The 68,092-nt window shown below is 50.8% G+C and overlaps 4 protein-coding genes and 7 non-coding genes across 16 annotated transcripts in view; 5 read left to right on the top strand and 6 right to left on the bottom strand.

Annotated features, from left to right (window-relative positions):
• Positions 1–7,588: 7,588 nt before the first annotated feature.
• Positions 7,589–16,803, top strand: ALOX15B (arachidonate 15-lipoxygenase type B). Of its 3 annotated transcripts, XM_061175102.1 has the most exons (14): positions 7,589–7,735; positions 7,820–8,042; positions 8,315–8,396; positions 11,334–11,456; positions 11,749–11,852; positions 13,150–13,322; positions 13,560–13,706; positions 13,807–14,010; positions 15,048–15,134; positions 15,286–15,455; positions 15,644–15,765; positions 15,863–15,963; positions 16,041–16,211; positions 16,624–16,803. In XM_061175102.1, the coding sequence occupies exons 1-14, from the start codon at positions 7,589–7,591 to the stop codon at positions 16,801–16,803; spliced, it is 2,034 nt and encodes a 677-aa protein (XP_061031085.1). The 3 variants fall into 3 exon arrangements, with proteins under 3 accessions (XP_061031085.1, XP_061031086.1, XP_061031087.1); XM_061175103.1 differs by lacking the exon at positions 15,048–15,134; XM_061175104.1 differs by lacking the exons at positions 15,048–15,134; positions 15,644–15,765 and having other exon boundaries at positions 15,286–15,442.
• A 7,313-nt stretch (positions 16,804–24,116) lies between these two features.
• LOC133080740 (hydroperoxide isomerase ALOXE3-like) lies at positions 24,117–43,735 on the bottom strand. The gene is made up of 18 exons (XM_061176858.1): positions 43,589–43,735; positions 43,214–43,267; positions 42,869–42,966; positions 40,981–41,079; positions 40,552–40,677; positions 37,786–37,889; positions 37,073–37,249; positions 36,668–36,709; positions 36,181–36,305; positions 35,857–36,060; positions 35,677–35,763; positions 35,307–35,532; positions 34,962–35,046; positions 34,285–34,406; positions 29,831–29,855; positions 29,569–29,668; positions 28,798–28,968; positions 24,117–24,296 (listed from the first exon to the last, which is right to left on the bottom strand). The coding sequence occupies exons 1-18, from the start codon at positions 43,733–43,735 to the stop codon at positions 24,117–24,119; spliced, it is 2,172 nt and encodes a 723-aa protein (XP_061032841.1).
• A 1,183-nt stretch (positions 43,736–44,918) lies between these two features.
• Positions 44,919–44,991, top strand: TRNAK-UUU (transfer RNA lysine (anticodon UUU)). The gene has a single exon. It is a non-coding gene; the product is annotated as a tRNA-Lys (tRNA).
• Positions 44,992–45,601: 610 nt separating this feature from the next.
• On the top strand, positions 45,602–45,673 carry TRNAQ-CUG (transfer RNA glutamine (anticodon CUG)). The gene has a single exon. It is a non-coding gene; the product is annotated as a tRNA-Gln (tRNA).
• A 435-nt stretch (positions 45,674–46,108) lies between these two features.
• TRNAL-UAG (transfer RNA leucine (anticodon UAG)) lies at positions 46,109–46,190 on the bottom strand. Its single transcript has one exon. It is a non-coding gene; the product is annotated as a tRNA-Leu (tRNA).
• Positions 46,191–46,707: 517 nt separating this feature from the next.
• Positions 46,708–46,794, top strand: TRNAR-UCU (transfer RNA arginine (anticodon UCU)). The gene is given in 2 exon segments: positions 46,708–46,744; positions 46,759–46,794. It is a non-coding gene; the product is annotated as a tRNA-Arg (tRNA).
• Positions 46,795–47,346: 552 nt separating this feature from the next.
• On the bottom strand, positions 47,347–49,870 carry HES7 (hes family bHLH transcription factor 7). The gene is made up of 4 exons (XM_061176165.1): positions 49,829–49,870; positions 48,798–48,893; positions 48,136–48,223; positions 47,347–47,804 (listed from the first exon to the last, which is right to left on the bottom strand). Exons 1-4 carry the CDS (start codon positions 49,868–49,870, stop codon positions 47,347–47,349), a joined length of 684 nt encoding a protein of 227 aa, XP_061032148.1.
• A 1,718-nt stretch (positions 49,871–51,588) lies between these two features.
• Positions 51,589–51,659, top strand: TRNAG-GCC (transfer RNA glycine (anticodon GCC)). The gene has a single exon. It is a non-coding gene; the product is annotated as a tRNA-Gly (tRNA).
• Positions 51,660–66,364: 14,705 nt separating this feature from the next.
• TRNAS-CGA (transfer RNA serine (anticodon CGA)) lies at positions 66,365–66,446 on the bottom strand. Its single transcript has one exon. It is a non-coding gene; the product is annotated as a tRNA-Ser (tRNA).
• Positions 66,447–66,871: 425 nt separating this feature from the next.
• Positions 66,872–66,945, bottom strand: TRNAT-AGU (transfer RNA threonine (anticodon AGU)). Its single transcript has one exon. It is a non-coding gene; the product is annotated as a tRNA-Thr (tRNA).
• A 406-nt stretch (positions 66,946–67,351) lies between these two features.
• Positions 67,352–68,092, bottom strand: part of PER1 (period circadian regulator 1) — a 14,972-nt gene continuing 14,231 nt past the window's right edge. For all 4 annotated transcript variants that reach the window (XM_061176646.1, XM_061176647.1, XM_061176645.1 and 1 more), the window contains exon 23: positions 67,352–68,092. This exon is cut by the window's right edge and continues 89 nt beyond it. In XM_061176646.1, the coding sequence (XP_061032629.1) occupies positions 67,912–68,092 (181 nt within the window). In that variant the 3' untranslated portion in view covers positions 67,352–67,911.

Here is a 68,092-nt window from a genome sequence, read left to right as displayed (position 1 = left end):
CAGAATCCAACAACACATTAAAAGGATCATACACCATGATCAAGTGGGATTTATCCCAGGGATGCAAGTATTCTTCAATATACGCAAGTCAATGTGATACACCATATTAACAAATTGAAGAATAAAAACCATATGATCATCTCAATAGATGCAGAAAAAGCTTTTGACAAAATTCAACACCCATTTATGATAAAAATTCTCCAGAAAATGGGCATATAGGGAAACTACCTCAACATAATAAAGGCCATATATGACAAACCCACAGCAAGCATCATTCTCAATGGTGAAAAACTGAAAGCATTTCCTCTAAGATCAGAAACAAGACAAGGATGTCCACTCTTGCCAGTATCATTCAACATAATTTTGGAAGTCCTAGCCACGGCAATCAGAGAAGAAAAAGAAATAAAAGGAATACAAATTGGAAAAGAAGAAGTAAAACTGTCACTGTTTGAAGATGACTTGATACTATACATAGAGAATCCTATAGATGCCACCAGAAAACTACTAGAGCTAATCAATGAATTTGGTAAAGTTGCAGGATACAAAATTAATGCACAGAAATCACTTGCATTCCTATACACTAACAATGAAAAATCAGAAAGAGAAATTAAGGAAAAAATCCCATTCACCATTGCAACAAAAAGAATAAAATACCTAGGAATAAACCTACCTAAGGAGGTAAAAGACCTGTACTTAGAAAACTATAAGACACTGATGAAAGAAATCAAAGATGACACAAATCAAAGATGGAGAGATATACCATGTTCTTGGATTGGAAGAATCAATATTGTGAAAATGATTATACTACTCAAAGCCATCTACAGATTCAATGTAATCCCTATCAAATTACCAATGGCATTTTTTTTACAGAACTAGAACAAAAATCTTAAAATTTGTATGGAGGCACAGAAGACCCTAAATAGCCAAAGAAGTCTTGAGGGGAAAAAACAGAGCTGGAGGAATCAGACTCCCTGACTTCAGACTATACTACAAAGCTACAGTAATCAAGACAATATGGTACTGGCACAAAAACAGAAATATAGATCAATGGAACAGGATAGAAAGCCCAGAGGTAAACCCACGCACTTATGGTCAACTAATCTATGACAAAAGAGGCAAGGATATACAATGGAGAAAAGACAGTCTCTTCAATAAGTGGTGCTGGGAAAACTGGACAGCTACATGTAAAAGAATGAAATTAGAACACTCCCTAACACCATACACAAAAATAAACTCAAAATGGATTAAAGACCTAAATGTAAGACCGGACACTATAAAACTCTTAGAGGAAAACATAGGAAGAACACTCTTTGACATAAATCACAGCAAGATCTTTTTTGATCCACCTCCTAGAGTAATGGAAATAAAAACAGAAAGAAACAAATGGGACCTAATGAAACTTAAAAACTTTTGCACAGCAAAGGAAACTATAAACAAGATGAAAAGACAACCCTCAGAATGGGAGAAAATATTTGCAAATGAATCAACAGACAAAGGATTAATCTCCAAAATATATAAACAGCTCATGCAGCTCAATATTAAAAAAACAAACAACCTAATCAAAAAATGGGCAGAAGACCTAAATAGACATTTCTCCAAAGAAGACATAAAGATGGCCAAGAGGTACATGAAAAGATGCTCAGCATCACTAATTATTAGAGAAATGCAAATCAAAACTACAATGAAGTATCAACTCACACTGGTCAGAATGGCCATCATCAAAAAATCTACAAACAATTGGACTTCCCTGGTGTCGCAGTGGTTAAGAATCCACCTGCCAATGCAGGGGACATGGGTTTGATCCCTTGTCCAGGAAGATCTCACATGCTGCAGAGCAACTAAGCCCGTCATGCACCACAACTACCGAACCTGCACTCTAGAGCCCACGAGCCACAACTACTGAGCCTGCGTGCCACATCTACTGAAGCCTGCGCGCCTAGAGCCCGTGCTCTGCAATAAGAGAAGCCACTGCAATGAGAAGCCCATGCACCACAAGGAAGAGTAGCCCCTGCTCGCCACAACTAGAGAAAGCCCGCGCACAGCAACGAAGACCCAACGCAGCCATAAATAAATAAATAAATTTATTATTTTTTTTAATCTACAAACAGTAAATGCTGGTGAGGGTGTGGAGAAAAAGGAACCCTCTTGCACTGTTGGTGGGAATGTAAATTGATACAGCCACTATGGAGAACAGTATGGATGTTCCTTAAAAAACTAAAAATAGAACTACCATATGATCCAGCAATCCCACTACTGGCATGTACCCAGAGAAAACCAAAATTCAAGACACATGCAGGGCTTCCCTGGTGGCGCAGTGGTTGAGAATCTGCCTGCCAATGCAGGGGACACGGGTTCGAGCCCTGGTCTGGGAAGATCCCACAGGCCGCGGAGCAACTAGGCCCGTGAGCCACAATTACTGAGCCTGCGCGTCCGGAGCCTGTGCTCCGCAACGGGACGCCGCGATAATGAGAGGCCCGTGCACCGCGATGAAGAGTGGCCCCCGCTCGCCGCAACTAGAGAAAGCCCTCACACAGAAACGAAGACCCAACACAGCCATAAAATAAATTAAAAAAAAAAAAAAAAAAAAAAGACACGTGCACCCCCATGTTCATTGCAGCACTATTTACAATAGCCAGGTCACAGAAGCAACCTAAATGCCCATCAACAGATGAATGGATAAAGAAGATGTGGTACATATAAACAATGGAATATTACTCAGCCATAAAAAGGAATGAAATTGGGTCATTTGTAGAGACGTGGATGGACCTAGAGACTGTCATACAGAGTGAAGTAAGTCAGAAAGAGAAAAACAAATATCATATATTAACGCATATATGTGGAATCTAGAAAAATGGTACAGATGAACCGGTTTGCAAGGCAGAAATAGAGACACAGACATAGAGAACAAATGTATGGACACCAAGGGGGAAAAGCCGGGGTGGGGGGTTGGTGGTGGGATGAACTGAGAGATTGGGATTGACATATATACACTAATATGTATAAAATAGATAACTAATAAGAACCTGCTGTATAAAAAAATAAATTTAAAAAAAACTAGATTGAACACAAACATTGGCTTTTGCCCCCTCCCCAAACTCCATTAAAAGTGGCTGTAAAGGGAGTTTTTTGTTTTCCTTAATGGTGTCGTGGGGAATTCCCTGGTGCCAGTGGCTAGGACTCCGCACTTTCACTGCCAAGGGCGCCAGTTGATCTGCAAGCCATGTGGCACAGCCAAAAAAAAAAAAAAAAAAAGGTGTTCCCACGTTGACTCTGAGCTGATCTGTGACTTGCTTTGACCAACAGAATGTGTCTGAATTCCAGGCCTTAAGAGGTCTGGAAATTACGGCTTTGGGCTTCTCGGGATGCAGGCACCATGTAGTGAAACTCAGGCAGGATTACTGAATGATGGGAGACCACGTGGAGAGAGAGATGCCGGGCCAGCCCCCAGCCATCGACACAGGAGTGGCTGAGCCCATTTGGATACTCCATCATTAGCCTATCTCCCAAGTGAATGTAGCCGTGTGAGGGACTCCAGCCCAAACTGGAAAATCATCAGAAAGTAAATCATTCTTTGTGTTTTTAACTGAGAGCGTTGCATAGTTAACAAAAGTAGGTCATGTTGTGGTGCAAGATTGTGACGTTACAGAACACCTGGGGCAAAGAGAAGATTCCGAAAGCTTCTGGAGGGAATAGCAGGTCCTAGGAAAAGAACCAGGAATCCAAATGACATTAGGTTTCTTTACAGCAACGTTGTTTCCCGTGAAGCAGTGCTCTCAAAGTTCCGTACAAAAATTATTTCCACGCTATCATTCAAGTGTGTAGATAGATTTTAGACATTTCCAGACATGCAGGGTCTTAAAAACTGCTCCTCCCTCCCATGTACCCTTTCTGAAGTAGCTATTGAAGGGTGTGCTCCATGGAAAGGAATCCCAAGGATGGTGGGGAAGCAAGAGCCCAGGATGACAGCTAAGGAGCAGGCTAGAGGGCCAACAGTGCAGACTGGAGATAACCTGGGAGTATTTGATGTGCCCCAGCATACTGAGAGGGATCTAGATGAATGGTGAAATTAATAAAGGTGTATAGAACACTAGACAAATAATAACAAATATAGAGTTATTATCAAGAGCAGCAGCAAAAGGTTTTGTAGGAAAGGAAAACAATAATTACAGTACACTCTAAAGCTCCCCTATGAATAGATGTACATAATCAAAATCATGTAAATACTAAGTACTGGTTTGCCTAGTCCTAGTGAAACTCTATTAGAAGGATAGGAGGGGCTTCCCTGGTGGCGCAGTGGTTGAGAATCTGCCTGCTAATGCAGGGGACATGGGTTCGAGCCCTGGTCTGGGAGGATCCCACGTGCCGCGGAGCAACTGGGCCCGTGAGCCACAACTACTGAGCCTGGGGGTCTGGAGCCTGTGCTCCGCAACAAGAGAGGCCACGATAGTTAGAGGCCCACGCACCGCGATGAAGAGTGGCCCCCGCTTGCCGCAACTAGAGAAGGCCCTCGCACAGAAACGAAGACCCAACACAGCCAAAAATAAATATAAAAATAAATAAATAAATAAAAGATTACTATTAAAAAAAAAAAAAGAAGGATAGGAGATGAGGAAAAGTTTGTGTCTTAGGAGCAAGCCTAGGAAAGAGAATGCCACCTTGTCCTCCAGAGTGGGGAGCCAATGTCTGCCTAAAACTGAAAAATCAACATAAACAATACATGCATGCTATGTTGAGATGTGGCAGTAAATACCAAGATTATTAACTAAAGAGATGAAAGTTTTTGTCTTTGATGAGGGGAAGATAGCAGAAGAGGTGAAGGGAACCACTGTTGTTGGTGAGAAATTTATAGACCTGTCTGTCTCTCTCTCTTTTTTTTTTAATTGAATCATAGTTGATTTACAATGTTGTGTTAATTTCTGCTGTACAGCAAAGAGATTCAGTTACATATATATATACACTTTTTAAATATTCTTTTCCATTATGGTTCATCATAGGGTAGTGAATACAGTTCTCTGTGCTACACAGTAGGACCTTGTTGTTTATCCATTCTATGTATAATAGCTTACATCTGCTAACCCCAACCTCCCACTCCATCCCTCTCCCAACCCCCTCCCCCTTGGCAACCACAAGTCTGTTCTCTATTAGACCTGTCTCTTTAAATCATGTGCATCTACATCTTTGACCAAAATTTTTAGAATTTGAAAGAAAGAAAAAGGAGACAGGAAAGAAGGAAGAGAGGAAAGAAAAAGGGAGGGAGGGAGGAAAAAGAAAGAGAGGCAGGAGGCAAATCATTCAGGGGTTCAAAGCAGGGGAGCACGAGATCTGATTGACATTTTTAAATATTGAGTGATTTCCTTCCCCAGTCAGGGCTCTGATTTCTTCATCTATATCTTGAAGGGTTAGATGACAGCTCCCAGAAGACCCTGCCAGCTCAGATCATCTTGAGCTGTCAGCCAGAATGTAAACAAATATTTAAATGCTCAAGGGCAGCGGTTCTGAAGAAGAATCACCCTATGTGCCTATTTAAACTGTATATTTCCCAAGTTGAATCTCTGGAGATCCTGCCTCCCTGGTGCAAGGGTCTGGGGAATTGGCCTCTTTAACACGTACGTGAATGGTTAACTTGCCTCATTCTGAGCAGCCCTGCTTTAGGAAGGATCCTGGAAGGTGCAGGTTCACAGGTTTAACTAACATTCCATCACAAATCAATTCTCCTTTCAGCCCTGATTACATCAGGGAGAAAGTACCAATTTGGTGTTGCTGTGGCTTTAGAACCTCTGCAATTGTGATTATTCTGCCGTTGTGGGTCACCTACCAGGGGTGTTGGTCTTGACTGTACCACATCTCCACCCTCCTTCCCATCTCACTGTGGTTCCTTCTTTATCTCTTTAGTCGTGGGAAGTCTTTTCTGCTAGTCTTCAGGTCATTCTCATGGATGGTTGCTCTGTAAATAGTTGTAATTTTGGTGTACCTGTGGAAGTGAGCTCAGCGTCTTCCTGCTCCACCATCTGTGGGTTTACTGTTTAATAGGCACAGAGTTTCAGTTTGGGATGATGAAAAAGTTCTGGAGATGAACTTTTTCTGGAGATGGTGATGGTTGCACACCGAAGTGAATGTATCAATATTTGACTGTACTGCGAATGTACCATCTGAACTCTACACTTGAAAATTCTCAAAATGATAAATTTTATGTTATGTGTATTTTACCACAATTTATAAAATGGATGATCTATAAAATCCAAACTTTTTACCCAGAAACAATGGGTAAAATTGGGTATATTTTTATACAAACAATGGGTATATTTTCTATAGCCACATGATTTCCTCTCTCCGAGGATCCAAATTACGATTTCTTTGAAGTCCTCTGTTCCCTGAATTATCTGCCCCTTCAGTTTTGTTTTTGCCCTTATCTTTTAGATGGAAGCCTTCCTTGAAGATCGGGTGATCCTTGGCCATTCACTCATTTTTAAGAATGAGGCAAGAAAAACTGATTGGAAACTGTGTGAACAGGGCTTATCAACTGGCGGGCTTAATTGGCAGAGCCATTTCATTGGGGAACCCCACATGACACTTGGGCTGGTCCGTTCCTCTAGAGAGACACCTTCCAGTCTTACCAGAGGGTGAGGGTCGAGGCAGGGGTCGGGGGGGGGGCATACTTGACTGCCAACATACTTGGGGCCATCCAGGGAATGGGGCCAGAGCCTCCACCATCACCTCATCCTCCAATTCTTTTTTTTTAATAAATTTATTTATTTATTTTTGGCTGCATTGGGTCTTCGTTGCTGTGCACGGGCTTTCTCTAGTTGCAGCGAGCAGCGGCTGCTCTTCATTGCGGTGGCTTCTCTTGTTGCGGAGCACAGGCTCTAGGCATTCGGGCTTCAGTAGTTGTGGCTCACGGGCTCTAGGTGCGCAGGCTCAGTAGTTGTGGCGCACGGGCTTAGTTGCTCTGCAGCATGTGGGATCTTCCCGGACCAGGGCTCAAACCTCTGTCCCCTGCATTGGCAGGCGGATTCTTAACCGCTGCGCCACAGGGAAGTCCCCACACTTGAGTTTTAACCTGCAAAAGGACAAAGACTGGGCCTTGCCTGGGACCATATTCACAGCACCCAACATAATACCTGGCACAGAGCAGGTTCTCAAAATTATTCATGAATCAAATAAAATAATGAAGGCAGGCCAAGAAGACTTGTAGAAAGTGGGGAGTTGGTCCTGCATAGGCTTTTAAAGGCTAAGGAGGCAAAGAAACAAAGAGGGGGACAAACGAACACATGAACTCCACTGGATCCCAACTCCCTCCGGCCCCACCCATCACTGAAATGTTCTGTTTCCCAAACCTCAGGACGCCCAGTCCCTCACGTCCCAGAGCACCCCAACCCCCATCTGCATCCCTCCCTTCCTGCCTCTCAGCCACGCCCTCTCTGCCCCGAGCCAGCGCTTGCTTTTGGGGGTGGTGATGGGCCCCGTGGGAACTCAGAGTTGCCTCCACAAGGCCTGGTCAGGGTGGGGCGGCGCCTGTCCCTGGGGGTGAGCGTCTGGGCTGTGCAGTCGCGTCGGATGAGCAGGAGAGAGCCAGACTCCAGCTGTCACCATGGCCGAGTTCAGGGTGAGGGTATCCACTGGGGAGGCCTTCGGGGCTGGCACGTGGGACAAAATGTCTGTCATCATCGTGGGGACCGAAGGAGAGACCCCGCCACTGCCCCTGGACCATTTCGGCAAAGAGTTCATGGCGGGCGCTGTGAGTGTGGGGTGGGTGTGGGGGGGGGCGGCGGAGGAGGGAGCAGGAGAGACGGTCCTCTAGGATGCTAAACATGTCCCCCAGGAGGAGGACTTCGAGGTGACGTGCCCCCAGGACGTGGGCCAGGTGCTGCTGCTGCGCGTGCACAAGACTCCCCGCGCGCTGCTCCGTCCCTTCTGGCCGCTGGCCTCGGACGCCTGGTTCTGCCGCTGGTTCCAGCTCACTCCGCCCCGGGGCGCCCCCCTCCGCTTCCCCTGCTACCAGTGGCTGGAGGACAAGGGGAGCCTGGTGCTGCGGGAGGGGACAGGTGAGGGGGACACAGGAGGGAGGAGGGGCTGGTGTGTTGGGGGGAAGGGCAAGGGGAGTGGAGAGGTGAGCCGGGTGTGGCCAAGGGGGAGGGACAGGGGAGGGGAGCTGGGGAGTTTGGGGGAAGAGGGGGTGGCAGTCTGGTGTGGGAGAAACTGTACTTATGGGGGCAGGGGATCTGGTAAGGGGTGGCTGGAGTGGAGGGGAGAGCGGCTGGGGCTGGAGGTCAGGGGGCTTTCTCTGCCCTCCCCACCTGCTCCGCTGCTCCCACAGCAAAGATCTCCTGGGAAGACCACCACCCCACCCTCCAGCAGCAGCGCCAGGAGGAGCTGCAGGCCAGGCGGGAGACGTACAGGTGAGGAGGGGGCTACTGGGGGGGGGGTTGCGGAGGGGATGAGGGTCAGCCTCGTTCCACTGGTGTTGATGCGGCCTGAAGTCCCTGCCTGGTCCTCTGTCCTTTCCAATCACAGCATCTCCAGGAACTCATTAGAAATACAGTTTCTCAGACCCACCTCACAGCTACTGAATCAGATAGTGAGGGTGAGGGGCAGCAGTGTTGGTGTTTTTAACTGAAGTCTAGTTGATTTACAGTGTTGTGTCCATTTCAGGTGTACAGCAGCGTGATTTGGGGTTTGGTTCATTTGCAGATTATATTCCACTATACGTTATTACAAGACACTGGTGTCAGCTTAATAAAAATGCACATTATGACAGTTGTGCGTTAAGTTTTATTTGGGGCAAAATGAGGACTACAGCCCAGGAGACGGCACTTCAGAGCGCTCTGAGAAACTGCTCCACTGAGGTAGTGGGGAAAGTCAGTACATATGTGATTTTGGTGAAGGGGGAGCACATGCAATCGAGCACATATTTTTTTTTTTGCAGAAGGTTTCTGCTAGTCACGAAGAGCAGTCGTCACCATAAAGGATTTTAGTGCTTTTCTGGATATGAGGAGATACAAGAATTGGGCTCATAAAATCATATCTATCTGAAGACCTGTTCTGCCAGTTTTTCCCAGAGCACAGAGTGCCTCATTTCTCCTCTCCACCCTGAACTCCTTCGGGAGTTGAAAGTCAGCAGCTGCAGCAGCACATGATTTAGTCCTTGTAAAGGAGGATGGCAAGTGCCAAATTGTAGTTGACACTGGATATATAATTCCCTGTGCGATAACAGTAAATCCTTGTTGCTAGCAATATTGGGGTTTGTTTTTTTTTTTTTGGCTGCGCCTGACCAGGGATCAAACCCAAGCCCCCTGCATTAGGAGCACGGAGTCTTAACCACTGCGCCACCAGGGAAGTTCCGCTAGCAATATTGTTTTAACAAGCCTTCCAGATGACTCATGCCCACTAAAGTTTGAAACCCACTGCTTTTAAATGCCTGACTCTTGCTGGAGTCTTTCTGGGTCGCTGGCGAGGACTCCTAAGGCAGAAAGCCAGGGACCACACTCAGGAGCAAATTTTCAAAAGGTCATGGTCTGGCCAACTGGGCTGCTGTCTGAAGCGCGGGCTGCAGGCTTTCGCTTTAGGTCTCTGGGGGCACAGCAGCTGCAGGCTTATTTGGCTCCTGGTGATTCCACGTGTGTTGTGAATTACATTCCCGGAGAAAACCATGGCGTCTAATCGGCCAGCAACAACCCCAGGTGAGGGAACAGATGGAGGGAGCTGTGTCTGTGGAGTGGCCTTTCTTCCTTTCTTGGCAAAACAAGGACACAGGAGTCAGGAGACGCAAGGCCAGCCTAGGCCCTGCCGAAAGGAGCTGTGAAATCTGAAGCAAATTAGTTAACCTTTTTGATCCTTATTTTCTTCTGCAAAAGGAACTAAGAATACCAGTCTGATTTGTGTTATTAGGAAGAAGAAATGAGAAGATGGTTGAGAATGCAGCTTGTCAGCCACAAAGCCCTGCACAAGTGTGTACTGAGGTTCATAATGTCCCTCAGTTACCTCTGATCCAAGTGGCTACGCCCTCAATACTCAGAGTGAGGTCTCACATCCACAGGGTCAGCATCACCTGGGAGCTTGTTAGAAATGCAGGGTCTTGGCGCCACCCACCCCAAACCTACTTGATGAGAATCTGCATTTTACCAAGATCCCTGGGGGAACTAAGTTTTTGTGCATTAAAGTTTGAGAAGCAGGGTTTGGCCACCACCTGGTGGCAGTGTACTTTAACTGCAAATTGTTCTCTGAAGTTGCCTGTTCAAACCCAAAGGCAATGATGGAATGAACCAAAGAATGAATGAGGGAGGGAATGAGAGGACGACTGGCTGGGGGTCCTCAGCTTTGCAGGGACATGATTTTACCATTTCACCTAAAGGTCTTCAGGCTGTGTTGCTTGCTGGATAAAGGGATTTAGAGATGCTAAATCTCTTTAGGCCAGGCCAGAGTACATTTCTGGGCTCCCCCAAGCTTTGGAGGCTGAAGTGTCTCTCCACGGGATGCCTGCCAAAGGCAACTGCCACCTTCCTGTGTTCCCACCTTCAGGACAGCCTCCGCTCTGTGATGCATCTGTGTTAGTCAGGAACTTTGTGGTTGCAAGAACAATAACAGACTCCAGCTAGCAGACAGAAAACACGGGAATGCGTCAACAGGTCACAGAAGTGAGGGCTGGAAGCGTAGCCAGATCGTACGGGCCAGAAGCCGGGGTGACTCTCCCCCTGTCTCTGGAGCCCCCTAGATGCTTCTCTCTCCAGCTCCACTTTCCTCTCTCCCTGCAGAACAGCTTTCTTTGGTTCCCAGTCCACACAGTGGAAAATGGCCTTTTTCTTTTTTTTAATAGCAACTCCTTTATTTTTAATTATTTTTAAAAATTTATTTACTTATTTGGTTGTGCCCGGTCTTAGTTGCGGCAGGCAAACTCTTAGCTACGGCATGCACGTGGGGTCTAGTTCCCTGACCAGCGATCGAACCTGCGCCCCTTGCATTGGAAGCGTGGACTCTTAACCACTTCGCCAACAGGGAAGTCTCCCAGTCCTGGTGTTTACATGCTATAACCCAGATATCCAGAGAGAGATGACCTCTGGTCCAGCCCCAATCTCCAATTCCCTGGGAAGGATTCTGATTGGCCTCGCTCTGGCCAAGTGCCCAACCCTGGACCAACCAGGGGAGAACATGGCTGTGGGAACATGGCAGCTCTCCCTGCGGCCTTGAGGGTGGAGGGGAAGGGCAGAGCCCAGGAAGACCCCTGCTTGTGGAAGGGGGCTGGCCCTGACCAGGGCCTCCGAGGGGTCTGCCACTCCCTCTCCCTAGTCAGTGGTTTCCCTGAGGCTTCTTGCTGACTGCCTTCCTGCTCCTCCCTCCAGCTGGAAGACTTACATCCCAGGCTGGCCTCACTGCCTCAACGAGGAGACCATAAAAAACCTGGACGTCAACATCAAATACTCTCTGGCAAAGAACATCACCTTCTACCTGCGAGGCGGCTCAATGTGAGGATGCCCACCCTCTCCTGCCCCTGGGCCTCAGATGTACTGGTACCCCGGCCTTCTGCCCTCCCCCACTCAGCTCCCCCGCCATCAGGGATGTGGGTCACACAGCCCCACCCAGGGCACGGCCTCTGCTCACCACCTATTCCAACAAGGTGAGGATGACCTCAGGGGCAGTGACTACCTGGGCCCCGGAGGCTGGTTCAGGACCCTGGGAGGGATAAGCCTAGCCAACGCAGGCGGGTCTCCCAGGGCCTCTTGCCTCCCTCTCCCCACCCTTCACATCTTCTGGCAGGTTGGCAGATCTGAAACTCAAAGGGCTGCTGGACCGCAAGGGGCTCTGGAAGAGTCTGGAGGAGATGAGAAGTGTATTCAACTCCCAGAAGACCCCAGCCGTGGGTGAGGAGCTCCAGCCGGGGCTCCAGACCTCTTCCCTGGGGTATCAGCTCTCCTGGCTGTCAGGAATCGCAGAAAACCAAGCGCCAGTTCACTGTGTGACCCTGGGCAGGCCCCTGACTCTCACTAGACCTTACTTTCTCCTCAGACACAGAAAAGGATGTGTAGTGGGGGCATCTCTGACCTTCTAATGCCTTTCATCCATCAGACACTTGTTGGGCTACCACACATGAGACACTTGCTTAGGGGCTGTGGACACAATCCTCGTCCCCGCAGGGCTCCCAGTTGAGCAGACAAGTGCACATTAGGCTCAAAGGCAAATAATGAGTTTCACTTATGAAACCTGTGCATCAGCTCCAGTGAGAGTGTGTAAAAGGGGGACCTGGCCTAGTCCAGCTAGGGAACTCTCTACAGAGGTGACTTTTATGCTGAGACCTCAAAGTTGGGCAGGTGGCAACAGCGCCAGGCATGGTGTGTGTGAGGGCAGAGGGTGCTTCAGGTTCGGGGAGGGAGGGTGGTCCGGTGCATGTGAAGGCCCTGAAGATGGAAGGAGTGGAGACCTTTGAGGGGAAAGATGCTGCTGTGGCCAAAGGGTACTGAGCCAGGGAAGGAAGACAGGAGGCGAAGCAGGAGAGGTGCATGGGCCGTGGGCCGTGCAGGACCGTGGGGGCCGTGGCAGGAGCTCGGGCCTTTCCTAAGCGCAGTGGGAGCTTCAAGCAGCTGCCAGCTGGGGGGTACTGTGGCCAGATGTGCCGTGGGGGGTGGGCTGTTGGGGGACAGGAGTAGAAGCAGGAAGACCAGTTATGAGGCTCTGGCTGTGGTCAGCAGAGGAGGGAATCCTCAGCGAGGCAGTGACAGCAGAGATGGAGTGCACGTGTGCACCAAGAGCTACTGAGGATGGAGAATCGATGGGACTTGATGGGCGGAGGATGGGGGAGAGCTGCCGAGAGGACTCCGGGCTCTGCCACCTGCGATCCAGTGGATGAAGGTGCCATTCCTGGGATGCCAGGCAATGGGGTGGGGACTGGGCTAGAGCAGTGGCCCATGTTCAGCCTCCGATATACTGTGTTTGAGTCATGGGGTTGGAGATGGCAGGTAGATGGTGGGACTGGTGGGCTGGGGGCTAAGATTTGCTGTTTGGTGAACTGAAGCCAAGGGGTCAGAGGAGGACACCCTGAGAAGTACTGCCTGAGAAGAGAGGGGCGCACAGGACGGACGCAGGAGAAACTCCACAACGGCGCTCAGGGGGAGACCCCTGGGCGCTGGGGTGACTGGTCCCGTCTCCCCTGCCCCCCTGCAGAGTACGTGTTTGAACACTGGCAGGAGGATGCCTTCTTCGCCTACCAGTTCCTGAATGGCCTCAACCCGGTCCTGATCCGCCGCTGTCGCCACCTGCCAAAGAACTTCCCTGTCACTGATGCCATGGTGGCCCCAGCGTTGGGCCCCGGGACGAGTCTGCAGGCTGAGCTGGAGGTGAGGGGCACAGGAGTCCTGGCTCTGCGCACCCCCATCTCAGTGCTTTGGGCCCATCCCCTACTGGAGAGGAACAGCACTCACATTTGTTAAGGACCTACTGTGTGCTACATGCCGAGAACACCCTCTCCCGTGCACAGTCTCCTGGCCCTGAATCCTCTCCCCACCCCCATACTCCCCACCTTCTGCCTTTAGAAAGCCAGATGGCAGCCCTGGCTCCCCTTCTCTCTCCCGCAGAAGGGGTCCTTGTTCCTGGTGGATCACGGCATCCTCTCTGGCATCCGCACCAATGTCATTAATGGGAGGCCTCAGTTCTCCGCGGCCCCAATGACCCTGCTATACCAGCGCCCAGGGTGTGGGCCCCTGCTGCCCCTCGCCATCCAGGTCAGCAGCCGGGCAGGCGACAGGGCAGGGGCAGGGAGAGGTCTGACTAAATGGTTGGCAGACACTCAAGGCTGCCTCTCCCCACTGGCCTCTCCTATAGCTCAGCCAGACCCCTGGGCCCGACAGCCCCATCTTTCTGCCCAGCGACGACAAGTGGGACTGGCTGCTGGCCAAGACGTGGGTGCGCAATGCCGAGTTCTCCATCCACGAGGCCCTCACACACCTGTTACAGGTACACCTGGTGACCGAGGTCTTCACCCTGGCTACGCTGCGCCAGCTGCCTCACTGCCACCCACTCTTCAAGGTCAGTGGCCCAGCAAGATAGATGGCCCAGACTGTGCCCCAAGCCTGCAGGTCCCTGCACCTTGGCCTGCCCTTCAGGGTTCTATGCCACCTGTCCCCACGTGGCCCTGTCCTTCCAGGCTGAGATGCTGAGCCCCCATTCTGCCTCAGCAGCATCTACCTGCACAGTTCCCCTGAGAGGCTGCTTTCCAGCAGGCCCTGAGCTGGGGTGAGGTGACGGGGACAGGCGCGAGGGAGAGGACTGCATGTGAGAGCAGGCTGTGCCCCAGAGAGATTCTCTTCTTAGGGGAGCTCAAGCCAACAGCGATCACAGAAGCCCAGCTCCTAGGAAAGGAGAGACCTGGGGCTGACAGATGCCAAAGTGTGAACATGGCTTTGACCAACAGGTTTTCTGCAGATAGCTGCAGGGTGGGGAGCCCTGGGAGGGAGACCCGTGTCTCTAAGGTGGGCTCTGCTAAGCCTTCAGATGGCCCAGATTCATTTCCTCCAGGGACCTGGAGCATCTCCTCTGTGAAGATGAGGGGTCCACAGCTGCTCACATTTTCTGATTCTTCCTTAGACAGTCTCCTGGGTCCTGGATGCAGGCCCTACTCTGTCCTCTTCAATCCAGGCTGATTCTTTCTGACAATCTACAGCTCCCAGGGCCTGGCACTCAGACGTGGTCTCTAGGGGACCATTTCACATTGCCAGGCCCGCAGGCCCTGGTTATCATGGTGCTTTGCCTGCCTGGGGTTAGGAAATCACAGGATGCCAGAGCTGGAGGGATTCATAGCGCTATCCAGATCAGCCCTCTCATTTGCCCAGTGATCTGATGCCCAGAGAGAGGAAGGCACATGCTCAAGGTCACAGAACAGGATGCTGGTGGACCTTAGCCCCTATCACTGGGCCTGGAGCCCTGATCCCTGTCCCAGGCTGCCCCCCTTGTCCCTGTCATCTCTTTCCATGCGTGATTGACGGGACTGGGTTCCTCTATGGGGGGAGGTCTGGGACCACAGAGACCCAGGCTTCGCCTAGCTCCGCCTTCTCTGGCCCTTACAGCTGCTGATTCCGCACACACGGTACACCCTGCACATCAACACGCTGGCCCGTGAGCTACTCATTGCCCCCGGGAAGGTGGTGGACAGGGTAAGGACTGCTTTAGGGAGGGTGGGGATGGGATATTCCTTCAGTGTAAAGAATCTGGGGTCTTGGGGTGGGAGTGGCCCTGTATCCCCAACCAGTATTACCTCCTGCTTCTGGGGCAAGGGCTGTGGTACCCAGGAGTTCCATTTCCCAGTCCACAGGCCTTGGCATTGAAGGTTTCTCTGAGCTGATACAGAGGTACATGGAACAGCTGAACTATTCCGTCCTGTGTCTGCCTGAGGATATCCGGGCCCGAGGAGTTGAAGACATCCCAGGCTACTACTACCGGGATGATGGGATGCAGATCTGGGGTGCAGTGGAAGGGTGAGGGTGTCAGCCCCAGAGAGCTGGGGCCTTGGGGGACAGGAAAGAAGACTGGGAAGGAGAAGGAAGGCCCAGGGAGGCGCCCACCAGGAGGAGGGCCGGCCATTAACAGCACTGGGACCAGGCAGGGGCACTCCTCAGAGAGGGTCGGGGTTCACAGCTGGGATGGAACCCCGTGCACCTTGCAGCTTTGTCTCTGAAATGATCGGCATCTACTACCTGAGCGATGAGTTTGTCCGCGATGACAGTGAACTCCAGGCCTGGGTGTGGGAGATCTTCTCCGAGGGCTTCCTAGGTCGGGAGAGCTCAGGTAGGGGGACCTCAGTTCTTAGGTCCTACCCTCAGGCCTCTGCGGCATTGTCCTCAGGACCCTGGTAGCCCCGTTCCCAGCCCAGCTCTCCCTGCAGGTGTACCCTCCTCCCTGGGGACACGGGAAGCCCTGATACAGTACATCACCATGGTGATATTCACCTGCTCGGCCAAGCATTCCGCTGTCGGTACAGGACAGGTGAGAAGGGTCAATGCCAGGGTGGCGGGACGGAGGGGGCCGGGCTCCTAGCCTCACTCTGCCCTCTCGGCCTTCAGTTTGACTTCAGTGCCTGGATGCCCAACCTGCCACCTACCATGCAGCTGCCACCGCCCACCTCTAAAGGCCAGGCAAGCCCGGAGGGGTTCATAGCCACCCTCCCACCAGTCAATGCCACATGTGATGTCATCGTTGCCCTCTGGGTGCTGAGCAAGGAGCCTGGAGACAGAGTGAGTGTGGGGCTGGGAGCCAGACCAGGCCAGCCCTGGGGTAAGGGAGGCGACACTGTTTACCCTCCCTGACCCACACCCCACTGTGCCATCAGACCCCAGTGAGTCTTCCCAGGGGGACACAAGGGCATTGGACATCTCACAGGGAGGGTCAAATGGCCAAAGGAGATGATGCAGAGTCACCCTTAGCTGCAAGGGCAACGTGTGATATGTTCCAGTGAGGCTGCCCCCTTTAAAACTCTGACTTGAGCTTTCATCCCCGAGAGCTGCCTGCAGTGATCATCACTGTTCAGGGGGAGGGGGCTTGGATGAGGCTCAGTCGCAGGCTGCTTCAGGTGCCCCAGGATGGACGGCTAAGGCGGGTCCCGGCTGCAAAGCAGCCCCTTCACCCAACCTTGTGTTTGGTTCCCAGCAGCCCCTGGGCACCTACCCGGACGAGCACTTCACGGAGGCGGCCCCGTGCTGGAGCATCGCGGCCTTCCAGAGCCGCCTGGCTCAGATCTCGCGAGACATCCAGGAGCGAAACCAGGACCTGGAGCTGCCCTACACCTACCTGGACCCTCCCATCATCGAGAACAGCGTCTCCATCTAAATCCCCTGGGGAAAAGGGCCCCACATGACATCCCTTTGACCCCATAGCCCTAGGCTACCTGCCACCCAGAGAAAAGGACTCCGCAGAAAACCAGGCCCCCATATGCCCCTGCTGGGTCTGGTGTAACTCACCCCCAACACACCGCAAAACAGAAACAAAAAAACCCCAGAGAATAAAAGCTCATTGGACGGCACCACTATGCCTTTTGAAGACTCCAAGCCTCAAAGTGCCTGCACACCCACAGCCCCCTGGAAGGGTACCATAGGGGGAACACAGTCCTGCCCCCGATCCCACTGACCACAGCTGATTGGACCTAATGGTCATGCGGCTCAAGGGCAGCCCTCTTCCAGACTGTCCAGCAGCACAAGGCGTGGCCCGCCTGAAAACTGCTCGAGAGGTTGATGGTGACCTATGGTCCCAGCTTTAAAATGAACAACCCACTGAGAAAGGGCCATGGGAAGCAGGGCAGAAGGAAGACCTGCTGCCGGGGACTTGCAGGCAGTGCCCACATATGCTTTCTAAAAAAACACACCCCGGGACTTCCCCGGTGGCTCAGTGGTTAAGAAACCGCCTGCCAATGTAGGGGACATGGGTTCAAGCCCTGGTCCGGGAAGATCCCATATACGGCAGAGCAACTAAGCCCGTGTGCCACAACTACGGGAGCCCACATGCCTAGAGCCCGTGCTTCGCAACAAGAGAAGCCACCACAATGAGAAGCCCACGCACTGCAACGAAGAGTAGCCCCTGCTCTCGCCGCAACTAGAGAAAGCCCACGCGCACAAAAACCCAAGGCAACCATAAATAAATAAATTAATTAAATAAAAAATTAAAAACATGCCCCAAAGTTAGACAAGAGCCTTGCATATTATAAAACAGTTTCCATTTCCTGAGACTTAGGCAATATATCATTAATCATAGGTTGCCTTCTAGATTCAATTCTCAGTGGCGGAATTCCAACATTTCATACACATTCTTTAATTCTGTTTTTCTTTTTTCTTGTTCTGACTCAATGAGCATCCATTAAGGCCAAAAATGTGTCCCCTTGAATTCACCTGGTATTTCCATTTGTCTCATATTGCAGGCAGCAGAGCTTTGGTTTTTCAGTTTCACTAATTGCCATAGTTTTGGAGAGTAAGTGCTCTGAAGATAATAAACCTGGAATGGGAGGGGGGCTGGGATTGGGACGAGTTTCTGATGGAATCACAGAAGCCAGAGCCATGAGGACTGGGGTGGGATCAGGCCCCAGGATAGGGTCCAGTTTAGGCAGGTGTTGGGACTAAGATGAGATTATGAGAGAGGATTAGAATTCTACTCTCAGAAGGTAGCGTTTGGGACCCAGGGAGAGTGAGGAGAGTGTCACATTCTCATCCCCTTTTCTGGACCTGCCCTCATTCCTTCTGCCTCCCAGGGGCAGCTCCTGCCAACAGGAAGCAACAGCCCAGGTTTCCTCCCTGATGGCACCCTTCTGTCACCATCAAGTGAAGGTCACACAGTGCCTGGGCCAAGTAAGGGCCAAAGGGGGCTGGGATTCAGAGATGCAGAGAAGGTTCTGGTAGATTCGAGATCGGGGGAGGAATGGGGATGAGATTGCAGTTCAGCTTGAGCTCAGGGGTAGGGATGTGGTTGGAGATCAGGAGTGAAATGACCTTTTTAAGACCCAAGTCTGTTCACGTCAACCCCTCACACTCCCTCCCACCCCAGATCAAGCCTGGCGGTGGCAACTTCTCACCTTTGGGACAATGACATCACCCTTTCACGTGGCCCCCATGGCCCACCTCATGGATCTCATCCCCCACCACGTTCCCCTTTGCTTTCTTCTGTCTGGGACTAGGTGCCTCTCATTCATTCATCAGCAGACACTATGGAGCCCCTCCTATGTACCCAACACTGTGTGAAGCCCTAAAAATACAATGTAACCAAAGCAAACTCCGGCTTTTCCTCACGGAGCTTACATTCTCCTGAGGGGAACAGACAACGTTGCCTAATAACCCAGTACATTAAATACTACATTAGGGTTTGAGCCCTGGTCCAGGAAGATCCCACATGCCGCGGAGCAACTAAGCCCTTGCGCCACAACTACTGAGCCTGCGCTCTAGAGCCCGCGAGCCACAACTACTGAGCCCGTGTTCCACAACTAGTGAGCCCATGTGCCACAACTACTGAAGCCTGCGCGCCTAGAGCCCGTGCTCCGCAGCAAGAGAAGCCACCCAATGAGAAGCCCAGGAACCGCAATGAAGAGTAGACCCTGCTCGCCGCAACTAGAGAAAGCCCGCGCGCAGCAACGAAGACCGAGCACAGCCCAAAATGAATAAATAAATAATTTTTTTTTAAATTTAAAAACTAAATAAATACTACGTTAAAGAGTGATAAGTGCTGAAGAGAAGCTATAAAGCAGGGAAGGATAATACAGTAAGTCCCCTACACACGAACCTTCAAGTAGCCAACTTTTAAAGATGCGAACATGCTTTCGCATATCCAATCACCTAAGTTAGTTCCCGTGTCTGGTATATATTGTCATGTCCGTGCATCCTCTGCAAGTGGTTGTGCTTTTGTGTACTTTACTGTACAGCGCTGTATAGAGTATAGTAGTACAGTATCTTTATTTCAAGCCCAGGATGTCCGGAAGCAAGACTAGAAGCAGTGGTGATGTAGCTGGTACTGCTAAGAAGTGCCAGCTGTTGTACTGTACTACTGTACTTTTCAAGGTACTGTCCTATAAGGTTAAAAATGTTTTCTTTATTTTTTGTGTTTGTTTATGTATTATTTGTGTGAAAAATATTATAAACCTATTACAGTACAGTACTGTACAGCCAATTGTGTTAGTTGGGTACCTAGGCTAAATTTGCTGGACTTAGGAACAAATTGGACTTATGAACGTGCTCTCGGAACACAACTCGTTAGTATGTAGGGGACTTACTCTATAAAGTATAGGGGAGCAAATTTAGATATAGAGTAGCCAGGCAAGAGCTCTTTAGAAGGGGACTTTTGAGTAAAGACATAAAGTGTGGTCGACTCCTTCCAACCACAGGGCCTTGGCACATACTGTTCCCTCTCCACCTCTTAGACCTGGTTAATGTTTCCTCTTCCTTCAGATCTTAGCTTGATAACTGCTTCATCAAGAAAGACCAAGTTTAACTCTTAATGGCTCCCAGAGCACTGTAGTTAACATCTTTGATGGATATCTTTCTTTCCCACTAGATTAGACTGTCTGTAATTTGGTTTGGTTTTCTCCCCACTTCCAGGCACAGTACCTGGTAACTGGGAGATTCTCGGAACATGGGTTAGTGATGAGGACAAGATCAGGGTTGGGAACTGAATCAATGGTGGGATTGGAATTAGGATGAATATTCAGTAAGGAGGAGGTGAGGGGTAGGAAGTGACATGAGGGAGGGGAATGCCCTAAGGGGATGGAGGCAGGACAGAGAAGAGGCTGGGGATGAAGGTCATGCACATGCTCTGTGACTGGCAGAGCTGTCTCATTTGCCTGGTCACAGTACTCTCACGGGCTGTCAGGCCGGTCAGGCCTGCCCTCCTGGGCTCTGCTCAGCCACCCTGATGACCTTTGGGTGATGCTAGGAACTTGATGATTCAAATTTGCATCTTAAGATGAAAATTTACCCAGCCTCCTGCCTCCTAGCCACTCCCCTTCTCTTGAGACTATGCCCCCAGGGGGCTCCTAAGGCTCGGTAAGGAGCAGGGCCAGTGGAGGGGGGAATTGAGGCTCAGAGGTTTGGGAAACTGCACCTCCAAGCCCCTCTGGGATGCTGGGTCCTGGAGGAGCAGGGGTGAGAGGCCCAGCGTTAACCTTCTAATCCAGCAGTAGCATCACTCTGTGGGGGTGGGAAGGAGGCAGGGGCACACCGGCAGCCTGGAGGGGATTGTGGGAGGGGATTTGGGGGAAACAGGGGAGGGAGCTGATGGTGTAGAAGAGTCTGGGCGCCATTCTCCAAATCACAATCCACTCTCAATAGGTGTCCCCCAGCCAACCCCTCTGTCCCCAAAAAAGTAGGAGTGGTGGCTCCGGGTTTGATCAGGGCTCAAGTCTGGAGTGGAAATTAGGTTCCCAAGGGAAACAGATGGAGATGGGGATGGTGGGGATGTGGACGTGGCCGGGGACATGGATGGGATTAGGCATGAGGATGTAGATGGAGCACTCCCCAGTTACAACCAAAATGTGGATGCATGACTCTGGATAGATGCTCATTGGGCTGAAGAACTGGTTCTCCTTGACCAGGGGTGGACCCGGAGAGCAGGAGAGGCCCCAGGGAAGGATGTGAGCTCGCTGGGTTGGCTCACAATGAGCCACCCACACACGAAGCTGAGCCCTCACCGCTGGGGCACCCACCCCACCCCCACCTTGCCCCGCCCTGAGCTCTGCAAGGCGGGGGAGCAACCCCTGGAGCCCCCCGCCCCGCAAGACAGAGGGAAAACAATCAGATTGGATCACTCCCCTACCGTAAGCCAGAGCTTAAAACGGTGTTTCCCTTAGAATCAAATCCAAGGACTCAACTGTGGACTATAGGATCGTGTGTGCATGACCCAGCTTCCGTCCACCCCTGGGTCACCTATTGCAACCACTCGGGCCTCGAACACACAGCCTTCAGGGCCCTTGCACTTGCCCTGTCCTTGTTTGTAACACATTTCCCCCAAGTCTCAACTCACCTGTCACCTCCTCAGAGTGACCTTCCCTGATCACCACATGTAATGCTCCCCCCCCAGGTCATGCTAACACACCACCTGGTTTCATCTCCTGACTGCACTTGCAACCATCTGAAAGGATTTATTTGTTTATGTGTTTGTTTATGTGTTTTTCGTCTGCCCCCATAAGCCAGTTGAAGTAGGGATCATGCCAGGGGAATTCACAGCCGCGTCCTCCACATACTGTCTAGGGAGACAGGAGCCACGAGGCAAGCAGATCCCAGAACGTCAGTGCTGGAAGGGACTTTCCTGGTCTTCACGTTCCTCCCATTTATCTGACAAATCTGGGCCACTGAGGCTGAGGGCCTCGGAAAGAGGGCTGGTATCTTCTCTTTACACCATACCAGCTGCCCTCCAGACTGACGGAAAAGCACAGAGGGGTCCAGAGTGCAAGCTGGGGGACGCCACCTGTCTGACAAGGCTGGAGTGTTACATGGGCCCCCTCCCCACATCCTGTCCCCCGAGGTGTCCAGAGCCCACATAGAATCCTACGTGTGGCCAGGTGTGTCTCGCCAGTAAATCTCCCTCCAAGCTGGATTCCAATGATCCCCCCTGGTTCCACCCTCTCTGGCTCTGGGACATTTGCAGACGAGGCATGTCTTCTAATGCTAACTTTGGTTCAGGCCAAGGAGTGTCCGTCCTCTTGGAAAGACAAGCTGCCTGACTGTGCCCTGACATCCTTCCAGCGTATCCTGGTTCTGCTGTTCTAAGTCAAAGCCCAGGTTTAAGGGGATGGCACATCCAGCCTCTGCTATAGTTCTCCTAGCCACAAGGGGGCGCCATTGGGTATGTCTTATTCCTTGATTTTGTTCAAAGGCGAACAGAAACTGGTGATTTTGGCTAAATTCTTAGGTTGGAATCTGCAGGTGAGACATCCCCAAACACGCCTCTTCATGCACAATGCCATGGGGATCCTATTCTCCCAGTATCACATGTGCAGGAAGTGAAAATCCGATCTTTGGCAGAGCCAAAGTCTGCCCCACGTCCACTCCCCAAAGACACTGTGACTCTGGCCAAAGAGGGGCCGTGACCAGGGTTTGGTCGGGTACAAAATTTGACTCAGGAGGCAGAAGAGGTAAGGGGGGCTAGATCTGAAGTCTAGGGAAGCAGGAAAATGGGAAGGTTGGGTGGCTGTGGAGAAAGATGTAGATGACTGACTTGAGGGCTGCACAAATCTCAATTTTTAAGGGCTACAGGGCTGAAAGGGAGAACATTAGACCCCCCAGATTACCATCTGTTTCAGTCAGGGTGGGTTAGATTATGCTGCAACAACAAATAATCTCAAAATCTCAATGGCTTAACCCAGCAAAAGTTTATTTCTCACTCAGCTCCATGCCCAGCTCAGGTCATCAGGGGGCACTGCTCTAGTCCCTCAGAGACAGAAGCTGACGGAAGCATCATCTCATCACATGCTTCTAGAACAGAGAGGCAGAGAGCAGAGAACTCTGGTGGGCTCATGCCAGCAATTAAATGCTCCAGCCTGGAGATGACCACATCTCTTCTGCTCATAGCTTGTCGGCCAGAACTCATCCATGACTCCACCCATGCACAAGAGAGCCAGAGGTTGAATCCTTCATGTGTCCAGAAGAGGAACCAGCTCTCAGTGGCAATGCTAACAACTCCCACACCCAGAAGCTGGATTCTCAGGCTTTGCAAAATACCCACTTTTTTTGTATCGGCCCCTTGAGTCTGGATATTCCTTCACCTCCTGATGGATAACACACTCTGGGAGGTGAAGGAATTTAGGGTCTGGCTAGGTGGTGGGTTGAGCTGGGAGGTTTCCTGTCTCCAGAGCAGGTGATCCAGGGACTCATTGTTGCTCCTTCTTTCTCTAACCCCTGGTTCCCCACCCACCTACATACACACAGGAACAAAAACAAAAATGAAATGGGAGCCAAGTATATTGATTTTTTATTGAACTTACTGGGCTCAAGGACAAAAAAGGTGGGGGATGATAGTGGGGATAGGAAAGAGCTGGGGAGAGACTCCACACACGCACACACAAGCCAGGGAGCCTGGCTCTGAGAACTACAGCTAGAGGTACAGATAAGCTGGGCTCTAATTCTAACCCTCTCCCTAAAGATGCTGGGGTCAAAGTGGACCACATGACAGATCCAGGGCACACATCCTTCCTTGTCCAGTTTCCAGGCTCTTCCGAAGAAGGAAGTTGGATTGGGTTGGTCCTAGGATGGGAGGAAAGTGGAAACAAAGAGGCAAAGTAGGAGAAGGAGTTTTGGAATGGGGAGGACTGGGAAGGCGCCCTCAGAGTCCCAACCTGGGCCCAATGGGAGGAGGAAGAATTTTCACAGAAGGCGGCAGTAGGCTAGGCTTTCACAGGAGCCTGCCCAAAGTAGGGCAAGGAGTGTTGGGGTTCCTTCCTTTTGAAGGGCCTGTTGTGCGTTTGACTTTAGCCAGCGACTTCTCACCCTGGACACCGCTGTACTGGCAGCTCAGGGCCCAGTTCATGTGATGCTAGAGCCACCGTGGGTGGAAAAGGTCCCCACGTGCAGAGAAAGTTCAGGCTGACCGAGAACAGGGAAGACGGAAGGGCCCTGCGGACCCTGGGAAGCTGGGCCTCCTCACGCTTGGGCTTTCCGGGTGGTAGGAGGAAAGAGTTAAGTGGAGACGCTGTTCTTGATGAGGGGAGGGTCCAGGTAGGTATAGGGCAGCTCCAGGCCCCGGTTCCGCTCCCGGATGTCTCGCGAGATCTGAGCCAGGCGGCTCTGGAAGATGGCGATGCTCCGGAGCGGCCTTTCCTCGGTGAAGTGCTCGTCCGGGTAGGTGCCCAGGGGCCGCTGGGAGAAAAATCAGGTGCGGGGTCAGGATGATGTTCAGGACGGGATGGAGAATAATGAAGGACCACATTTGCCAGCAAATACAGTCAAAGTGGCTTCTAAAGGCGGGCGTGACCCAGCCACGGCTACTGTAAACGCAAACCCTTCAAACCTCCAAACCACCACTCCAGCGACCTACACAGAGCAGCCTGGACACCCGCAGCCCACGGGTCCCTAAAAAGGTCCCTTCCTGTGCCTGGGCCACTGCTCTATGAACTAAATACAACCACATTCAGAACACACCTGAAATCCACATAAACACGCCCGAGCAAGTATTGCCAAGGATACACCTGTTACCTCACAGTTTCACAGATGTAAACCCCTGAAGACAACCAGGTCTGAGGCATCTCCCAGTCAACCAATGTTGCCAGCATAATCAGCATCACCATACACTCGTGCTTTACAGCGTAGCCAATCACAGTCAAGAAACAGCGCAGTGAACTTCAGTCAGTGCCATCCTGTGGCAGAACAGAACTGCCCCTCTGGGCTTGACCACAATGCACAACCAGTTCACCGTCACGGTTCATGGGGCCAGTCTCCGAACCAGCACACACTGCTCATACAATACAACTCTTGCCAACAATCCTGATGTTTAAAAAATTCTTTGTCTTGTTTTATTGCGCCAGTAAAGCCTCCCAAAACACTGTTAAATCACAGCCTTGTTTTCTTGTCCCTGACTTTAACGACCTCTATTGTTTCACCATAAGGACAATGTTTTCTGAAATATACTTTATCAAAACTCCATAAGGGAGTTTCATCTTTTTTAAGATTTTTTTAATGTGGACCATTTTCAAAGTCTCCATTGAATTTGGTACAAGATTGCTTCTGCTTTATGCTTTTGGGGTTTTTTGGCGGCGAGGTACGTGGGATCCCAGCTCCCCTACCAGGGATCGAACCCGCACCCCCTGCAGTGGAAGGCAAAGTCCTAACCACTGGACCACCAGGGAACTCCTGGGAGTTTCATCTTATACTGAGTTTTTATTAGTAATGGCTGTTCTCATTTATCAAACGCTTTTTCAGCATATATTGAGATGATTATATGGTGTGTTTCTTTATTGATGTAAGGAAGTGTATTGTTAGGTTGCATAAGGTTGAACCAACCTTTCATTCCTAAATTAAACTAGATTTCATCATGATGTATTATTGTTTTACTATTTACTGTTGGCCTTCACGGGCTACTGATATATTTTTAAGATTGTTGTAGCTAAGTGGAATGAGTTTGTAATTTTATTTTCTTAATTACAGCTGATGTTGCAGGGGCTTTACGTGGACCATCACAACGGCACAACAATTCTATAAGACAGGTACTCTCATCATTCCCACTTTACAGATAAAGAAACTGAGGCTTAGAGAGCCCGATTACGTATCCAAGGTCACATAGGTGGGAAATGTGGATCTGGGACTAGAACCCTCTACCTGAGACTCACTTCTCTTCTTAAGAGCACTGCCTTTGCCAGGTGCTGGTATCAGGGTTCCCAGTAAAATGATTTGGGAAGCTTCTACTTTTTTCTACACTTTCAAGCAGTTTGAACGATTTAGGAATTATTTGTTCTTTGAAGGTTTAATAGAATGTCCCTTTACAAGGAGAGGGATCAGATCTTTTACAACCTTTTTCATTTATGTATGGTTTTCACCTCTTCTGGTTTTTTTGTTTTGTTTTTTTAGGTTTTCTTTAAAAAATCACTTATTTCATCTAGGTTTTCAAATTTATTTGCATAAAACTAAGTATTTTCTTCTCCTTTTTTATTTTTTTAAAATTTTTTCAATCTTCTTGAATATGTGGCTATATGCCTTTTACATTCCTGATGTTGTACATTTATGGGTTTTTTTTTCTTGATTTGAATTGTCTCTGGTTTCTTTATTTTATCAGTCTTTTCAAAGAATCAGCTTTATGTCTTACTTACCAGATTGACATCTAATTTCCAAAACTATAGTGTCACTATTGATAAAGCAGAACACAGAAATATGATAGACTGGGTTCAAAGCCTACTTACTAGCTGTGACCTTGGGCAAACTGCTTGGTGCCTTTGAATCTCAGTTTTCTCCCCTGTAAAATGGAGCTGCCATTTATGGAACGCTTATATGCCAGTCACTGTCTTAAGCATTTTAAATATAGCTACTTATTTATTTTGTATTTTAAAATAGTGTACACAAGATACCTGATTTAATGACTGAGGCATGATAGATCCTCAGAAAGTGATAGGTGCTATTATTATTGTTGTTGTTGTTGTTGTTAGAACTTTCTGGGTTGAACTTCCCACTGGCTTATGAGAAAGGGAACTCTCCACTCTCATCGTCTTGTGTACTCTTCCCTCTGTACTGTGACATTGTGATTCATAATAAGAAATATATATTTGGTCTTCTTCCCGTTCCTAGCACAGAGCTCTTAAAACCCTTATAATTTCGTTAAGTGATAGAGTGTTAAAGGTGTCTTTTGTTATTCATAATAAGCCCTTTTCAACCCCACCCGAGCTTATGTTAATGAGGTGACTTCTGGAAAGCCCCTCGGGTGGCCGGTTGCCAGGAGAATCAACCTTGTGATTAGAGGGTGAGAACTTTGTTTCACCCCTGCAACCTCAGGGGAGAGGAGAGGGACTGAAGGTTGAATTAATCCCCAATGGCCAATAATTTAGTCAATCATGCCTAGGTAAGGCAGCCTCCATAAAAATCCCTCACGTACAAGTTTGGAGAGCTTCCAGGTTGCTGCACATGTGGAGGTGCTGGGAGGGTGGTGGACCCAGAGAGGGAAGGGGAGCTCCGCGCCCCTTCCCCAACACCTCACTCTGTGGAGCTCCTCCATCGGGCTGTTCCTGAGTTGTATCCTTTTAGCGTAAGCCAGTCATCTAGTAAGTAAACTGTTTGCCTGAGTTCTGTGAGCTGCTCTGGCAAATGATCAAAACTGAGGAGGGGGTCATAGAAACCTCTTATAGCTGGTTGGTCAGAAGCTCAGATGACAAGCTGGGCTTGCGATTGGCACCTGAAGTGGGGGAGGGGGTGGAGCGGAGGAGCAGTTTTGTGGGACTGAGCCCTTGACCTGTGGGATCTGACGCTATCTCCAGGTGGACAGGGTCAGAACTGGGTTAAGTCATGGGACACCCAGCTGGTTTCGGAGAATTGCTTGGGGTGGGAACCACCCACACACATTTTCTGGCTGGAGAATCGAGTTGAGAGTATCAAGAGTACCCACAGAGTGTTCCGTGAGTATACAAAAAGCAGAGAGAGCTTTTCCTTTCTAACGACAGAAATGGGTGTCTCCAGATCCTTGGGACCTGGGACCAGAGAGAAGCAGCCTCCAGGGACGAGTTCCTGCATTCCCAGGCGATGAGATGATAAGTTAAAACTTGTTAGAGAGATAAACTCTCTGTGCCAAATGGGGTCAAGCGGGAGAAATGAGGATATCACATAATGTCAGAAAGCTTGGGGACACGACCTGGAGGGCAGAGACATGCCTGATAACCTGGTGTGTAAATGGAGGTGATAGTAATTGGTGATTAAAGGGCTGCTCCCCTGGCCCAGCCTAACTCACGGCCTCCAGAATTGCCGCTCCCGTCCATCCGCACAGCCACAGAAGCACCCTCGCTAAAACACAAATTCAGCCACGTCACCCCAGGCTTAAACTCTTCAATGGTTCCCCTCTGTCCTGTGAACAAATACTGCGCCCACACTGAGCCGTTTATGCTCCTGCAAACCCACCGACAGACTCTCACCTTCACTTCGCTTCACTTGGTAGAGTCCTTCCCTCTGCCTAGAAACTAATCCTGCCCCTCTTTTGTCTGCCAAACCCCTCCCTGTCCCAGAGGTTTCATCTGAGATGTCACTTCCTCCAAGAAGCTGTCCCAGGTTCTCCCAGAGTTGGTCAGGTTCCATGGGGCTCCATTCTCACTTCTGTCACTAGACTGTAAGCTTATGACATCAAGGTTCATAACTGCCCGCCAGTGTCTGGCACATTGCAGGTTCTCAGGAAGTCCGGATTGAATGGAGGAATTCATGAATAATTCCTACAAGACGATGGTGCCCTTTTCCATTTTCCTGTGTGTCTCCTCAGCTTGGCCACAGGATTCTTGAAGGCAGGACGTTCTCACCCAGCTTTATGAGCCTGGCGCCCAGCACTGTGTTGACACATGGGAGGGATCCAGCAAATGTGCACTGGATATCTGGGTGAATGGATGAGTGGTTGATGGACGAGTAAGTGGTTGGATAGACAGATGGACGGATAGGTGGATAGATTGGTAAACTGGTGAATTAGATGGAAGTTGTGCCCCAGCCACCAAACTGGTATTTGCTTCAGTGTATGTCTTTGGGGACCAACTGTCATTTCCTGAAGAAACTGAAGAACCCAAGGCAGCTCAGCAGTGGGCATAAATGCCAGCTGTCGGCTCCCAAACTCCCTGGGAGAGCTGCCACCACCTCCACTGCCCAGGCCCTGCAAACTCCCCCCACCCCCAGCCACCCCCGCCCACACCTGATCCTTGGGCTCTTGGCTGACCAACCAGAAGAGGAGAAGGTTGCTACAGGTGGTGTTCACTTCCAGGAGGGTGTCTAGGTGGCTCTTCAGGGTGGTGGTCCCCTTGGTCTGCAGTGGGGGCTGCCTCATGGATGACGGGGCATTGGGCATCCAGGCCCCAAAGTCATGCTGTGGAGACCCCACCCCAGTGGAGTCGGTTGGCCAGAGGAAGAGGACCCTCTCCCTCCTCAACATCCCTGTTCCTGCACCTGCCACCCCAGATTTTGCAGTTGGGAAATAAGGGGGTCGGGGAGAGGGAGGAGAGGGAGGGGTATAAGGTTGAAGGTTCCAGAAGGGTGGCAGGAGCCTGGGTCACCCCTTGTCACTCCCCGCCCCATGTTCCAGGACTGGGTGGAGTGAGTCACCTAGGAGGGAGGAGGACCCAGAGTAGAGGTCGCCCGAGAAGTGGGTCTTGCGTTGGCCTCCCACACAGAGCAGGCTGCTACTCCTCTTGGCCGCGGCCCATCCGAGACAGGAGCCCCTAAGTTCCACTCCCTCCATAACCCAACTCGAGCCACCATGACAAGCTTGGACCCAGCTCCACTCCAGTCATCATCCCGCCCCAGCGCTTCACTCCACCCAGCTGCCACTCCAACCCCAGCGCTATTCATAAACCCATCACAGCTCCGACCCTCCCATGCTCTCAACCCGAACTCTGGCCTCACGTCCATTGCTGGGCCTAATCTCGCGTGACTCAGTGCCCCCCAGGCCCGCCCTCCGCAGCCTCACCTGCCCATGGTTGACGGCGGCGTGCTGGGCGGAGCAGTTGAAGATGACTGCAGTGAGGAGCTTCACCAGCTCTCCCGGGTGCACAGCCTGCATGGGAAGCCTGCGTGTGGGAGGAAGGGAAGAGGGTGCAGATGGAGGGGACCAGATTCCCCAGGGCTGGGGCTCACCGCAGGCAGAGAGTGAGCAGTGCGGACTCAACATGTGGCCACCACTGTCTTTAGACAAGGATTAGGGTTGGGCTGAGGTTAGGGGTGGTCATCACCAAGGTGTGGTCTCTGAAGGGGGTACTGGGATGGGAACAGAAAACGCCCAGCCGGCAGAGCTCACAACCAAAGAGCCAGGTAGGTTCAACGTGACAGCCAAGCTGCCCCTCCCTGAACACCAAGGCACTTCTTTCTGCAGCCCATATTAGTACTTAATGACTTAATTCTCCCCAGTTCACCAAGATTTGTCTGAGCACTCAGGAGCAGATCCTCCACTGCTGGGTTTAGTGGCAGAGACAGATGGCCAGAGAGGGTGCTACTTATACGCTCACAGTGATAGAAGCAGAGGGAAGCTTTAAGGCCAGGGCTTGGCTCTTTGAGGAGAGGGCAGGCAGGGCAGGCTCGGCACTGGGGCTGGCGTGGTTAGGGGAGACTTTCCTGGAGGAAGAGAAGAGGCCTCCCTGGGTAGAAGAATGGGTGAGCTTTGAATGGAAAAAAGAAGACAGAGGAAGGCATTTTCAAGCTCAGCCCTTGGTCCTCTTTTCTCTGTACCTCAGTGGTCTCATTCAAGACTGTGGCTTTAACTACCTCCCACTGGCTGAGGATTCCCAAGTTCACATCTCTCCTCCTCCTGGCCCCTGAACTCTGGACTCAGCAGTGGGTGTCAGCTACTACCTGACACCTCTGCCTGAGTGTCGATGAGGCATCTCATACTTGACACCTGCCAAGCCTAATGCATGACTCCCTACCCCGCACGCTCCCCAAACCCATCTCCCCCTCCCCCACCAGTGGTCCCACTTCGGTGCTCTCTGTCCAGTTGCTCCCGCCAAAATCCGTGCACTGGCTCCTCTCTTTATCTCATACCGCACATGTCAGCAAATTCTTGCAGAAGCCAATCTCGTCCCATCACCTCCAGTCTCCATACCACCCTGTCTCCATCATCTCGCTCCTGGATGAATCTGACTGCTTCCACCTTTGCCCCTGACAGCCTGTTCTTCACATGACAGCTGGAGTGAGTGATCCTTTAGAATCATAAATCCAATTATGTCACCCCTAGCTAAAACCCACTAAGGGCTTCCCACCTCACTTGCCTCACCATGGCCTTACTTGATCTGGCTCTCATTCCTTCTCCAACTTTATTTCCTTCCCTACTTTTCTCCCTCTGACTCTCCTCAGCCATACGGATCTTCTGATTCCTCAAACCTGCCAGCACACTCCCACCTCAGGGCCTTTGCACTGACTCCACCTCTGCCTGTACACTCTTGCCCCGGTTATCCACAGAACTAGCTCTCTCCCTTCCTTCACATCTCTGTCAAACATCACCTCCTCAGAGACTTCCCTGGTGGTGCAGTGGTTAAGAATCTGCCTGCCAATGCAGGGAACATGGGTTTGAGCCCTAGTCAGGGAAGATCCCACATGCCGAGGAGCAACTAAGCCTGTGCACCACAACTACTGAGCCTGCGCTCTAGAGCCCGTGAGCCACAACTACTGAGCCCGTGCCCCACAACTACTGAAGCCCGCACACCTAGAGCCCGTGCTCTCTGTAACTAGAGAAAGCCTGCGAGCAGCAACAAAGAACCAACACAGCCAAAAATAAATAAATTTATTTTTTTAAAAAATCACCTCCTCAGAGAGGCCTTCCCTGACCACCTACCTGAAATAATCCCCCTACCTCGACCCACTATATCCCCTGATTCTCTTTTGTTCTTCTTAGTATTCATAACCACCTGACATACTTGCTAGTTTATTATCTGTATCTCCCCACAAGAATGTTAAGTTTCATGAAGGCCAGGAATTTTGTCTGTCATGTTCACTGCTGAACCCCAGCACCTGGAACAATACTTAATAAATATTAACAGTACTTAATAAATCTTACTGGTTGAATGAAGTGAAAGTGTGAGAGGGTAGGAAGCCAGAGTGGGAAGGCACGGAGGCATAAACAATGTGAGGGAAAAGGAGGAGACTTAATTGGAGGTGAGGCTGCAGCAGTGTGCCAGGCGGGGTGGTTTCTGGGCACTGTTTCAGAGGATTACTGGGGCGGTGGCCCCAGTAATTGAATTGGCAGGCGAGCAGCGAGAGGCTGGGAGGGGTGGGACGGGTTGAGCGGCGGCTGCCACAACGCACGAGTAGTGAGAGGACCGGGACTAGGACGGTGACAGTAGAAGATGATGGGGACAATAGGATTAGCCACCTGCTGGATTTAGGGACAGAGGAAGACATCGGGGAACATGAGCCAAGATGGCGCCAAGGTTTGGAGTCAGGATGACAGGAAAGAGGCTGATGCAACAGAGCGGACGGAGAGGCTTGGAGGAAGGACCAGGTGTCTGTCTGCCTGGGAGTGTGTGGGAATTTTCTGAATGTTCTGTTCGTGGTGGATAGAATAAAACAAAGAAGCTAGACCGTCTACGGGAATTTTTCTGTGGCGCATATTGTTTGTTTTTTCCCTTTGAAATATGGAAGCAAAAGGCATGCTGACTGAGGTTAATGAATGAATGTGTTTTACCTTAAAACATGAGTCTAGAATTAGTTTGTGCTGGTTGGAAGAGATGTTTGTCTATCTGAAGGATGTCCTGATGTATTAAATCAGAGACAAGTTGAATAAAGAAAGATCAGAGAATTGATCCCGCTCTGGGTCTTGAATAGGAAACAGATAACCCCAAAGAGAAAAATAGCTGTCCCTGGAGGAGAAGCAGTCAGGATCAGGACGCCCCTGATTAATAGTAGGTGTGCAAAGCACAGGGAGGGGCTGCCCTTTAAAAGATCCAAAAGAGACCTGGCTGTCACCACCTTAACCCAGAAATCACACTTGGCATCACTAATAGTGAGACAGCCTGACGTCACATGCCTCCCAATATGATGCAATGCGGAGAACACAGCATCACTGGAGAAATACTCTTGCCCAAAACATTTAACCTTTAGGTATTGCTTCCGGTTGACAAAAAACACAGGGGGTAGAGGAATGACATCATGAGGAAGCAATTAGATAAATTTGGAAGGTGAGACATTCGGCAAACAACTAGTCCTAGCTTTTCAGTAGCCCTTGTGAGATGTCATGTGATTTCAAAAAGGGTGGAGGGGCCTGTCCTAAAGTGAGAGAGGCTTTAGAGTCAAAACAAACAAAGGTGTCATGTGGTCCTTGACTGGCTCCAGAATCAACAGGATCAGCTGAGGGAGAATGGGACAAGTGAGGAAATTTGAATATGGACGAGTAAGAGGGTGATGTTGGAGATTATTGTCAATTTTGTTGAACATGATGACAGCATTGCGATTGTGTAGAAAAGCGGCGTCGTGGGTTTGTTTGGGTTTTTTTTTTGAGATGCATATCAGTTAGGGGTAAAATATGAAATGTGTGTAATTTACCTTAAAAGACTTCAGCAATAAGCAAAAGCAACAGCTTAATCAAATATGGCAAGATGTTAGGAACTGTGTCTAGGTGGTGGGTAAATGGGTGTTCATTACGTCATATCCTATACTTTTCTATATGTTCGAAATTTTGTTTAAAAAAAAAAAGCTGGGACTTCCCTGATGGTCCAGTGGTTAAGACTCCGTTCTTCCAATGCAGGGGGTGCAGGTTTAATCCCTGGTCGGGGAGCTAAGATCCCCACAGGCTGCACAGAGTGGCAAAAAAAAAACAACAAAACTTTGGAGCCCATTACAGGTAGGGCTACACCAGCTGTTCATTCTATTTCCTGGTGACCTGAGACCACGCCTCCTTCCCGGGTCTCCCCCAACGACAGGAATTCCTCTGGGTGGCCACCAAAAGTGCTAAGTCAGCTAAAAGTCACATCCCTGCCGAGAGAAGACATCCCAGGCAGTGAGAGTCTTCCACCCTCTGGCCAGGGCTGGGATGGGGAGGCGGCAGAAGCCCTGAAAGAAGTGGGAGGTTCCGAAGGACACGTCCTCCCTGGAGCAAAGGGAAGACTTTAAGGAAGGGAGGACTAAGCAAAGGAGGCCTGAGAGGGGGCCACTGGTGTTGGTGGGTCTCAGAGGCCACTCTGGCAGTGTCAGAAGAGAGGGGAGAGTTAGGGGCCAGTGACAGGTGTAAATAAGGAGGAATCAGGCAGCAGCGGCACCAAGCTACTCCATGAAGCCAAAAGTGAGAGAGGTTGGTGGCTGGAGGGGCCGCCCGGCAGGATGGGCATAAGAGGGTGTGAGAGAGGGTTCCAGAGTCCTTAGTGCTTACAGCTGGAGATGGCTCCTACCACGTGATGTGACTCATCCACAGACCTCAGCAAGCGGAGGTGAATGGGTGGTAAAGGTCGAGCAGGGACCAGACAGGCACCATGTAGTGGCTGAAAGCAAGGGCTTTGGAGATGTTGGGTGCTGGCTCTGGATCCTGCCTCTGCCACTTACTACCTGTGCAGCCTTCTGTGCCTGTTCCTTATCTGTTTGGTGGGGCTAACAACAGCATGTACTTCCAAGGCTGGTCAATGAATAAGAACTGGGTCATGGTAGGGCCAAGGGGGACAGTGGGTTATTGGGAGTCTGTGGTTGGAGGATGGGGAGGGGATACCTGAGCTTTCCCGGCCCAGGAACACGTGAGCAAAGATCTCTCCAACCCAGGCCTGCAGCTCCGAATCCTGCTGCACAAACGCATCACTGGGGTAATAGTAGCCCACGATTTCTGAGACAAAACTGTAGGAAAGAGATGTCCCTGCTACGGCAGTGACCTTGGGCTCAGGCCTCGCCTGAAAACCAAGGCCCAGTGCTGCTCAGGCCAGGGAGAGCCAGCCGCCCAGAGTCCACTGAGAGTCCATGGGGGTTCAGTGGGGACCCCCAGATTCAGTTGGAACCCCGGTGCCCAGGCTTTCCTCAAGTCTCACCCCCACTCCAGAGAGGCCACCGAGGAGAGCCTGACATGCTGCGTCCCCTCACCACTCAGCACCCAGGAGAAGGGAAGACCTGCCCACCTAAAGGCCCCAGCCCACACCTAGCTGTTGCTGCTGCCCTGACTCCTCTGGACGCCCCGTCCTTCCCGTCCTCTGCTCATTCACACACAGCCCAGCCTCTCCTCAGCCCACAGCTACCTGCCATTTCATAAGGAACCCCAACCGCAACTCTCACCCTTGAGGTGCCCCACGCTGGGCCTGAGGACACCTGAAGCCCCCAGCATCAAGCGCCCCAGCCTGCGTGAGCACACGGGTCCACCCTGCCCCTGGGCCAGATTGGCCGCAGGTCCCGGGCCCACACCTCTCAATGGCCGCCCAGATCTTCAGGCCGTCGTCTCGGTAATGGTAGTTGGGGATATCCAGGAGTCCGCGGGCCCGCAGGCTGTCTGGAAGTCAGAAATTGGTGTAGGCAAAGTGGGCCAGACCGGTGCTCATGAGGTAGAGGAGGCCTTGCCTCCCGATGGACGTGACCTGAGGACAGAACACAGCTGGGCTCCCGGACCGGCCCACCCCCCACCCCAGTGCCTGGGGATGAGATTGGTCTAGTGACTCAGCAGAGGGCATTTTTCAGTCAATCGAGCAGTCCAAGACTAAGGATCAAACACCCATGAGAGCACGACATGGGCTGCGCAGGTTGCGGCCTTACTACGCGCGTAGGCGGTAATCCTTAGGCACGTGGGAACTAGAAGAATAAACTGAAGGCCGGGCAGGCCGGGAGGGGAGCGCCGACGCAGGGTCAGCGGGCGGCTGTGCTCAGGCCGGGGTGCCTTGCCCAACTCTAGGAGCCTTTGGAACCCGAGCCCGAAGAGGTGCGGCCAGTGGGTGGGATCGAAGGGAGGGAGACAGGGTTTGTGGGCGGGGCAAGTAGGAGACTGGAGGGGAGGGGCGGGGCTCGTGGGGAGGCTGGCAGGCACTGGGGAATCGGATTGGAGGTCCAACAGGGTTTGTAGGTGGGGCAAGGTGCCCTCGGGAAGGAGCCCCCTGGAAGGGGCGGGCGGGGAGCCGGGAGGCCGCACCTTGTCCACAAGGCCCTCTGGGTTGAGCAGCGTGGCCCGTGCGATGGTGTTCACCTGCAGCGTGTAGCGAGTGTGCGGAAGCAGGAGCTGCGAGCGGGTTGAGATCACAGGAGCCGAAGGTCAGGGGAGAAGGCCGCCCCGGCGCCGCTCCATCTGGCCCCGCCCGGGGGTCACCCAGACCTTGTAGATGGGGTGGCAGAGCGGCAGCTGACGCAGCGTGGCCACGGTGAAGGCCTCGCACAGCAAATGCGTGCACAAAAAGTGCGTGTTGTTCTCGTGCACCAGGAACTCAGAGTTGCGCACCCACGTCTTGGCCAGCAGCCAGTCCCAGTCGGAGTCAGTGGGCAGAAAAATGGGGCTGTCTGGCCCGGGGGTCTGGCTGAGCTGCGTCCAGGAATAATAAGGGGGTAAGGCTCTAGACTGCTAGTGTGCCCCTTGAGGCCCCGCCCCCGAAGCCTCGCCGCCCCCCCCCCACAACCCCCCAAAGCCCGGCCCCAGGTTCACCTGGATGGCCAAGGGCACCAGCGCCCCCTGGGGGTTGAGCCACAACAGGCAGAGCGGGGAGGCCGCGTACTGCGGACGGCCGTTTATGCAGTGGACGGGGACCTCTGCCAGGATCCAGTAGTCTGCTAGGAAGATGCGCCCCCTCAGGGGAAGTGGCACGGAGCCTTAGAGTGCCCTCCCCACCCGCGCTCTGCTTCCCTCTCCGTTCTCTGGCCACTCCCACTCCAGCCTGGGTCTCAGTAATTATTGGTGCCTGCACTAAAGGCCAGTGTTGGGTACCCCACCCTTCCCTAATGTCCGGAATGAGGTCCAGCTGAGTCCTTCGTTGTGCAACCTCTCACCTGGCTTCCCAGCAGCCTGGACAAGCCAGCATCCTCTCCCCCTTTCCCCATTCCCCATTCCCCATACCTGGTCCTTCCTATTCTCTCAAGTCAGATGACTTCAGTGTATCCAATATCAGCAAAATCAACACACGAGGGGAACTCACCAGCCCCATCTCCAGCCTTCTGGAGGATGCCTGAGGGCTTGACTGCCCCCAGAGAGACTGGGCCGTCATCTCCCACACCCTCGGAGCTTCTAGTTCTCAAGGATCATTCCTGCTATGTCTAGTGGTGCTGCCTTTGGCCTGTCCTAAAACAGCCTTCTTTGGGCCTCAGCACCTGGGATCTTGGAGGCCCCAGAACAGGGACAGGGCCTCCTCCTCCAAGCTGTCATGCTCATTCATACCACTTCACCAGGCCCCATCTCATGCCTCAGGCCTGAGCCCCATCTGGCTCTCATCCATATCTGCTCTATTTAAAGGTGCAGGGCTGGGGGATGAGGCCTGCAGGCTGGATGCAGCCATCCCACCCTTACCCTCCATACCCATCCCTTCTCCCTACTGACAACTCACCCACCTCTAGCTCTGTCTGCAGGCAGGTGCCTGGTCCCAGCGAGGGGGCCACCATGTCATTGGTGACAGGCAGCTTGCTGGGCAAGCTGGAGAGGCAGTGGAGCATGACAGGATTGACACCGTTCACGTACTGGTATCCGAAGAAGTGGTCTGCACACCAGTGCTCAGTGACGTACTCTAGGGGACAAGAGAGGGGGGCCAGTTGGGCTGGAAACCACTTCACTAGATCATGCTCAACCCAGCCCTTTGCTCGTCACCGTGGTTTAGCCTTTCCTTCCAGCAATCCTATGAGAGTAGGTATAATTATATCTTCAGTTTAACACTGGACACCAAAATTCGAAGAGGTAGAGTGACTTGCTCAGTTGGGTGGCAGAGCAGGGATTTGAACCAAAGTCTGGCCCCAAAGCCCAGAACTCTTGGTGGCAGGGGTAGGGGAAGAGAGGCAAGTACATCTGATCAGGGTCAGGACTCCCTAAGTGACCCTTGACCCTCTCTGTCCCCACTCACCTATTCTTGTCCCCTCCCAGAGGGAGGAGAGATTGGTTCCTGAGGGGAATCCGGGAGATGGCCACCAGTGAAACCAGGAGCCCCTCCCTCTGGGATCCAGCAGTTCCCCTGAGAGGGCCAGAAGAGGGCCCTTTCCCAGGATGGGGCGGGGGGGTCTGAGTATGGGGTAGGGTGGAGGACGGACATCTCTGCCTGGCTCTGCACACCTGAGGTGAAGGTCTTGTGGCAACACATGATATTCCGGATGTCATCCAGCTTCTTCCAGGAGCCCTTGCGGTCCAGCAGCCCTCGAAGCTTCATGCCCAAGGACCTGTGGGAGGGGAAGTGGGGGTGGGCAGGGGGGCTAGGGGCTGCCAATGGCACTGTGCCCCCAGCCTAGAGGCCTGGAGGGATCTGACGAGGTCAGTGCCCAGAGAAGAGGTACCCAACAGTCCACATGGGATAAAAGTCTAGAGGCTACTTGAGGCTTTGTAGGGGTGACTCCACATGTGTGTGCAAAGGTGGCGCGCAGGGTGCAGACAAGTCTCCTCGTTGGTGTTTCGTCCTGCTTTCTCCAAGCTCTCAGCTTGCCACACACCTTCCCTGGCTCCCCTCCGCCCACACGACAAAGCCCCAACCGCTAAGGCTGCCTAGGAAGCTCCCCACCAGCTGATTTCTACAACCTTTCTAGCTTTTTCTCCCACCCTGTGCACTAACCAAGCCAGTCACAGCTCTCTTGCTAAACATAGCCAGAGATGTACTTTGTACGCTGAACCGGTAAAAGTGGGCTTGCCAACCTGCGGGCCGTGCACTTTTCACTTTGTGGATGTCGGTCCTGTTTGAATTTTTTTACAATGAGCATGTATTATTTTATAATAAGAAAAAAATGCTTGAAATGAAGTCAGCTTTCTCCCCTGTCCAGGGCTTTGCTCAAGCTGTGCCTCTCCTAGAAAACCTTCTCCTACATCTCCACCTAGTATCAAACCTATCTGTTCTTCTGTGTGCATCTTAGATGCAAAGTCCTTCATGAATCATGGCCTGATGGCCCCCCAAACACACGCCTTGTGTGTATCTTTCACAAAATACCCATGACTTCCTTCGTTACATCGTAAACCCTTAAGTACATCACTCCCTTTATTATCCTACAGTGTACTCAAATCAACTCCTAGTATACTATGGGCTCCTTAGGGCCAGGACTGGGCTGTGTATGCCTGACATACCCAGTTCGTAATAATCGCTCACTAGCTAGGCCAAGTCAAATGGAAGGGAATGGAACATAGGACAGGAGGGTTATGGCAGTTGGTCAGTAAGGTAGGCTGTGGAAGGATGCTGATGTGCCATGAAGAGTGTGGGCACCTGGAGAGGGCGCGGGGGCCTTAGTACCTGACAAGCCCAGGGACAGCTTCCTACGTGGTGCTCACTAAGCCGCTCACTCCTCCTTCCATGGGTTTTTGCTGAGCATCTGCCCACTCAGGACCCAGGGGATGGGAAAAACTGGATGGGAGCTTGGTCATTAAAGCAGAGGCTGAGGAGGCAAGAGAGAAGAAAGAACAGGCCTTCGTTTTCCCAGGCCTGCCACACATGTCCTTCAGGACACCCTGCAGTCACCTCACACTAAAGCCCAGTGACTCCCTCCCCTCTGTAAATGACCAGATGGCTGCCAAATGCCAGCTCCTCTTCCCATTGGCCCTTCTCTGAGCCTCACACAAGCTGTCCACGTGGTCTCCTGGGCCCTCCCTTGCCTAGACCCGCATATCCATCCGGGGACCAACTCAGGTGACTCTACCTTCCAGGATGCTCCCCTGGTCCCTCAGCCCTGCCAGGGCCTCTCAGCGGGTCCTTGTCCTGAAGCCTGAGCCCCCTGTGTCTGCCTGTGCACCCCAATCCACTGTGGACACACTCAAGCTCCGTACTCCGCCACACCTCTGCATCCCCTCCCCCTAGTGCTTCTCCAGAAGAACCGTTCTGGCACCAAAGCCCAGAACACGAGGATCCGGCTCCTTGCCCTGGCCTCCTCTGGGCCTCCTAATGCAGCCCCTGCGCAGATGGCCGAGCCCTGCACTCCTCCTGCCATACTGACCTGGGTCTGCCCAGGACCCACCCACTCTCCCCTCACTGATCCTCTCCCCCACCCGCCCAAAGCTTCAATCCCACCTGTCTCCCCAGCAGCCACCTCCTGAGCCCCGCTGACCCGCCTCCTCTAGGCACCAGATGTCAGCTGTACCCCCTCCAGCCACATCACACTCACAACCTCAGACTTGAGCTGCTTGTGACCCCCCGATTGCGGATTAACTGTGCTGCACGTCTCCCGAGGGAGACTGTGAGTTCCTCCTGGCCAAAACTATATCCTAATACTACTCAGTAACCTCTATTGAGAGATTATTTTGTGCTGGATGTTAGCTCATTAAAGTCTCCCCCACACCTATGAGGTAGATACGAATATTATTTTCATTTTACAAATGAGAAAATGGTTTAGAGGCTAAGTGAAAATCAAGGTCATAAAGCTAGAAAGTTTTGGTCTGGAAATTGAACCTGAGGTGGCCTGACCACCTCCTTAAATCTTAAGAGCTGGGCCTCTCTGGTCCTACTCAACATGGTCCCACCAACAGTGCCTGGGACCGTGCTCTGCTCTGAGTAGGTGCTCAATTAATTCTACTGATTTGAGGAATGGAAAGAAAAGGGATAATTAAGAGCAAAGAGGTGGTGATGGGGAGCTAGAGAATGGAGTTGCTTAAAGAGAGAGTGGAGACGGGGTGGTGGGACAGGGAGAGGGGAGACTGGGGACAGGGAGAGGGGAGACTGGGGACGGGGAGAGGAGAGACTGGGGACGGGGAGAGGGGAGACTGGGGACGGGGAGAGGGGAGACTGGGGACGGGGAGAGGAGAGACTGGGGACGGGGAGAGGGAAGACTGGGGCAGAGACATGGATGTGCATCAAAGGGGCAGAGGCTGAAGGGAGAGCGAGCAGGAGTGCAGAGGGGGCAGTGGCCTCACGCAGGGATGGCGTTGAAGAGCAGCGAGGTCGTCTTGGTGGCCGAGTAGCAAATGTTGGGTTCCGTGGGCAGCAAGGACGGGATGTCAGTTTTCATGGGAAAGCCGGGCAGGTACCTGTTCCCCTTGCTGGGGAGTGGGGGGAGCAGGACAGAAACCAGTCGGAGGGGCCTGCAGCCCACTCCCCTGAATCCCTCTCCTCTCTCCTCCCCCAGAATCCCCAGGCCTCCCCTCACTCCAGGCTCCTCCCCTGCCCTCTCCCCTCCTCTCTGTCAGACCCCAGGGGCCATCCCCACCCAGTCTGCTCCAGACACTTGAATTAAACTGCATTTGTCACAGATCCTGCTTTCCAGGCTGCCCACCCAGTCCTCACAACAGACCCTTCACTTCACGCCCCTCCAACTTCTTCCCCAAATCTCAGTTCACCCTCACCTGTCGCCCTGGTCTGCACAAGACACTGTCTTGATCAAAGCAAATTTCTTATCTGACTCCACCTCCTCAAAGCTGCTGACGGGGGCGTAGACTTTCCAGCTTCCAGGGGAAAGAGGTCAGAGGTGGCAAGTGAAGCTTAGGGTAAACAGGAACCTTAGCTTTCAAAGACATGACTTTAAAACTCCCAGAAACCACCCATTTTCTGGGTAGGTGACAAAGTTTTTTTTTTTCCTGAAGGCACTAAGCTTCAGATCAGGGTAGCATTTGAGGATGACATGAATGTCCACACTGGTTTAGAGTTGGGTTTGTGTTGAGATCAAGATCATGGCTGGTTTGGGGGTGAGGCTGAGGATGGGTTGAAGTTGGTCAATCCTAGGGTCATGTCTGGTATCTGGGTCACATCAAGGACAGCTGGGGTTGAGTGCGGGTTCATTGATGTTGTTGGGACAATTGTCGGTACTGGCATTTTGGGTCTGGACTCAGGGTCAATATTAGATTAAGGTTAGGTTTAAATGAGGGTCGTGATCAGAGCTGGGCCCCCAAAGTTGGAATTGAGTTTAGAGTTAGTACCAGTCTGATTAAGGATGAGGTCAGATTAAGAGAGCAAAGAAGTCAAATTAGGCCACCCTCACAGGTAGCATTCCTGTCGGGCCTGGAGTTCCCATTTCCTGTGATCCAAAAGGAGGGGAAGGGAGTCCTGACAAATAGTTCTTGCTGTGAGGAATGAAAATTACTTATTGGTAAGTCTCTTGTCAAATGACACCTCCTCCAGCATGCCTTTCCTGAACCCCCCAACCCTTGAACCCAATCCCTCAGTGACATGGATGTCCCAGATTCTTTGTGCATTCATCAGTAGAAGGGATTCAGGACAACCTCACCCCCAAATTATAACAATCTTCCTAATTGTTTGCATGTTTGACTCCTTGGGGGCAGAAGTCACGTCGTATTCATTTTTTGTATTCCCAGCATCCAGCATGGTGCGTGGCACCGTGCATATAATACGCACTTGACAAAGGACTGATGAACGAACATATTTTGTGAAGTGATGGGTGGATGTGCTGTGATGACAGATAGGGGTTCGGAGTGAAGTCTGTGAGTAACTCACAGTATTAGCAAGGGTGATGTTCACTCGCTTCACCTTGACCTAGAACATCATCTCTCATGCCTAAGACTCATCTCCACGCTCGGACTCGCCTTAGTCTTGCCTCTGCAGATGAGAGAGCTGCTCAGGAGATATGGGGGTCCAGGGGCTGAAGGAGCTTCAGCCCAGCAACCTTGAAACGTCCCCCAAATTCAAGAAAGAATCTGAACAGCCCCTCACAGGGACTTCATCCATACCAGAAAAGCCAGTGGTAGTGGCCAGGGCCTCTCCAGCTAAATTCTCTAAACATTCAGGGCTTCTCCCCCTGTTGAAATTCAGTAACTCAGCTTGCAGGTTAATTCCTCTCAGAGGAATTGGCTCTGGGGAAGGGCAGAGGGTGTCAGTGGTGAGCACACATATCTGTGTGTTTGTGTGTGTGTCTCTGAGTGGTGTGAGTGTATGTAAGTGTGTGTGCCTAGTCTCTGTGTGTCTGGGGGGGGTGGGTAAATACTACCCAGAAAGCCCCTGCATTTCAGGGCGTTAGAGGCTTATATTTTCAGAAAGCACCTACTTGGGAGCCCTGAGTTCCAGTTACCTTAATTCCAGCTCTATTCCCTACACCCTGGGCTCTTGTGAGAGCTCCCCCCTGATCCCAGCAGATGTCTTCTGCAGCCCAGGCCAGCCCCTGCCTCTGGCCCACCTGTTCCTGGTCGAAGCTCTATGGTGCAGTAGCCCTCAATCCACTGATAGCAGGGAAAGTGGCAAAGAGTACCACCATGGGTAGTGACGCAGATACGGCTGCAGTACCAGGAGTCCTTGGGGAAGAAAGCGTAGCGCTCCTTGTGGAGCCGCAGCAGCAAGAGCTCCCCCAGCTCCTCTGAGCAGCGTACCTTGTACTTCTGCACCTGGGGGGCAAGAGAGCAAGCAGTTGAGAGGCAAGGAACTGCCAGCGTCATCCTTGCGCCTTGAAAAGTGCGTCTGCACCGACACCTAGCCTGACATATAAACCCGAGCTGACCGTAACCCATGTGGTGCCTTTGCATGAATTAGAAAAGGGCATCCTTCATCCAGGCAGTAGCAGCCACGGCGCTGCAGGAGCCCTGTGTGAGCAGAGTGGATTCGGGATCTCCCTAGCCTCCTTGGAGCCCTCACCTTATGTAGGCCACCAGCAAACAATCCTGGGGCCTGGCAGAGGCAGGTGGACCCCTTCCAGAGAAGAGGAAACCCAGGCTCAAAGAGGGCAAGCGCCTTCCCCAAAGCCCACCTTCAGTTATTGGAGGAGGAGCTAGAAAGCCAATGGAATTCTCCGGAGCCCCTGCCCAGGGCTCCTTCTCCACAGCCCTGCCTGGATAGGGTTTATCATCCGCAGAAAAGACAGGGACCAGAATAGGGGTAGTGACGAGGTCAGGACCGGCATCCTGAGTTCTGCAGGATTTGATGAGCGCTGGAGGAAAGACCCTCCCCTCCTTCAGGGTCCCCTGTCCGCCCTGCCCCTCGGGGTGGCTCCTCCCTCTCTCCTCCACTCACCGATCCAGGGGCGAAGTCCCTGCCCACGCGGTCCAGCCGCCGCTTGGGGCTCTCACCACATGTGCCCACCAGTGTGACAAAAATGCTGTCCAGTGTGCCGGCCATCAGGTAGGGACCAGTGCCCACACACACGCGGTACACGGCCATGATGGGAGGGAAGGAAGGATGCCCCCGGCAGCCGGCCTGGAGGAGGTGAGCCGCAGGCCAGGCAGGGCTGGGCTGCTGGGCTGCTGAGCCGCTGTGTCAGGGCCTGGGGGTCAGGATAGGCCTTTGAGGAAAAGTCCAACTCTCTCTGGGATGCTCTAGGACTCACTCGCTGGCTCGCTCTCTCCAGAAGCTCTCTGTTGTTGCTAGCTGAGGGCTCCCTCTTCCCGCCCACAGCCTTTCGCCCTAATAGTTGTTTGTTTGCATCTGGCACAGCCGGTCCCTCTGACTGGCAGGACCGGGTTCACCCAGATGATTATCAGGAGCCCGGGTCCCATTGGGAAGGGAGGGACCAGATGCCGAGAGGGAGACAGGGATTCGGTGACACCTGTATGACTGGGACCCTGATCTGCTCCTGGTCAGGGGCCGACTGATGACCTGGGGCCCTTGTCCGCCCACTCCCCAACTTCCCCCAAGACTCTTTCATCCTCTGTCTCAGCCAGAACTGGCCACAGGGCACCCGCATTCCTACTTGTGAATCATCCATGTGAATCACTGTACACAAGTGAGCCGTAAATCACACGTGACTACAGCCACACGCGAGTCGGACACGCATCTCTGCACACTGCATAGGGGTCAGAAACAGCCTTCCTGTCACCTCCTAAACTCGGCACCACCACCCCCAAGCCCGGCCCTCTGTGTCCCCGGTCTTTGGCATGCCCGATCTCAGTCTCTCGCTCGGAATAGGGCCGGTCTGGGGACCGAAGTGGTCTCCGGGCGCACAGCATCTGAAGGCCCCATGTGGCCTTCCTTCCGCTCCGGGCCGCCCTTGGCCTTGGGGCGGTAGGCGGGAGAGCCCAGGTGCGTGGGGTGCCTGGGGTCTCGGTTATCCGGACTGGGAAGAAACCTCTCCTCGAGGGACGCCCGCGGCCGGCAGCGCCCCCGTGCGGCCGATACCAACACCGCACCCACCTAGCCTCCGCGGCGCTCCAGCCCACAGCGTCCTAACAGGTGCGGCCGCTGTACGGAGGGGGTCCGATAAAGCGCAATCACCCTCCATTAGCTTCACCGGCTTCCTCGAGGCGCGTTCTGTAGGCTCCTGGGCGCATGCCTACAATACCGCCTTGCGTCAGCATTTTCGTAAATGCAAAACTCTTATAGGAAGTAGAGGAGGGTGAGTGGGAGAGCCCGGATAGCTCAGTCGGTAGAGCATCAGACTTTTAATCTGAGGGTCCAGGGTTCAAGTCCCTGTTCGGGCGTTTGCCCTTTTTCTCCACCGGTACATGACAATCTTTAGAATACTTTTGAGTACAGTAAATAATTGTATTCCTTTGAACATAACAGAGGAAAAGAGTAACGCAAATATTGCTGCTTGGTGTTATTGCTGCTTGTTGTTAAGAGGAAATGGTATTAAGTGCGTCAGGATTTTATTCAGAAGGCAGAACGAATGACAGTGGAGGGAGAGCAGAGATATTTTAGAGCAGTGCATATGCGAGCCATACATGCTAATTTAAATTTTCTAGGAGCCACACATTAAAAAGAGTACAAAGAAATAGGTGAAATTTTTTTGAAATTAATTTTAATAACATTTTACTTAACCCATTATATCCTAAATCTTATTTTATCATGTAATCAATATTTTTAAATTATTAATGAAATTTTAACCATTTTTTTGTACTGTCGTCTAATTATAATGTGTATTTTATACTTACAGCACATTTAAATTCATATTTCAGGTGCTCGATAGCGGTATCCACCCTAATCCGACAACTCTCTTTTTTGTCTTCTATGAATGGCAAAGTATGGAAAGGCACAGAATAGGAAGTTCAGTAATATATATATACTGTCGGAAGCTCTTTTCAGTGAATGGGTTCCATGGTGTAATGGTTAGCACTCTGGACTCTGAATCCAGCGATCCGAGTTCAAATCTCGGTGGAACCTTTATGTTTTTGTTTTCACTCAATACCAATGTGTTTTATTATATTATTCATTAGTTTCATGTATGATATTCTCTTATGTTCTGAAAGGATCTGGAAAGAAAATTAAACTAGGATCTTACCTTCTGAGCTTTTCAGGCTAGATAATTCGAGCCTGTAGCACACCGTCAGGAGAACATACAGTAAGTCACTTAAATATATAGCAAGTTGCACTAATTTTGATAGGAATGTTATTTGACGACATGTTAAAGTGGAGATCGATTATGAAGGTCCGAGGTTTCTTTGGCAGTTTCCATTATGTATTGGTTTGGGGCTGGGATGCAGACCTAAGTTCTGTCTGGAATACACGTTGGTGAGACCGCTACCAGGAGTTCTCATAAAAGTAAGTAATTTCCTTTATGAATTAAAGAGTGCTTAAGCTTCAAGAAAAACTTTGGTCTGGCAGCGGTGGGATTCGAACCCACGCCTCCGAAGAGACTGGAGCCTAAATCCAGCGCCTTAGACCGCTCGGCCACGCTACCTGCGTGAGAAAAACTTTACCCCGCAGTCTTCCTAAGAGACTAGAAAGGAGGAGTGGAGCTACAAATAGTTCTGCTAAATTGGCTGGTCTTCTTTGGGAACTATCGAGATTCCTTCGGACAGCGGAGCAGCAGATGGGAAAGCAGAGAGACCAGAAGAAACAGAGACACACAGAAAATTTCCAACAAAACAAGTTTATTCTTAGGGGTGGGGCCACATCTGGGAGTGGGATGCGCCTGGACTGGAGGCATCCCCCAAGCGGGCAGCTGGAGCTCTGTACTCGCTCGCTCGCTCGTTCATATTCAGTTGCGCTCTCTCCCAGTTTCTTCCACCCCTATGCTCCCGCACTCCCACCTGGCTCACGTGCTTTGCGCACGCTACCTCTTCCAGGCAAGCCTCTGAGGTCCAAACTACGCGCTTCTGTCACGCCCCGCCCAATTCCCTCACAACCCTCCCCCTTCCCCCGCCCCTTTCCCATTCTAGTACCCGTAAGCCGTCAGATGCCGCCGCCCGCCAGGTGGCTCTGTGGCGCAATGGATAGCGCATTGGACTTCTAGTGACGAAAGAGCGATTCAAAGGTTGTGGGTTCGAATCCCACCAGAGTCGATTTTATTTTATTTTTTTCCCTTTCCTCTTTATCCGGCTTTTCCTTAAAGGCTCCCATCCCTTCTCCCCCATCCTATTCTCACTGTTTTCCATCTGGTTTCAGTTCCAACCTCAGCCTCCGCTCTGCTCTCTTCTTTACTTACCTGTCTGCCCCGGGTCTTGGGCCAAGGAGAGCAGGACTGGGGGGTGGGAGACAGAAGGGGAGGGAAAGTGGGCGTGGACGCCGAGATAAAGGCAGGCCCCTGGCTCGGGGACACACGGGGATTTAATAACCACTTTATTCCATGCACTAGGGACTGGGGAAGGGACTGGGGCTGGGCCGGGGGCAGAGAGGGTACAATCCTAGACGCAAAGGGGGCAGGGAGAAGGGACAGGAACCAGGGAAATATATATTTATATAGATACTCTAATATAGACCACATCTCACCCGCGCGCCCCGCCGCCCTCCCCAACACCACCTCACCCCAACGCTCGGGTCCCTCTGCTGCGCTCGGGCTGGAGTCTCTACCCCAACCCCCCAGCCCCCGTCCCCACGCCCACCCCCCCCAAAGCTCAGGGCCAAGGTCTCCAGAAAGCGGGCGGCGGGGGCGGCGGGGCCTTGGGCGCCCCGTCTTGTCTGTGAGGCGGCGGCGGCGGCGGCGGCGGCAGCAGTCCGGTGAGGGGGGCCGGCGCGCCGGAATCCCCGGCTCGGGGGGAGCAGGGGGACGGGGACCATGCGCAGCGCGGGCTAGGGAGGCCCTTGTGCCCTGGGGGGCGCTGGTGCAGCGCGGGGTCAGGCGCTGGGGCGGCGGGGTCCAGCGGCGGGCGCGGCGCTTGGGGCCTCGGATCTACCGGTTCCGGCCGGGGCGGCTTGGGGCGCAGGTAACCTTGCAGCGCGGAGAAGAGCTGGGCTCGGGCGGCCGGGCTGGCGTCGTGCGCGAAGGCCGCCAGGCGAAGCAGGCACTCGCGGAAGCCGGACAAGTAGCAGCTGGCGAGCGCCTCGGTGTCCTGGGCTGGGGACCGGGGAACACCTGAAGCCGCGGCAGCGGGTACGGCCGGCGGGAGGACGGGCGGGCAGGGCAGGGCAGGGGTCCCAGAAGGAGGGAGGGAAGGGGCGGGGCGCAGAGATACCGAGGCCGGACAGGCGCACAGACAGAGACAGGAAGCCAGATGGGCCGACAGAGGGAGAAAATGAGGGAGACACAGAGACAGACACGCGCGGGTGTTATTAACCTCGCCTCGGAGCGGAGCATGCCACTCCCCAAGCCCACCGTCCACCACAGGGTCCGCCCCATCTACCCCGGCCCGGGCCCCAGTGAATTCCCCCCTCCCTCCCTCCGCTGCCCCACCCCCGCGCTGTACCCGGGGGCTCCACCCGGCTTCGCTCCCTCAAGTAGCCCACGGCGAACTCCAGTATCTCTGCTTTCTCCAGCTTCGGGTTCCGGAGGTTCTACAGATGGGAGGGGAGGGCGCAGAGACAGAAAGGGGTGGGGAGAGAGGGGGAAAGTGGCAGGGGGAAGAAGGGAGGGGGGATGCGGGAGCTGGGGGTGCCCCTGGATCGCGTTTGTGCGCGGACCACAGAGCGCGCTACCGAATGCGGAGTGGAGATGACCAAGAATGGTCCTGGCCCACCCTGAGACGAAACTGTCCAACCCGAGGGGATGAAACCAACCCACACAGTGTGAGGAGTGGATTTGAACAGGAAACCCGGGGAATGAAATTAACCACCCCGCTGGCTATCTTGGGGAGTGTGGGGGAGGAGGAGGGAGAATTTACAGACCCAGAGGTTGAAACTGACTGACCCCGGGAATGAAATTTACAGAGCCGGGTGTGAAACTTACAGACCCGAGGGGTGGCGATGAAGATCGCGTTCTGAGAGCGAGAGGGGGTCTGGGATGGGATTCGAAGGGTCAGGATGCCTTGGGGCCAGGGTCGCCAAAGCAGCATATGTCCCCACCCAAGTGGGAAGCCCTGAGACAGGAGGACGGAATGCTTGGGAGTCCGATGATGGCGGAAGAACTGACCTGGTCTCGGGTCCGCTCCAGCAGCAGCAGCCTCAGTTCTTCCAGGCTGCGGTTGATGCGGTCCCGGCGCCGCTTCTCCACAAGCGGCTTCAGCATCTGTGACCAGCAGGAAAGGGAGAGCGGGCCGACCCGACCGAGACTCAGCGCGGCCGCGCGGGCGTCGGAATCCCGCCGCTGGGATAGTCCGGCCTCCACCACTTCCCCAAGACGCCAGAGAACCTAAGGCCGGGCCCATTCGATCCCTCTCCGCTCCCCCTCCCAACGCCCCTAGGGTCAATTTCTGTAGCTCGCCTCCTCTCTCCCGGGTCTTCTGCATTCTCCTCTCTCATTCTTGTCCTCCCTCCTCCCCTCTCTGTGTCTCTCCTCCTCTTTTCTCTCTACGTCTCCGTCTCGTGCAGTCTTTCTCTGTCTCAGTGGAGAACTTTGGGGGCCCTCTTTGCGCCCAGACACGTGGGCCGCAAGGCGCCGGGCTGAGTTGGTGGCCCTGAGTGTAGAAAGGGAGATACCCAGCGCGACCGCGCCCCCTCTTCTCCCACTAACCCGTCTGTGCGGTCACCCTTCTCCGCTGGTTCTAAAATCTTCCACCTGGGCTCGGGCCTCTGGAACCAATGCCTTCCAGACCTTCTCTTACAAGGCTGCATTGGCCCAGCTCCAGCTCACACCCCGCGTGGAGCAAGTGCCTATCCTCTCCGCTTTTTGTTTCCACTCTCCTCCCTTAGCTCTGTGCTCCTCCTGCTTATTTTACTCGGACTCTGACCCCCGCCCAAGCCCGCCAGGCCGCAAGGTATCAACTGCCATTACCCACCCCCCCCCCAGACCTCTGCTTCTGCCGCCCACCCAGTGCCAGCTCTGACGCTGACCCCTTCTCCATACTTCGCAGCTTCCTCCCCAGCTCCTGGCTCCTCGGGTCCCCCGCGCAGCTCTCCCCCTTCCAGCCCTGCATCTCCAGCCTCTTCTCTGACCTTCCATCTCAGGGACCCTGTCCCCTGACCAGCCCAGGGACCTCTGCTTCCTCCCCTCCCGCCTCTCACCTTGGGGCCGTCCCTATTCTCGGCTCGATCCCGGGTGACCATCGCTCCTCCGGACCCTTGTGTGGACCGAGTCCCCGCTCTCCCTGAGCCTTATATCTCGCAGGCTCCCGAGTAGGGGGTGGTAAAGACCCGGACCCGCCCCTTCGGCACCTGGCTCCTGCCCGACTCTACCCTGGGCACGAGGCTCCCGGAAAGGGGAGGAGCACAAGGGGGAGGGGTACGAGTGGAACTGGCCTGGGAGTGTGGGAAATTAGAGGCCAGTGCAGCACCGGCTGTTTAAGGACCATAAGGCTGTATAATGAGGCGGGACCCAGCTGAAGGGAGGAGGTAATTAGGAGAAGAGAGAGTTTGAGTAGTTTGGGGATGGAACTCAGGAGTGGAGTTCAGAGTTCCCCCCGTTCACTATTTCAGCTTTCTTGGGAGCTCACTGTACCCCCCACTAACCCTGAAATCGAAAAGTTAGCACCCCTCAGCCCCTAGGCTGGATCCTATACATCTTTCCCCAAAATTCACCTCCTACTTGAGATAATGAGCGACCTGAGTGTGCTGGCTGGGTCCGTTTATTCAACTGGGACTTTGTCTGCAGGTGGAAGAGAATCTCTGTTCAATCTAAGTCAATCATATTCAGTTCCCCAATATCTGCGTGTTCATTGTGCCCACTGGGCACTGGTCTAGGCTGGGACCGTTCATACTGAGATATGGACTGGAGGCCCAGTTTATTCCTGCAAGATTCGGTAGAAAACGCTGATGTGTTGTCAAGTAGCTATTTTAGAAGCACAGTGAAGTAGGTGCTCTGGGAAAGGGTCATCGTGAGGGACGGCTGGACTGGGGTGGGGGAAACCTCATGGAAGAGGAAGCAAGGCTTTGAAGCACGGGTGGAGAGATCTTTCCACTTAGAAGTATTTGATTCAAAACTAATTATAGGAGATTCAGGTGTGCGCCTGCCAGGACACCTGATACAAGTGCGCTCGTGTTGCTTGCTCCTGGGGACCCCTCGTGATTACGGGGGGACAAGGAGCAGGCAGTTTTTTAAAAAAGATAAGAAAGGGAACAAAAAAGGGATCAACACCCACCTCAAACCAAGAGCATGCCACTCTGCAGAATGATGTGTGAGACTTGGAGACTTCAAGACAAAGTGCCTGAGAAGATAAAATCAGAGATTTAACGGGACAGCAAGAATGCCAGGGACAAGGACACAGAAAGACACGGTGGCGTTGCAGACCGAGTCAGAAGATAGCTGTGGAGTCAGAGACGGATGGGGCTCCTCCGAGCCCTCCCAGCGCCCGTCCACAGCTTGGTTTTTTCACGGAGCCTGCCTTGCCAAAGTCCGAGCCAGGGGAACACAGACCTTGGGGAGGGCGCTCCCATTTGGAATCAGGGAACCCAGCACATCCCACCTCCCCCTACCTGAGCCAAATGGGAGCGCAGATGTGTGGCCCCAGAACCCCCCGCTGCCCCCCTCCTTGGGAACCTGGGCTGGGCTGAGTTTTTCTCACCTGCACGCGAGGCTCGGGGCCCCCGGCGGCAGTTCGCACCCGAGTGTGGGGCCGCCCCTGGCCATATGGGGCGACTTTATGGCCGGGTGACCGGATCCAGGCGGGAGGAAGGATGGCCTGGCGCTCCACCCATGTCAACTATTGGGACCGTTTCTCTGCGAAGCCCCTGGCTATAAAGACTTCCTGGCCATAAAGCCTCCGTGGCCGTGGTCGCCTCGACTCCTTACAAACTGAGTTGGATCTACCGAAGATTAGCGTTCACTTGCATTGGTGGTTCAGTGGTAGAATTCTCGCCTGCCACGCGGGAGGCCCGGGTTCGATTCCCGGCCAATGCACTGTCTGACTTTTCGTCCTTTCTCCAAAGATGTCTTTTCTGATGTATCTGAAAGGGATCTTAAGATTTCTACCAAATATTAATATTAATACTTAGCTTTTTTACTCTGTCGCAGAGTTTGAGGCGCCGGATCCAGACCCTGATTTCGAACGTCCTCACACTCCCATCCTCCCAGCCTGGGGGTCCGGCTGTCCACACCCCTCCCTCCGCCCCCTGCCCGCACCTCCGCAGGCGTGACCCTGAGAAAGGACCCGGCGCTGGGATCCCTGCCCCGGGGGTCCTCTCAGCCCTCCGCGGGGGAGGGGCGAGGTCCTCCGCCCCTTGAGCTCTAAGGCCCTGGCTCTTCTTTCCTTTTCTCTTCCTCGCTCGCTCTCTCAGTTTCTGTTCTCTGGAGCCCGCCTTCTTTTTCGAAGTCCACGGTCACGGCCTTTTCGTCCCGCCTTCTATCGGCGTCTCTGTCTCTTTCACATTCTTTCTAGGTCTCTTCACAACTGCTACGCTGGGTCTCTCTGGGTCCTCTGTGCTCTCTGCATCTCTGGCTCCGGGTCTCTCCGGCCTCTGCATCTCTTTCCGCGTCTGCGTCTCGATCTCTGCGATCGTCTCTCCAGGACTGTGTCGCCTCCCGGCCCTCTGTGCTCCCACGCTCCGGCCATCCCCTGGGAAGCTCGCTCACACCTCCAGGTTCCTGCCACTCCCCGCCCGCCCCTTCCCGGCCGCTTTGATCCCGCACGCGTCGGGCCGGCGGGCGGCCGGGCTCCCGCCAGCTGCCGCGGCCACTTGTGAGCGGGGGCGGGGTGGCCGGGGCTCCCGGGCTCGAGCGCTGGTTTTCCGCCGTCTTCCCCCGCGCTGGCGCCCCTCCTCCGGGCACAGTCTCCGGCTGCTGCCCGGGCTGCCGCGGGCCCGCGTCTCTATTTCGCTGAGTCTGGTCCCTCTCAGTCCCTCTCTCTGGAACTCGCCCCGGGTCTGGGTCTCTGCCTCTGGATCCTGTCTCCTGTCTCTTCCAGCTCCATCTGGGCTTCATCTTCCTGCTTCATCTGGGAGAGGCTTGGGGTCTTTCTTTTTCGCCTCTGGATTGTGTCAGCGACTGGGAATGCTCTCTTCTCAACTCTAAGGCGTGACAGTGGCCCCCAGAAGGAAACTCTACAGCTGTCTGGGCATCTGTATGTCGGTGTGCACAGCCGCTGTACTCAGTCACGAAGCCGCTATTTATGGAGGGCCTCTTGTGCACCAAGTGTTGTTAGGCATTGAGGGTGCCTTGGATCTGGGCTCTCCTTACACTTACATTATGGTGAGGGCGGGGAGAAGACAGAAAATAACTAAGAAAGCAGAAAATAATCTAAGATGGTTATGAGGGTGGGGCCGGGGACAACTGGTCGTGGCAATGACTTGAGAGTGAAGGGCTACTTTACTCTGGGTGATCACGTAATAGGGAAGAACCTTTGTGTTCTGTTACAACTTAATCACTAAAGGGATGTTGCCCATAATCTTAAGTTACACATAATGGCCCGTCTCTGGGAACCCTGCCTCCCAGGTCATGAGCATTAAGATAAAATACCCTTGTTAGCTCACAGGAAACCTCCTGACCAGGTTCACCTGTGCTGGAAGGCAGACATTAACACATCCCTTCTGGAGGCTGACCAGAACCAAGAAATGTTTGACTTTACTCCCTCCCCTTTTGGTATAAAAGAAGCTGAATTCTAACTCAGGCAAGATGGTTCTTTGGGACAGAAGTCCACCATCTTCTTGGTCAGCTGGCTTTCCAAGTAAAGTAGCTATTCCTTGCCCCCTACAACTCATCTCTTGATTTATTGGCTTGTGGCAGTGAGCAAGCCTTGCTGATCATGGCCAGCTGGCCCTGCTTGGGGAATTCTCGGGTAAGGCCCTAGCAGCTGCCAGGACCACTCGTCCTGAGGATCTGCCCTTCAAAATTCGCCGAAGCAGCACCGACTGCCCCAGCACTTGGCAGTTGGAGCAAGGAATCCACGTTTGGGAGCTAATGGACTCCATACTGTAGGGTAAGTCACTCCGGTGTGTACAGCGGGAAACTTTATTTCCTCTATGTTTGGGGGTTTCTGTCTGGAATAAGCCAATTTGTTTTGTATTTGAGTGGGGGTACCTTGTTGGAGAGAGGAAAGAGTTGTTGAACTTTTACCTAATTTGTGAACCAGTTCGTTTGTTTCTTTGGATGCTAGCGTTTGTGTGTGCCATTTGTGTTTTGTTTGTCTTGCATTTCTGTATTTAAAAATGGGGAAATGTTTCAGCTATCCCTAAAGAAAGTCCTCTGAGGCACGTTTTGATAAATGATCGGATTACAGCCAAGAACTCATGAGTGGGACGAATATATTTTATTGAAACAATGCGTGGCCACAGTACCTGTTAGGATCTCCAGAAGGGGTTTAGGCACGGTTATCTTGGGACCCTGTACACCATGTACTGCTACCCTTGCTGTGTTAATTATGTCATTTGTGGTCTCCTGTGTCGTTGGTATATGTAAAACCCCAAGACCAAACTTGAGGATTTATTTAGGATTTTCTGTTGTCCTTTGGGTTTTTCATTTCATTTCGTTTGGTACTGTTTCTCCATTTACAACCAAATCAATTTTGCAATATTTAGAGCTTTTACTGATGTCAAATGGAGGAAAGGAACAACGGGGGGAAAAAAAGAAGTCTGTGGGACATTCCCAGAGAGAAGAGAAAGGTTCCACTTGGTTCCTAAAATCACCAAAAGCCCCATCCCAGAATTCAGCCTGGTTGGTTGATGCCAAAGCAAAAAGGCATCCTTTTGATGGTTAGAAATGATCAATTGCCATTTATGATTTTATGGTGGCTATTCTGTGAAAAAGCAGGGAAGAATAATGAAATCCTTTATGTGTAAGCATTTTTGCTATTACATCAGGGAAAATAAAAAAAGGAAGGGAATGAGAGCGAGAATATGTTGCTTCAAACCTTAACTCCTCCATCCAAGCAAGCTGTCTTAGCTGCTCTGACCACTATGCCAATATATCCACTCCTTCCACCACCTTGCACTCCTATCCAGCCCCACTTCCTGACACTGGGGCTCAGGACTTCCCCTCCTCATAGGGATCAATTAGAAAATCCTGTGTTTGTTAGTTTCTGGGGCACAGGGACTTGGTCTGGTATTGTCACATAAGACCCAACTGGGCACCCAGTTTGGGCCAGAAGGCACTCCCGGGGCGGGGCGATTTCCCTTATGCCGTTATCTCATAGGGGGCCTGAATGCAAACGGCCGGTTGGCGGGGCTTCTCAGACTTGTTTAATTGGAAAGATTGCAACCCTCCTTTACAGGGAGGATCCTTCACACCTGAAGCCCACTTGGCAGCCCCCACAGCTGAACCCAGTTGGGACCCCAGCAAGGGAAGAAGGCCCTTATTAGAGCATTGCTTATTAGTGCACCTTGGCAGGGCTTTGAAAACGGGAACCAAAGCAAAAGGGTTTGAACAAAATTCAAGAAATTCAGCAAAACAAATGAAGAACTCTCGGAATTTTTAGAAAGGATTTATCAGGCCTACAAACATCATACTAATGGAGACCCTGAGGCCCCTGAAAATATTAGAATGGTAAATTTGACATTTTGGGGGGCAAAGTGCCTCAGATATCAGGAGAGAGCTGCGAAGATGAGATGGTGCTTGATTGAACCCTTCTCAACTGGTAGATGTTGTTCCCTGTTGAACACTTTAAAAGCAACAACAGAAGAAAGAAGATGCAAAACGAAATGCCACTTTCTTTTGGCACAGTGGCATTGGATTCCCAGAAGGCGAATAACCTGAAAAAAAGTAAGCCCCCACTGGGGAAGGAACAACGTGCTTACTGTCAGGAGGAAGAATATTGGAAAACAGATTGCCCTAGGTTAAAACAGAAGAAGAAACACAGTAAAAGAAGACAGCCTCTCACATGGTAGAAAGAGAGGAACACTCTGATGAATGAAGAGGCCCAGGGACTCCCTTGGACTTGAGGTGCCCAGTTCCAATTTCCCCACAGGAGTCCCGGGTAAAGTCGACAGTGGGAAATGAGCTGATTAACTTTCTGATAGACCTCACCCCGAAGTTTTTTCACCACAACAGCTTGACGTCAGTCCCATCAGAACAGGCTTTAAGCCTACAGATGGCACTCATAGTTAGGTTACTCTGTGGCTTCAATTTCTATTGGAAAAAGTGTCCACTTTGTTGCTGGTGCTCCTCGGACAAATAGTACTGGCCGGATAGTACTGTACGGTGTTCATGAGAACGGCAGTGTCACAGTTATTCAGTCTCACGGGGGTAACCAGATTGGCTCCTAAGTTGGTAGTGTGCTGAGTTCAGTCGATGTGGATAAAGACACGTTACAGATGTGCTCTTGGTCACTGCACCAATGTACACAAATGACCTAAAGAAAGAGGAGGGAAGAGTCTAGCTGTTCACTACCACAAAGGGCGTTTTGAATTGACACCAATTTCTGGAAGGCCCCAAGGGTGTTGAAAATGCTCGGTTTGGTTCAGCAACTGCAGCTCTTTCAGACGTCAACGTGGATGGCTTTCATGACATGATCATTGGTTCACTTTTGGAAAATCAGAACTCAGGAGCTGTGTACATCTACCATGGTCGTGAGGGCAGCATTTGCATGAGGTATTCCCAGAAAATCTTGGGATCTGTTGGAGCCTTTAGGAGCCATCTTCAGTACTTTGGGAGATCCCTGGATGGCCATGGAGATTTAAATGGGGATTCCATCACCGATGTGTCCATTGGTGTCTTTGGACAGGTCGTTCCCCTCTGGTCACAGAGTATTGCTGATGCTTCCTTCACACCAGAAAAAAATCACTTTGCTCAACAAGAATGATGAGATAAACCTCAAACTCTGCTTCTGTGCGAAGTTTAGACCTACTAAGCAAAACAATCCAGTGGCCATTTTATATAACATCACAATTGATGCAGACCAATATTCATCCAGAGTAACCTCTGTGGGTTTATTTAAAGAAAATAATGAACGGTGTTTGCAGAAGACCATGATAGTAAATCAAGCACAGTGTTGCTCTGAGTACATCATCCACATAGAGCACTATGATGTTGTCAACTCTCTGGATCTGTGTGTGAACATCAATCTGGAAAAACCCTGGCACTAGCCCTGAAGCCTACTCGGAGACGGCCAAGAACTTCAGTGTCCCTTTCTATCAACAGAAGGAAAAAAAAAAAAAGAAAAGAAATCATACACTAAAAAGGAACATCGGGGCTTCCCTGGTGGCACAGTGGTTAAGAATCCGCCCGCTAATGCAGGGGACAGGGGTTTGAGCCCTGGTCCGGGAAGATCCCACATGCCGCGGAGCAACTAAGCCTGTGCGCCGCAACTACTGAGCCTGCGCTCTAGAGCCCGCATGCCACAACTACTGAGCCCGCGTGCCACAACTACTGAAGCCCGTGAACCTAGAGCCCGTGCTCCGCAACAAGAGAAGCCACTGCAATGAGAAGCCCTCACACCGCAACAAAGAGTAGCCCCCGCTCTCAGCAACTAGAGATACCCCGCGTGCAGCAGTGAAGACCCAATGCAGCCAAAAATTAAATAAATGAATAAATAAATAAATTTAAAAAAAAAAGGAACATCATTAATATATGTCGAGAGACTAATTTAACTTGGGATAAGGCCTTGCCAGTTGCCCTGCTCACAGAAGCAGGCTTAAATTAAGCCCCTTTGAAATATTGTGTGATAGGCCATTCCAGGTGTCTGCCCAGCAGGAGAATCTATAAATGCTCTAAAAGACCTAGCATTTGCCGATTATGTAAAAACGTTGGGCACTATACTCATCTCTGTTCATGAGTTGGGGGGGTCAGAGCTGGAGGGTAAACATGGAGGAGCCATTGAAAGATAGATGGCTTTTAATGCCTTGAGACTGGAGTGCCTAGGGAGAGAGTGTGGAGAGAGAAGAGAAGGACCGTGGAGCATCCCAACACGCAGAGGTCAGGTTGAGGAGGAAGACTTGTCAAAGGGATGTAGAGTTAGAGAAGTAGCAGAAAAGCCAAGTGACCTGGAGACCAAGAAAAGAGAGTGTGTGAAGGAGGGAGCCGTCAGCTCTAGCTAAGCTGCTGGGAGGTCAAGTAAGAAGGGAGCTAAGCAACCACCCGGTTTAGCTCTTAGAGATCACAGATGACCTGGGGGGAGAGTGACTCTGTGCGGTCCCACTCGAGTGGGTCGAGGTGAGAATGGGATGTGAAGGCATGCAGACGGTGGCTGTAGACACAACTCTGTCAAGCTTTGCTGTGAATGGGGAGGAACATTGTTGGCAGCCGGAGCACAAGAAAGAGATGAGGATTGCTAGAGTGTGTTTGATGCTGGTGGGAGTAACCAAGGGTGGGTGGGTGGGTAGACTTCGCTACCAGGTGGAGAAATGGGTCTCAGGTAGTAGGGAAGACTCCTCACCCCCAGGGAGATGGGGAAGATAGGGGGTGTGGGTCACTTAGAGTGTGGGAAGGATGAGGCAGTTTCCCTCTAGTGGTTCCTGTTTTCCCAAAGAATGAATTAATCCTGTGATAAACCATAATGGAAAAGAATATGAAAAAGAATGTATATATATATATGTGTGTGTGTGTGTGTAACTGAATCACTTAGACATAGAAATTAGCACAACATTGTAAGTCAACTATACTTCAATAAAATAGAATTTTTAAAGAAAGAATGAATCAAGCTTATTGCTGGAGGGGAGAGAGCTACAGGTCCTTTGAGGAGAAAGAAGGTGTGAAATGTTCATTTTGGGGAGTAGGAAACCAAACCTTCTAGGATAGAATAGGATTTCTAGGCAGGTTGAGAGTCCATTTGAGATGTGGAATCAAAAATTACAATTTCAGAGGTGAATGTACCATGAAGCTAGTGAAATGTACAATTCAGGACCCCTCACACAGGCCCCAGGGAGGGTCCCAGCAATGTGCTCACACGGCCATATGCTTCTGTAAAACTTGCCAAAATAAGATACTTTAACTGCAAATGGTAAAGCCCACTGTCTGTTTTCACTCCAGCTTCCCCTGTGTCACCCTTCCCCCTGCCCCTGGTGTTGGAGTCGCTGTGGGCATTCGAGGGTATGTTAATGGGAATGCAGTTTATGTGGTTCCCAGTCACTTCCACACATAGTTAAGCTAGCCCAGCCATCCTGGTGTGGGAATGGCTTCCAGGAAAACTCCTGTCACCTGTGCCCACTCACCAGGCGTCGTGCAGTGAAGGTGCAAAGCCCAAGGGCACATGTGATATGAATGCATCCAGTGCTCTTGTCACTATAAGTACATGGGTGGTAGAGGAAAAATGAGATTTGAAATATACAAAGTCAGTAGCCAGTCTGTGGAGAGTATTACAGGGGTATGCAGGCAATTAATTGATACCAGTAAGGTATTTTTCTGGACTTTGTAACCTTTGTGGCATTTGCCAGCCTTTTCAGTTTGTAAGTTGTGATCTCTTGTTTCACAGTAAATATTATATTTTTTCATCTTTATTGGAGCATAATTGCTTTACACTGTAAATATTACTTTTTGTACCTAGTTTTATATAATTTTCTTGAAAAGCTCTCACCCCCCAAAACAATTATATACACTTCAGGCTCCCCAAACCTGAGACCAGTTGGCCTGGTTGGGGGATTCTCTCCAGCCATCGCTCCTGTGTAGATGTGGCTGTGAGGGCATCCTCCACACCCATTCCCAGGGTTTCTAAGGCTACGGGTTGGGGGCCTCTGTGGATGGCACGCCTCCGTGTCAGCGCAGGCCTGTGTGCGTGTCCCTTGTGGTTGTCTGTGTACATGGTGTGTGTATGGGTGTCTGGGCCTCTGGCCTGTTCCTGGCCGCCCTCTCAACACGGGGCAGCGTCAGGGCTTGGGGGAGGGGAGCTCGTGTCCCACACGCGCTGGGGCCCTAGGGAGGCGGGGAAGGAATTGAGACAGCACAGCTGGCCTAGTGTCGCCGCTTCCCCTCCCCCGCTGTGACGTCTCCCCAGGCCTGGGTTCCGAGCCTCAGCTCCTCCCTCTTTGTTCTTCAAAGAGAAGCCTGGCTTCCTGGGACCCCCTGGGTCCTGGGAAGGGGGAGTTCCTGGAGAGTTGGGACCTGGGGGTTGGGGGTGGGGAAGTAGGAGGCCCAGGCCCCTGGGCCAAGGGAAGAATCAGGATAGAAGACCTCTATAGAGCCCCAAACAAAACAGACAATAATCCCTGCCTTACGGCACATACGTCCTTGTGGGGGAAACAGTCAAATGCACATCGTACAGAATTTATCATTTGTCAGTTGGTGATAAGTGCTATGGAGAAAAGTGAAGCAAGGAAGAGTGGAGAGTGGGAATTGTGACTTTAGACAGTAAGATTAGGGAAGGGCTCACTGAGAAGGTGAAATTTACAGAGGTGAGGGCACAAGCTACAGGGCCACCTGGGGTAGAAGCACTCCAGAGGGCCAGGCTGGCTAGAAGGACAACCTGCCAGGCTTGTCAAGGGAACAGAGAGCAGCAGGGGGCAGAGTGGGGTTGTCTGGAGTGGAGGTAGCAGGTGAGATCAGAGCGACAAAGCAGGAGGCTGATTATGTAGAACCTTCTAGGCCATTGCAAGGACTCTGTCACCTCTGAGTGTAATGTGAAGCCATTGGAGGACTATTTTCCCCCTAGCTTTTTTGTTTTGTTTGTTTTTGGAACTTTTAATTTTTATATAATTTCAAACTTTCAGAAAAGTTACAAAAAAGTACAAGGATTATACATCAACTATACTTCAATTAAAAAAAAAAAAGAAAGTACAAGGAACTCCTGTGTACTCTTTTCTCTATTAATTGTTTGCATTTGCTCCGTTTGCTTTATCATTTCTCTCCAAATATAATATAGATATAAAAGATTTGTTTTCTGAATCATTTGGGGGTAAATTGAAAACATCAGGCCCTTTTGCCTAAGTTACTCAGTGTGTTTTCTGAGAATGAGGACATTTGTAGTAATAATAGTATATAATAGTACTATTAAATATTATTAAATATTAAATATTATTAAATATTAAATTAATATAATATTAAATATATTAAATATATTAAAATTAATATAATACTAAAATTAATATAATACTATTATTTAATATAATACTATTATTAATAGTATATAATACTATTATTTAATAATTTACTATTATTTGTAGTAATAATAGTACATAATAGTACAACTATCAACATCAGAATATTAAAATTAATATAATACTATTATTTAATGCCAGTCCATACTTAAATTTCCTCAAGTGTTTCAATTATGTCCTTTATAGCCCTTTTTTCCCAATCCAGGATTCCATCCGGGATCCCACACTGCATTTAGTTGTTCTGTCTGTTCAGTTTCATTTAATCTGGAAGATTCTTGATCTTCATTTTTTTTATATATATCCTGGAATTAAAAAAAATTTTTATGGAAGTATAGTTGATTTACAATGTTGTGTTAACTTCTGCTGTACAGCAAAGTGACTCATTTATACGTATTCTTTTTCATATTCTTTTCCATTATGGTTTATCACAGGATACTGAATATATTTCCCTGTGCTATACAGTAGGACCTTGTTGTTTAGCATCCTATATATAATAGTTTGCATCTACTAATCCCAAACTCCCAACCCTTCCCTCCCCACCTCTCCTACCCCTTGGCAACCAAAAGTCTGTTCTCTATGTCTGTGAGTCTGTTTCTGTTTCCTAGATACGTTCATTTGTGTTGTATTTTAGAGTCCACATATAAGTAATATCATATGGTATTTGTCTTTCTCTTTCTGACTTACTTCACTTAGTATGATAATCTCTAGGTCCATCTATGTTGCTACAAATGGCATTATTTCATTGTTTTTGATGGCTGAGTAATATTCCATTGTGTATATACACGTCTTCTTTATCCATTCATCTGTCGATGGACATTTAGATTGTTTCCATGTCTTGGCTATTGTAAATAGTGCTACTGTGAACATAGGGGTGCATGTATCTTTTTGAATTATAGTTTTGTCTGGGTATATGCCCAGGAGTGGGATTGCTAGATCATATGGCAACTGTATTTTTAGTTTCTTGAGGAACCTCCATACTGTTTTCCATAGTGGCTGCACCGATTTACACTCCCACCAACAGTGTAAGAGGGTTCCCTTTTCTCCACACCCTCTCCAGCATTTATCATTTGTAGGCTTTTTAATGATGGGCATTCTGACCGGTGTGAGGTGGTACCTCATTGTAGTTTTGACTTGCATTTCTCTAGTAATTAGCGATGATGAGCATTTTTTCATGTGCCTGTTGGCCATCTGTATGTCTATTTAGGTCTTCTGCCCATTTTTCGATTGGTTTTGTTGTTGTTGTTGTTGAATTGTATGAGTTGTTTGTGTATTTTGGAACTTAAGCCCTTGTCAGTCACATCATTTGCAAATATTTTCTCCCAGTCCGCAGGTTGTCTTTTTGTTTATGGCTTCCTTTGCTGTGCAAAAGCTTATAAGTTTGACTAGGTCCCATTTATTTATTTTTGCTTTTATTTCTATTGCCTGGGAGACTGACCTAAGAAAACATTGGTATGATTTATGTCAGAGAATGTTCTGCCTGTGTTCTCTTCTAGGAGTTTTGTGGTGTCTTGTCTTTAAGCCATTTTGAGTTTATTTTTGTGTGTGGTGTGAGGGTGGGTCTTCACAGTTTTGAAGAGTACAGGACGGTTTCCTTTTAGAATGTCGTTCATTTTGGTTCATCAGATGTTTCTCCACTGTTAGATTCAAGTTATTCAGGTTGTGCATTTTTGGCAGGAACATCACCCCAGAAGTGGTGTGGTGTCCTTCTCAGTGCATCACATCAGAAGACACATGTCAGTTTGTCCCAATTTTGAGGTATTGACTTTGATCTTGAGGTTGAAATGGTGTTCACCAGTTTTCTCCAGATTATCATTTCCCCTTAATAGTAATTAATATGCAATTTGTGGGAAGATACTTTGAGATTCTTTACTACTTGTACCTCACTAAAAGTTCACCCACTAGTTTAGTATCCGTTGATGATTTCTAACTTCAGCCCTCCTTCTGTATTTATTAGTTGGCAGTTTACTGTAACAAGAGTTTTCTCTTTTCCTCCCATTTATTTATTTATACTGATATGAACTTTGGATTCTTACTTGACTCAGTGCATTATTTATTTTAATGCTCAGATTGTCCAAGATTTAGCCAATGGAAGCCCCTTTAGCCACAGCCCCTAGCTGCTGTATCTTTTTGATATACACCCAATATTTTTGAGCACTTCTTTACTTTCTGGTGAAACAAAATGTTCTAAGATCGTTTTGTAATTCCCCAGATGCAGCCCTAGAGACACCCTTTTCTCCAAGGAGTGCTGGTTCATTTTAGTAGAAAATGGTATTTAGTAACCAAGATCTGAGCACTTGGTGTGTTTATCACTACTGTGTGTCATTCCTTTTAGGCTCCCTCAGCAGACAGAGCTAGGAAATATAGGTGTATGTATACATTGTGTATGTGCATACATTTCCTTATATTACATTTCCTTCCTTAACTATACATATTAAAACCATGAATTCATATTGATACCCTACTGAGAGATTTTAAAGAGAGGAACGACAGAATCTGATTTATGTTTTAAAAGGATCACTTTGCCCAGTGTGTTCAGAGTAGACTGTAAGGGAACAAGGAACAAGAGTGGAAGCAAGGAAATAATTTAGGGGCTATTGCAATAATCTGGGTGAGAGATGAGGGTGGCATGGACCAGGGTGTAGTATTGAAGTGTAGTAACAAAGAGTCAAATTTTTTACCTATTTTAAATAAGAAATTGTTGACTGATTTGATGTGGAATGTGTGTGTGTGTGTGAGAGAGAGAGAGAGAGAGAGAGAGACAAATCAGAGATGATTCTAAGGTTTCTGGTCTGGCTAACTGAAGAAATGGAATTTCCATTTACTGAGATGGAAAGACTACAGGTGAAGCAGTTTTGGGGGAGATGACCAGAAATTTGGTTGGGACATTTTAAGTTTGTGATTCCTTATTAGATATCCAAGTAGAAACAATAAGTGGGCAATAGGATATATGCATCTGTAATGCAGGGAAGAGTTTTGGAGCTAGAAATGAAAATTGGGGATGTGTTAATATAGTATAGGTTGATATTTTAAACCATGAGCCTGGAGATCATCAAGGGAATGAATATAGATAGAGAAAAGAAGGGGGTAGAAAATTGAGCCTTGGAAACACTTCAACATTTAGAGATCCAGGAGATGATGAACTAGCAAAGGAGTCTGTGAATGAATTGTTAACGACGTGGAAGGAATATAAGAAGAGTGTGGTGTCCTAGAAGGCAAGTGAAGAAAGTGTTTCTAAGCAGGAAGAGTAAGCATTTGTGTCAACTGCTGCTCAGTAGTGATCAATGGATATAGCAACGTGATGGTCATTTTGTAACGTTAACAAAAGCAGTTTTGATGAATGGGGGTTGGGGGCACCTGATTAGAGAGGGTTCAAAGGAAAATGGAAAGATGGTATTGGAAACAGTGGACATAAGAGAAGTTGTTTTGCTGTAGAGGGGAACAGAGGAACATAGTGGTAGCTGGAGGGGAGTTGTGGGATTAAGATGGCATTTGTTGTGTTGCATGTTTTAAATTGAGATAAACTTCATTATGTTTGTAACCTGGTGGGAATAATCCAGTTAGAAAAGGGGGAAATTGATGGTAAAGAAAGAAAACAGAGCAATGTCCTTGAGTGGGCCAGAGGGAATGGGAGATCTAGTTGGTGTAGGGGTTGGCCTTAGTTAGGTGGAAGGGTTCACCTGCAGTTAGGAGGGAGGGCAATAGCATGTAGTCACAGACTCAGGTAGGTAGGCAGGTGCGATTGCCGATGTCAGTAGGAAAATTTCTTCGGAATGCCTTTTTTTAAATTGAAGTATAGTTGATTTATAGTGTTATGTTAGTTTCAGGTATACAGCACACTGATTCAGTGAATATATATACGTTTTTTTCAGATTCTCTTCCGTTATAGGTTATTACAAAATATTGAGTATAGTTCCCTGTGCTATACAGTAGGTCCTTGTTGGTTATCTATTTTATATATAGTAGTGTGTATATGTTAATCCCAAACTCCTAATTTATTCCCCTACTTCTGCTTTGGTAGCCATAAGCTTGTTTTCTATGACTATGGGTCTATTTCTGTTTTGTAAATAAGTTCATTTGTTTTGTTTTGTTTTGTTTTTAGATTCCACATCTAAGCCATATCGTATAATATTTGTCTTTGTCTGGCTTACTTCACTTAATATGGTAATCTCTAGGCCCATCCATGTTGCTGCAAATGGCATGATTTCATTCTTTTTTATGGCTAATATTCTACTGTATATATATATACCACATCTTCTTTATCCATTCATCTGTCGATGGACATTTAGGTTGCTTCCATGTCTTGGCTATTGTAAAGAGTGCTGCTATGAACATAGGGGTGCATGTATCTTTGCTAATTATAGTTTTCTCCGGATAAATGCCCAGGAGTGGGATTGCTGGATCATATGGTAGCTCTACTTTTAGTTTTTTGAGGAACCTCCATACTGATCTCCATAGTGGCTGCACCAATTTACATTCCCACCAACAGTGCAGGAGAATTCCTTTTTCTTCACACCCTCTCCAGCATTTATTATTTGTCGACATTTGATGATGGCCATTCTGACCAGGGTGAGGTGATACTTCATTGTGGTTTTCATTTGCATTTCCCTAAATTAGCGATATGGAGCATTTTTTCATGTGCCTGTTGGCCATCTGTATGTCTTCTCTGGAGAAATGTCCATGTAGATCTTCTGCCCATTTTTTGCTTGGGTTGTTTGAACTGAACTGTATGAGCTGTTTGTATATTTTGGAAATTAATCCCTTGTTGGTCGCATCATTTGCAGATATTTCTCCCATTCTGTAGGTTGTCTTTTTATTTTGTTTATGGTTTCCTTTGTTGTGGAAAAGCTTTTAAGTTTAATTAGGTCCCATTTGTTTATTTTTGTTTTTATTTCCATTACTCTAGGGGACGGATCCAAAAAGACATTGCTGCAATTTATGTCCAAGAGTGTTTTCCCTGTTTTCCTCTAGGAATCTTATAGTCTCCGGTCTTACATTTAGGTCTTTAATCCATTTTGAGTTTATTTTTGTATATGGTGTTAGAGAATGTTCTAATTTCATTCTTTTACATGTAGCTGTCCAGTTTTCCCAGCAGCACTTATTGAAGAGACTTTTTTCCATTGTATATTCTTGCCTCCTTTGTTGTAGATTAATTGACCATAGGTGAGTGGGTTTATTTCTGGGCTTTTATCCTGTTCCATTGATCTATATGTCTGTTTTTGTGCCAGTACCATAGTGTTTTGATTACCGAATGCCTTTTTAACACTGTGAAACAGGAAGTAAAGCTGAAGGAGGATGAAGGGATTCGTGGTTTGATGTGAAAAGGAATGAAAGAGTCGTGTAGGAGAGTTGGAGGGGAAATGGATGGGGAAATGTGATATGATTGCTAATAGCACTGAGAAAACACCTGAGTTTGGAGTTATGAATTCAAATTGGCAGTTAAAACGGCTTTTTGCTTGATATAACCTTTGGAGGAGGAGTAGAGGCAGGAATCTGAGGCCCGCAAGAGGGCGCTCGTGGACAGGTCCTGGGTGGCTGAGTCCCTGAGTCTTGGAATAAAAGTGGGATCTGCTCCAAAGGAAGACTACACTGGAAAAACAAGTTGTTTTCTTCACCAGAGGTGGCAGTAGTATCCGTTCCCAAAACTACTGACGCTGTGAGCAGGATTCGAACCTGCGCGGGGAGACCCCATTGGATTTCGAGTCCAACGCCTTAACCACTCGGCCATCACAGCCGCGTGCGGCCTTGGGCCTGCTCAACTATAGCTGCCTATCAACACGCCCGCCTCTCGCGAGCACCGTCTTACTGTCTTGATGTGTCAGTGCGCGTGCGCCTGTGAGGCAACGGCCCTACGGAAGCGGCGAATTTCCAGTTCTCTCTCCCTGCCCCGAGCCACAGTACAAAATGGGCCCAACCAAACCTGAGTCCACGTTCCCACCCCGCTGAAGGCAGACAAAGGGATGCCACTACACCCTGGTTCATGACAGCTGGCGTCAGCCTCCAAATTCGCACTAAAAGTGCACAGGGAGGGAGACTCAAATAGCAACGGGATGGATGGTAAGAAGAATAATCCTTCGATATGTACAACAGAGAAGCCCCCTCTCAAAGTCTGGAGATGTGTCCCCTTCGCAGCAATAATATACTATAGTCAACTGTCCCAGGCACCGCTGGGATTCGAACCCAGGATCTCCTGTTTACTAGACAGGCGCTTTAACCAGCTAAGCCACGGCACCGGTGGGTGGGTCCTTGAGTCTAGATATTGATCAGCTGTTCCTGAGGGTCACTAATCGAGAGACGACCAAAATAATGGCTGCCACGGGTCTTCAGTGACTCATCCTTTACAAGGGTCCCCCTTTCTTTCCCAAGTTCTGAGCCTGAGGGTTAATACTCTGCACCACCCCCCTCTCTCCCACACCGTTGGGGACCAACTCGACTATGAATGGCTGCGTGGCTCCCTCTCCCTTAGCCACCTAGACTGACCTGCTTTCTCAGCGAGAAAGGGTGTGGGGAGAAGAGGGATGCGGGTCCTCAGGGGAGGGAATGGCTCACTCTCACTACAACCTTCCGGAAAGCGGGGGGCCACACCTCCCCACAAAGAGCTCCCCTAACCCAACCCGCAAAGTTCATTCCACAAAGTCCTGGTATTTTTTTTCTTTTTATATTAAAAAATAACAGACACAATATCAAAAACACAAATGTCATCGGTAGAGGGTACAGCTGAGAACACCTGGGTCCCACCTGAGGGGCAGCACCAGGGACTCCACGGTCCACCAACCTCCCCCACCCCGGAGCAGCTAGGGGTCTGGACCACTGGGTCCTGCTTGGGCCTCAGAGGGCTGGCTCCCCCAATAAATAAACGCAGCCCCAACCCTCAGGGACAGGGACTCCGGCTCAGCTGGGGCTTGGAGAACCACTTCAGCAGCTTGTCAGCAACCCTGTCCAGGGGAAGGACGACTCCTCAGCAGGGATGGGAGGTGCGGCTTCTCTGGGCTGGGCTGGAGCGCCACCCTCTGTTCTCTAAGAGGCCAGGGGCAGCCCCTGGATCCTGCTGCTGGTGGGGGGGAGGACCCACCCCCCCTACAGCGGGAGAAGCCGGGACAGTTTTCTATTGGTTGGTCCAGCCACATCGGAGTTCTTCGAGTTGGGACATGGGAGAAGGAAGCTTCTCATGCATTCCCGGAGGTGGCCCCAAATGTAGTCTAGCTGGTGCCATTTTCTGCGGCAGGTAAGGCTGGACTGGATGAGCTCCCACCTTGTTCCTCCTCCTCCATGGCCAGGTCCTGAGAGCTTGAGACCGTGGCCCCAGCTTGGGCCTGGGCCTCATCACCGCCCTCACCCTCACCACCACAGCCACCCCCCTCGCCTCCACCCTCCTCCATG

Source organism: Eubalaena glacialis, chromosome 19 (assembly GCF_028564815.1).
Source record: "Eubalaena glacialis isolate mEubGla1 chromosome 19, mEubGla1.1.hap2.+ XY, whole genome shotgun sequence".
NCBI lineage: Eukaryota > Metazoa > Chordata > Mammalia > Artiodactyla > Balaenidae > Eubalaena > Eubalaena glacialis.
The sequence above is the reverse complement of the archived record's forward strand: the minus strand, read 5'-3'. Positions and strand labels throughout refer to the sequence as shown.

What these genes read in the sequence shown, in the direction of transcription:
- ALOX15B (XM_061175102.1), top strand. Translation starts at nt 7,589, where the DNA reads ATGGCCGAGTTCAGGGTGAGGGTATCCACTGGGGAGGCCTTCGGGGCT. An exon ending in GTCTGCAGGCTGAGCTGGAG is followed by an intron (nt 13,323 to 13,559) that starts GTGAGGGGCACA and finishes TCTCTCCCGCAG; the next exon opens with AAGGGGTCCTTGTTCCTGGT. An exon ending in CCGGGAAGGTGGTGGACAGG is followed by an intron (nt 15,135 to 15,285) that starts GTAAGGACTGCT and finishes TCCATTTCCCAG; the next exon opens with TCCACAGGCCTTGGCATTGA.
- LOC133080740 (XM_061176858.1), bottom strand. Translation starts at nt 43,735, where the DNA reads ATGGCCGTGTACCGCGTGTGTGTGGGCACTGGTCCCTACCTGATGGCC. An exon ending in GAAGGCTGGAGATGGGGCTG is followed by an intron (nt 36,306 to 36,667) that starts GTGAGTTCCCCT and finishes GCATCTTCCTAG; the next exon opens with CAGACTACTGGATCCTGGCA. An exon ending in CCTGGGCCGGGAAAGCTCAG is followed by an intron (nt 29,856 to 34,284) that starts GTATCCCCTCCC and finishes TTCCCATCCCAG; the next exon opens with TACCCCCTTCAGAGACCACA.
- HES7 (XM_061176165.1), bottom strand. Translation starts at nt 49,870, where the DNA reads ATGGTCACCCGGGATCGAGCCGAGAATAGGGACGGCCCCAAG. An exon ending in TGGAGCGGACCCGAGACCAG is followed by an intron (nt 48,224 to 48,797) that starts GTCAGTTCTTCC and finishes TCCCATCTGTAG; the next exon opens with AACCTCCGGAACCCGAAGCT. An exon ending in AAGCCGGGTGGAGCCCCCGG is followed by an intron (nt 47,805 to 48,135) that starts GTACAGCGCGGG and finishes CCGCGGCTTCAG; the next exon opens with GTGTTCCCCGGTCCCCAGCC.